Source organism: Lissotriton vulgaris, chromosome 9 (assembly GCF_964263255.1).
Source record: "Lissotriton vulgaris chromosome 9, aLisVul1.2, whole genome shotgun sequence".
Lineage (NCBI taxonomy): Eukaryota > Metazoa > Chordata > Amphibia > Caudata > Salamandridae > Lissotriton > Lissotriton vulgaris.
Window position 1 is genome coordinate 347,283,035 of NC_141697.1, and position 72,089 is coordinate 347,355,123.

At 45.6% G+C, this 72,089-nt stretch overlaps 1 protein-coding gene across 1 annotated transcript; it reads left to right on the top strand.

The window, feature by feature from the left end:
- Positions 1 to 2,271: 2,271 nt before the first annotated feature.
- On the top strand, positions 2,272 to 60,187 carry UBR7 (ubiquitin protein ligase E3 component n-recognin 7). The gene is made up of 11 exons (XM_086937705.1): positions 2,272 to 2,785; positions 4,433 to 4,566; positions 4,745 to 4,805; positions 6,264 to 6,359; positions 6,872 to 6,925; positions 12,449 to 12,554; positions 14,913 to 15,124; positions 19,632 to 19,793; positions 24,911 to 25,070; positions 25,688 to 25,749; positions 59,083 to 60,187. Exons 1-11 carry the CDS (start codon positions 2,633 to 2,635, stop codon positions 59,173 to 59,175), a joined length of 1,293 nt encoding a protein of 430 aa, XP_086793831.1. The 5' UTR covers positions 2,272 to 2,632; the 3' UTR covers positions 59,176 to 60,187.
- Positions 60,188 to 72,089: the final 11,902 nt, after the last annotated feature.

The window sequence follows — 72,089 nt, forward strand, 5'->3', positions numbered from 1 at the left end:
ATGCTGGTGTGGTGTAGCCTCCCCGTGTAGTAAAGCCTGCGAAACCTTTTCTCACTTGCTGGTCCTAACAACTCATTCCTTGGCGGCCCTGGGAGCTTCGAGTCATTCTACAGTTATGTGAGCTCTGATGGACCTTTGCCAACTGTTCATCTGTTATACTTTGACTGTGGGTAATTATTTCTGTCCTCTGGCACGACGCTGCAAACCCTACAGTTGTCCAACACAGGATATTGTTTTATGTTTATTAACATTGGAACTGCACCGCCTATGATCCCATTTTAATAGCGAATATTTTTGAAATAACTAAAGACGGCAGACACGACATTAAGCTCGGGTGCTGGACGCATTTTTCCAGCACCACTACAGCATCACTCAGCACCACCACATTATCACTCAGCACCACCACATTATCACTCAGCACCACCACAGCACCACTCAGCACCACCACAGCATCACTCAGCACCACCACAGCATCACTCAGCACCAACACACCACCACTCAGCACTACCACAGCACCACTCAGCGCCACCACAGCACCACCACAGCACCACTCAGCGCTACCCCAGCATCACTCAGCACCACCACAGCACCACTCAGCACTACCACAGCATCACTCAGCACTACCACAGCACCACTCAGCACCACCACAGCATCACTCAGCACCACCACAGCATCACTCAGCACCAACACACCACCACTCAGCACCACCACAGCACCACTCAGCGCCACCACAGCACCACTCAGCACTACCCCAGCATCACTCAGCACCACCACAGCACCACTCAGCACTACCACAGCATCACTCAGCACTACCACAGCACCACTCAGCACCACCACAGCATCACTCAGCGCCACCCCAGCATCACTCACATTACACTAAAAGGGGGTTGAACCCATGCAGTCACGGGGACCTGGGCGCTATGTGGTACATGTGGGTAAGGGGTCCCCGTAAGAAAAGGGTGTGTTGTACTAGCTATACACACTGACACTAACAACACTTACATAAAAAATTCACAATTTTTTGAAATTTTTCAAAATTGTGAATTTTGTATGTAAGTGTTGTTAGTGTCAGTGTGTATAGCTAGTACAACACACCCTTTTCTTACGGGGACCCCTTACCCACACCCCAGCATCACTCAGCACCACCACAGCACCACTTAGCACCACCACAGCACCACTCAGCACCACCACAGCATCACTCAGCGCCACCCCAGCATCACACAGCACCACTCAGCGCTCAGCGCTACCCCAGCATCACTCAGCACCACCACATTATCACTCAGCACCACCACATTATCACTCAGCACCACCACAGCACCACTCAACACTGCCACATTATCACTCAGCACCACTCAGCACCAGCACAGCATCACTCAGCACCACCACAGAACCACTCAGCACCACCACAGCACCACTCAGCATCACCACTCAGCACCACCACAGCATCACTCAGCACCACCACAGCACCACCACAACATCACTCAGCGCAACCCCAGGTTATAGGTGTCACATTTGCGAAAGTTATAACTATTGGCATTGTAAATAACAAAGCTATTAATTTAGCTATTTTCAAAACCAACACATAAATAGAATTGTCATTTACAAGACCAATAGCTCAAACTTTCCTACTGCGAGACCTATTGCATTGCAAATGCTTATTTTTTTAAAGGCATTGCAATTTACAATGTCAATAGCTCAAAATAATGTCATTGCGATTCCTATTGCATTGTAAATGCTTGTTTTCATCAGTCAACTAGTCCTTCGGGTGAAGTTTGGACTGAAAAAAACAGAAGCTATGATACTACGGTACAACTGTTATAGCACGAACTTCTCTGCCATCCTCCTTCAGTTCACCAGAAGCTAAAATAAGGATCATCACAGCCATATGGCATCTCTTGCATCCGTTTTGTTTTTATCAAACGTCTTTATTCCGAAATGACGGCCACCTCTCTTTTCTGTTAATGAACGCCATATCTAAAAAGAGCTAATCATTAAATCATTGCGGGCCAGTATTATCATGCTCTTACTTGGTTTCCGAGCAACCAGGCAAAATTATACCTTGGGTTTAGTAATAAGAATCATTTTATGTTTTGCCTGTGGAATTCTTGAAAAATCTATGCTATACATACAATTACGAGCCGTGTCGACTACATTCCCACCCTATCTTATTCGGAATTTAACAATCCAACATGGCGTCCACACTGTCCGACGAACGGAAAAAGTGATCCTCACAGTTATAGCCTTCACGGAGCACGGACCTACGCTTATGTGTGTTTACTGTGTCTACGCTTTAGCAACTCTGCTCCTTATGTAATTGCCGCGTTTTTACGTCCTTAACAATGCTCAGCGCGGGAATTACGCATGTGGCGCATACCATTGCGTTTAGGGGGGGTGCAAATATTATTGCCTAATAAATTACGTGCTTTAAGTCGAAACCATCAAAAGTTGTTTTTGCTTTTAATAATCAGAGCGTTTCTCTGGCATCCGGTGTGTATGGGATGACGAGAGTTTCTTTGACTGTTGCTAAATCGCCTGAATTTAATCTGTGCCCCCTGCTTTGCGCGTGCATTGGGCTTACTCTCCCGCTCTGTGGTCCTGCTATCTGCCTATTGCGCACAGTGCCTTGGAAAGTATGGCGGCAGAGCAGGCTGGGCAGAAGCGGGCACTGGACCTGGAGGATGAAGTGCTGTCCCTTGAGGACGTGCTGGAAGAGCACGATGCCATGGAAGAAGAGGCGTGCGCAGTGCTTGGTGGCAGCGACCCGGAGCGGTGCTCTTACCCCCAGGTAAGAAACAATCGAGCCCTCAAGAAACACCAATCTTTCTCAAATGCTGGGGATGCAGGTAAAAGGCTAGTAAATTGTCATGTCTTCCAGAAATGCTGTATCTCAAGGCAGATACACCAAAAATACTGTAAATCGAGACCCCAACGTATAACCATAGTAAGCGGGTCAAAGAGACTCCAAAGGAAACTGGACACCCAGGGAGAGTATGGGAGTAGAGACCTGTTGTATATATTTAGGAATGTCGTAGGGAACACCTAGGCATGTTGTATTTCTTAAGGGTAACGTCGGAAGAGAGGCTGTTACTATGGCTTTCATGGGAAGAGTCCCCCGGTGTTAACTGATAAGGTTTGTTTTTGTTATTATTTTTTTGTGCAGGTTTTTAAATCGCGCGAACCTAGCCCAATGCATTAGACCACTTTACACCGGAACAATTTTGTGGTGCTTTTTAGGTGCTTGGCGATTAAGTAATTTGCCCCTAATGAAAGGCTGTTGAGCCAAAATTTGAGCCTGGTTCCTTCCTCATGTCCCAAGGTCGGCAGCTCTAGCCACAGGGCTCACCTGCTCCCATTTGCAGCATAAGCTCCTGGGCAGTCTTTAGGGTGTCTGGCGTTAAGATGGCATTGAGGGTGAACGGCACAAGCTGCCTTGAATATTCACGATATATTGTTCTTGAGAGGTGTGCTATAAGTGGTACTTTGTGGACCATTTGTTTTTGAGGTTCTGTTTAGTTGGGGATAAACGGGAACCAGGACTCTCATGCTGATTAATATGTAGGTTGCCGCGGTGGACAAGTTATTAGACTGTGTTGACAACTTGTTTCATTGTATTCGATGGTGAATTGTGCAAGATTGTAACGGGGATTCATTTCCCTTTCAACATTTTCTAATTCCCCTGATTTGTAATTTCTACAGGGACGAGCTCGTAAAGGTTACCAGGCTGCACTAGAGAGGGTTTCTTTTGTTAATGGTATCCGTGACCGCATCTGTTGGCATGATACATTTTATGGTGGGTAACGTTTTATGTTCAGTAGGCCACTGTTGAAACCTGTAGATTGTGCTGACTAGTTGCTGTGTGATTTAGGCTGTGTGTATATGCGTATTTACCAGGGGGCCAAGGAGGTGTCTCCTTACTTGGTAAGGCGATTCATTGATTATTGCGGGTGGTATACACTTCGGAGATGAAGACAAATCTTGCGTACTATCGGTGTAATTTGAAAAATACCACAAGTTTTCTAGCATGTTCTTGTCTTCAGAGCAATAACGTAATTAACATCTATTTTCTTGTTTGGTTCAACCCTTTTACACGTTGTGGGTTTCGTTATCATATTGCCTTGTAAACGGAAAGTTGTGCGGCTGCCGGTGTATCAATTATCTTCATATCCCTTATGATATTCCTACACCAACTTATGCGTTTATAAAGTTTTTTTAATCACGCAGTTATTAATGCTGGTATTTGACTAGAGTCTATCACGCTGTGTGTTAGCTAATGATGGCTTTGAGGCTCCTGATACGGTAATCCATTATAATGTATTGTGAAGTACAGATTTGATGTTTAAATCCCTATTCTATTCAAGCATTTAGTCTGTTCCTCTAGAAGTTCAGTTTTTCTGTGTTGCCACCAAATCATTGTCCGATTTTGTATTTGAAGGGTTACATAAAGCGTCAAGCTTTGTATGCCTGTAGTACTTGCACACCAAAGGGAGGAGAAGCGGCTGGAATTTGTTTGGCTTGCAGTTACAAGTGTCACGAAGGACATGACCTGCTTGAGCTGTATACAAAAAGGTAAGCGCACTATAATTGGGATGAATTATACTTGTTTTATTGACTAGCTTCTCGTTCGTGTTTGAGCAGGAACGGCTACACTATCATTTAGATATATGCTGCCTAACGTGTTCATAACACTTTTATTTTGTTTTTTTATTTTGTAATGTTTAAAAAAAATTGTTTCCCTCCCCAACAGGAACTTCCGCTGCGACTGTGGGAACACAAAGTTTAAAAATGTGCAGTGCAAGCTATATTCAGTGAGTACTTTTGTTGAATTGTGTGCAGTCTCCGGAATCCTCTTGAGGCATTCTCATTACTGTATATGGTAGAATTGAACCAATTAACTTCTTAGGATTTTCTGCCCCCTCGGCCAACTCCTTCAAGTGTGTGGAAGTAAGTTGGTGTCAGAAAATGTCTTTGGCACATTCTTCCCTATCCAGCAACTGCCCTCAGCTCCTCCGAATACAGAGGTGGCGGGTAGGGCGCGATATCCTACCAGATACGTACTGGACTGGCGCAGAATCGATTCCTAGTTAGCCTCTGCAGGTTCCCACATCTAGGGAATCACAAGAGATTCCTTTACCCCACCCCTCCCCTCTTTCATAATCCATTGTTGTCATCTGCGCATGTAGCACACCGATATTGGCGGTCTTCCTGAGCGTTGGAGAGTTTAAAACCTATACTTGACTTTCTTCTTTTGACTATTCAGACCCATTCTTGCACTTGCCAGTTTGTCCTCCACTCTTCACCCACAGATCAAGCAGACATACCAGTTAAGTTGTACACTTTGCTGACTAGGTTAAGTATGGCTGGTAGACTGGATAGATTATTAGCAACTGAAATTACTTTCATACCCAAAATTCTCACTCTGGCGTTCACTAACTCCTGTCTTGCAGTTGTTAATTTCAAGCCGGAAAAGATAATTAGATGTGTTGGCATCAAACCACTATTCTTCCTAGTGCTGCATCACACTGGCATGGAGACGTTGCAGCTTTAGGAATTGAGGGGCATATTTACAAGCCCCTTGCTCCACTTTTGCATTTCTTTTAACATGGGAAAAGTGACTCCAAAGTGGTGCATGGGGCTTGTATATCTGCCCCTAGGTGTTTACCTTGCTATTACTGGATGTAACTATCTGGAAAGTATCTTAAGTACCACCTGTTCACTGAGGGCCCATCACTCTGGAGGCATGCTTGAATTATAATTATTTTATGAAAGCAGGTTAACAACTAAAGTTAAGATAGTTAGATGGTTAAAATAGTTGTGTAGCCTATGGTACAATGAGTTGTAGCAGTCTGGTCCTTAGTAAAGAGCCAGCAGTGGTTGACTATTCCTGTTTGTAACAAACATAGGTGCTCATTAACAACAATAGATAAAATAGTACCAGGTTAAATTTCTTTGATAAAAGTAGAGTTCAGCCTCGCCACATAACTGCTACATTGGATAGCTTATTTAAAGGTATTCAATTATGATTGCTAAAAATTGTTATCCAGTTCTGAGATAGAGCAGTTTTCTTCTGAAGTAGGAGCAAACCCCATTTTAAGAAGAATGATTTTTCCCATGTGTGACTTGGAATTGCAAAATGTTTGTAATTGTGCAGTTGATCATGTTTGTAATACAGCACAGCCATCTCTGTTGCAATATAAATCCACTTGTATCGTAGCATGGAAACATCAGGCTCAACTGCTGTTATATACAGAATTTTTGTTTTCTAGGACAAAGACAAAGTAAATATACTCAATAAATATGACGACAACTTCTTTGGTCTGTATTGTATATGCAAGAGACCGTATCCAGATCCAGAAGATGAGGTAAGATTCTCATACAGCTCAAGCTAGATTGATTTGTCTGGGACTTATTAACTCTATCCTTTGTTAGGAAAATATTTCACTTGTTACAATATTAACAAGTTCAAACTATCTGAAGTGCACTTTATTTGCTTACTTGAATTCTGGAGCTGGATTAGATGAAGTGGAGTTGCTCTGAGCCGAGTAGTGATTTATTTATTTTTGGGACTGTAAAGTACCACCACACTCATTTTAAAAGTTGCATTTTCACTTACATTTAGTAGTTCAACTTTTTGTGCCCCCCCTCCCCTTTGCATAAATTACAAGAATAGAGATGCTCTCAAAACTGTCGGTGCTCTATTTTAATCAAGTTTTTACGCATTGGTATCTGAATTTCATAGCAAGACCTATTTCATTTTCATTAAAGCTTCTCATAAATCCAGTTCAACTGTTGACAAATTAGAGTTCACACTGCTCAGTGCAGACTCCATACGGGCTCTAGTTAAATGATATTTGATGATTCTTTGCTCCTGCAGTGTCCAGATGAGATGATCCAGTGCGTGGTTTGTGAAGACTGGTTCCATGAAAGGGTAAATATAACAGTGGCTGACTCGTATGTTTGATTTGATGGGTGTAGCACATGCAACTAAAGGTTTTTCGTGTTCCATTTTAAAGCATATAACTATTCAATGTTGAATACTACAGATATTCTGACTGCCTGAAAGCACACGACTGCTCAACAGGATCTACTTTTTCTTGATGTACTGTTTTGTGTTCTGTCAATACACTAAGGCTATGCTTATCTAGTTACCTTGTTTTTATATATATATATATATTAATATGCATGAGTGTACAAACATAACATGTCTTAATCTAAACGGTGGCTGTGCCACCCCACTTTTTACCAAATGTGCTAAGGCAATGACTGACAAAAACCACCTCAGATTTCCCCTGTGGTCTCCCAACACACAATCCTCCACCATTTCTAATTGGGAATCAAGCAGTGAATCTTCAGTCTGTTACAATAAATCTGTATGCATCATGCATACACATTTAGGAACCGTACACAAAACAGTTTTCGGATAATAAGCCTCTAAATCTAAGGGCACAACCCCCTTGTTCGTTTTATTTATTCTCAACTTCGGCCCTGTATAATGCCAACAGTTGCTACATGTTCAGAAAGTATCTCCCATTTTGGATTCAGTTGAAGACTGTATGCCATGGCATGTGTCCCAGGATTTCAAATACACCTCATTAGTGCCATTTTCTACATGTAATTCTTTAGTATAGTCAGCTTGACCGATCATAATGGATATACCAATTTACATCTGCCTCAGTTCCAGTCCTAAAATATTATAATATGATGTCTTTGAGATTAGCTGTAGACTAGGCACACCAGCAAATGTGCTAGGCCAATCCGTTTTCTACATACCCACAGCATTCCCCTGACTCATTTAAGAAAAGGAACACAAAGCAAAGTGATTACTGGCAAGGAGGCCAAGGACCAAAAGCCCACGTGGGGGAGTTATCCATGAGATGAAGAACTCCTGGCAGTATTGTGGGGAATTCTGAGCCTTTATGTTCATTTGTGGGAGAATGGAAGTAGCACATTACGCTTGTGCCGGGCCAGCGTTAGGTACTAGTCCGTTATTGCCTTATATGTTGACTTCCTATGCCAATCTGCCAAATTTGTTGTCCATTACTTTTGTGAAATCTTGGTTATCAAACCCCTTTTTAAAGGGAAAATAAAAAGCTCGCAATAGTAGTAGTTGTAGAAATCCATAGTTCAGCGGGTCTTCACTCTGTCGATCCTACACAGATGTAGGACAAGTGGTGCAATTTTTAGTACCCTAAACTCTGGCCTTGTGAGACTGAACTAGGCGTTACATTTGTAAGACTGAACTAGGCGTTACATTTGTAAAAGGATTCAATTTCTGCGACATCAAATAAGCTCGGCAATATACTATAAATGATTCTAAGTGGCTGAAGGAGGACACTAAGTTGTCTGCAAATGAAGGAAGGTTTACATGAACTTTAGAGCAACATCTGTTAACCCGTTTCTTTTGTGGGCTCTGCCCAAAACCACTGCTAGTTGTATGGTCTTAACTAAGAACGAAGAGCACTGCTGACAACCTTCACTCTAAATGAGCAAAATTCCCTTAAGCAGACTTTGTTCACTGCCCTATTTGGTGTTTGAGAAGTCATTATCGTTGAAATGTAATATTCCTGAGGCGAAAGCATGACCTTTCCCCTAGATAAGAATGACCACATTACCGTGTCAAAGGTCTTCTCTCCATTTAGTAAGATCACCACCTTTCGTTTGTATTAGAAACCCTCTCCATAAGGTGAGCCAGGTGTTTAATATGACCAAAGATCTGCTTGCCTTTACAAAGCTTGATTTAGCCTGTCCTATTGATTAACTAGCAGCAGGGAATCAAATCTTTTGGTATAGACATTAGTGTACGTTTTTCTGTGTATGTTGCAGAGGGTGATGCCTCTTTAACAATCGCCTACTGTTTTAACTTTTCTCTGCTTGTGAATCATTTTGTCAACACTAATCATTAGAAGCATTGCGGTGTCTGTGTCCCCGAAGGAACTAAATTGGTCTGTTATCCTGTGGACCAGTTACAATTGGAAGGCCCTGTAGAAAGCTATCTTGTTGTGGTCTTCATATAACACACCCCCACGTGGACCCTTTTAACCAAATGGAATTTGATATTTTTGGCCCTTAGCCTTCTTGCCAGTGATCACTTGGATTTGTCTCCCTTTTCTTAAACTCTGTCTGAGTTTCCAAACGTACAAATTTGTTGAGCTGGCTCATGTTCAAAATGTTAATTTGTCCTCATGGCACACCTGTAGTGTTTTCTAGCACCTTAAAGGCTGATACCCTTTTTAACTCTTCTTTCAAACGTTCTTATAAAAGCTTTGACTTTGATGTACATTTCCCTTTGCAAAACAGTCATGTGATTTTGCTGTTGCAGCATCCTGCGTCACTTTGTTTTGCAGGTATTCCCTAATGAGCAATCTAATTTCTGCCCTACTAGCTGAGTTAGACGCTTCCCTGGCTCCATTTCTCACCTCTAGGGACACAATTGGCCATTGTTACAAACGATGAGCTCGGTGTGAGCTGATGGTGATCAACCATATAGTGTTTAACAGTTTTTGCTTCCTAATTACAGAAATAGGATGTGGTCGATCTTGAGTGACGGGTGTACAGTGAAGTAGAATGGATAATCATAGTGGTCACCCCACTCCTGCCATTGACTTGATTGTATCTAACCTCTTAAGCTGCTTGGTGTAAGCAATACATTGGAAATGATTGTGGAACAGGAGTTCTACTTAACTAGTTTTGTTTCTGAGGTGGAATTATCTATGAATCCATTTAAAAGTAAACTTCCCTACACCTTTCCTTACCAGCTGAAATTTTTGCAACACTGACACTTTTTCATTTCGAAATGCTTGTACTCCAGACTTGGGTGAAACGTTAACATTAAGACATCTCAATGTATAGATTTCCTCTTGTGTACTACTTTATTGGCCCTGTCAATATGAACCTTCTCGTCCTTTCAAGTGCACAGTCTAGGTGGACGTGAGCAACAGGCACACCATAACCTCAGTTCTACTGCCTCCTTCATATTTTTCACCCTGATAATGGGTGTTCTGGTGTTTTTACACATTTTCATTACAAACTAAGTTTCTTTGTTGGTTTCTATTGTCATGGCCATCTTGTCTATCAAGGTCTGTGCTGTCACCAGGCCCTAGATTTGTTTTTGTTCTCTATGGCTCCAACCCTAAAATTACCTCTTCAAAAAGTGTCCTCTGGTTCACGCTTGAGTTTTGCAATTCCTTTGCGGGCTTTGAGAATCTCCGGTGTTAAGAGTTTTATCCTTTGATGGCCTTGTTGAATCAACGTGCCTTTCATTCGTCCACGTCTAATCCAGGAAGTTTGAGTCCCTCTCAGCTCACTCTTGTTTGCAGATCTCCACCTCGATCCACTGCAAGCTATTTCTGCTCCTAGTGGACTTAGCGGCTCATATTGACGGCATATAGTGCAGATCTTGGTCTCAAAGGCATTTTAAGTTGTCCAAAACCCCTAAGCACACCTGGCACCCCCTTCTCCCTTAGTTTGATACCAGAGTATGAGCTTCCATGGGAAGATGCATCCTTCGAATATCCCAAACACTTTGCTCGTCCATTGGATATTGCTATTGAGGCCTGTAATGGAGCATCAGACTATGGTGGCAAATTTGGAAAGCCTGTCCTGGCAGGTAATGCCTAGTATAGCGGTGGATGGTGTGGTAATTCGGGAAAATTTAGGGTTGTGTGCCTGATCCCCTGCTAATAAACTATCCTTCATCCTAGCTTACGCGAAGTCTGGAGATTTACCGTAGTCACAGAGGAACCAATATGATACTGCGTTCAAAATTCTCTGGGAAGCCAAAATTCAAAAGTTGAACTGCCTGCCCAGTGAATCAACTAGATCACCCCAACTACAAGACCTAATGTAGAGACTTTAGCTGTTGTCACAGCAGACAATCTTAATTCATCTTAATAAATGTACCAGTGCATATATATTTATTTATTTTTAACACTTGTAAAGCGCTGCTTATACCCTTGGGCGTACTTCGATTACTGTTCCAACCGGCATAATGTGACCCATTTGTCAGACTAATCACTTGATACCACAGATTCTCGTGCAAAACATCTGATATTACCTGTGATGTTCTGCAACAATTCTTGTGCCAATACTTTTAAACTTCATTACCCTACTGGCCCACGTGATCCAAATCCAGAATGTCATTTATCTCCCATCTTTATATGGAATCCCAGTTTTGAGGAATGTTCTAAAGACTAATGTAATTATCTTCCACTGTGTCCTAGTATAGTTCCTTGTCAGACCTCACTAAAAAAAAAAAAAAATTTTAGGGGGCGTGGATCTATGGGGAAGGGAAGCTGAGGTAGATGCAGGAGGGGGTCATTTAAAGGCTTGTGTGTTTGTTGCCTTATTACAAATTCTGTATTGAAGTTGCTCAACTCCTCATGCCGTACTGGATTATGTACTCGTTGTGCGACAAGCAATATGAGCCGTAACTGCTAATATCTTTGCCATACGAAAACACCATCTGATTGAATCTAAAATTCTGGTACCATGAATCTAGTTACAAGATGCCTGATTGGCCTAACTGGTTTTGAAACTATTGAGAACTGAACCATCTGCAAGCTTTCCATTAATTTAGTTTTATGGTTCGGCTGTCTGGATCGCTGCTGTGAAATCTGAAGCTCTAATCCCAAATTCGGCACTCTGCCACATAGATCGACCATCCTGATGCTTCAGTTTTCAATGCTGGATTGGAACCACCACCCTCAATGAATATTCCTGCACGGTATCCTTCCTTCACCACAAAACTATACATGCTGGCAAAGTAAGTGGATACTGATGTAGCATTACTATTCCCTTAACCATCCCAAAAGTGAGTTTTGCCATGATTTCACAGGGAATGCTTCTGCCATGATTTCACAGGGAATGCTTCCATTTTCTGACACTGCTTACAAATTAATACAATCCTAGCTGGTCAGTCTCTTTGACTGTCCTATCGTTCTTTAAATAGTAACACACCAACTAATTTTAGCCCTATCATTTGCCTAGGCGATTAAGCTGCTACTGGTTGCTTTTACATTTTATTGAATCTAAAACTAGCATCGGTTCTGTTATTTGTCACCATTTTGATTGGCCAACACATGTCAACATGTTGGTGTGTTGATGGAAGAATTACTGTCCTGCTTATTATTCATTCCCATTCTTTCATGAATTCACAGCTTCAGTTAAGAAACCAGAGTTAACTGAATACTTGATTTCTCCCCCCACATACTGATATAGGGTAGCTAAGATTCCCCTAGCTGCTTGCATTTCTCATGGTTGGAGGACAAAAAGGCAACTTGTGATTAAAGATGGAACTTCTAAAGTATGGCTTGCATGAGTTTTTAACCACCTTAGGAAGGTGGCCACATGAATCTAGTTTTCAGCTATCTATGTTCTTTGTCTAATGAAGATTAACTATAGATTGTTGTGTACATGTGCCTGGCATAAAGTAATGGTGTAAATGTCTCGACAGCACCTAGGTGCATCACCAGAGGAGAATATGGAATTTCAGGAGATGGTCTGCCCGGCCTGCATGAAGCTTTGTCCTTTTCTTTGGGCTTACGCTGCTCATCTGTCAGGTAAACAAAAATGGTGCTTATAAGTTATCCAAGGTTAGTTTTTGAGGTTGACCTTTTGCAGGAATGGCATACAAATGTCTTTGGGGAGATGCTTTGGTGTGCTGTTCATTGATCCATTTAGATGCTGGTGATGGACTTTTTTTTTTTCTTAAAGTTTGGAGTGTGCTGTGTCCCAGAAAGCAAATATGGCTTCTTCCCCGTCCTAAACTTAATTTCTGGGGAAATTAAGACGTTTGGAAGAAATCTTTTAAAAACTGTTCTGCACACATTCTAAAAGTAGCATAGGGACCCCTTTGCGTTAACTTTATATGATCGAAAGCTACAACAGTATGTGAATGCCAGTAACCGTTCACATATCCCTGGTTGTTTGGCATCAGACGTTAGCTGGTATCAAGCTATTGCTGTGGTTGGTGCTTGCTCGCCTGAGGATAGAACAGTCAATGTTTCTTACAGGCAATCCCATCTGGCACACATATTGCTTTTATTTAAAGCCTCCGAGCAACCTATTGCAGTTTTTGTAATCTTGTGCACTAAAGTGTCAGTTGTTATGATCACTGAAAGGATTACTCCCGTCATGGTCACATTCTTCGCTCTTCTCATATCCACGTTTAATGCTCCAGTCTGCATCACATGACTTGGTATACAAGTGAAATATTCGTAGATCTAACCCCTGAGCATGGCAACATAAGAACATAAATGACAACCTTACTAAACTAAGCTTAAGAAAAAACTTTTCTCCCGAGTGCTACTTGTCATTACCCATAATTCGGTAGACTGGACCACAGAAATGAATGATTATATCACAAAATATAGAACAAGTAACATGCAGCTGCATAACTATTTGCAGGCTAAAAGGAAAGGCTCCGTCTAGCTGTGGTTGAATGCCACCTGAATACCATTTAGATCTGAATACAAATAAGGAACTTGTTCCAACAGCATCTCTAGGGCCTCCTTGGAGAAGACACATCTAAATTCAGACGGTTTTCTAAACGTACTCACATGCTCGCTCCTCCCAGGTACAGCAGGTGTAGCAGGGCATTTCTTTTTAAATGTTATAAAACAATACAAACATTGGGTGCCATTCAAATCGGGGCTAGATCCGTCACAAACTTTGGTCTTTCTAGGTTTTTGATTTTTCTAACTAGGTGATCATTTCAGCCATATGCGAACATGAGTAACCACGTTCAAGCCATAACCATTTTTTTAATGTATTAAGGCATAATAATTAGATTAATAAAACCAAGAAAACTGGCAACCTGCTTGCACCATTTCAGTGTTAATTTTTTGTAAAAAGAATGAAACAAAGTTGTTTAAAGCTTGCTCTCCTGCACTTTCGAAATATTGACACTGCCCAACTCTTCTGGTACTTCTGTTGATAAGAATGAACATGTGAAGCACACCTCTTTGGTTCTGAAGCCAAACTTTTATTCTGTACCCCTGCCTCAAGCTCCAATTTACAAAAGAGACTTGGGGGTGGGAACCTTTCCCGGTCCATTGTTTGAGGTTTTAGAACAGTCTGCGTAATCTTATGCAATCCAGAAACCCATGCTTTCCAGAGCTCTGAAAACGCAAATGCTTGCCAAGAAACGCCTTGGGTAATGTGCAGAATTTAAATACGGTTATAAAAGTATGCATGCACACTGATATCCATTGAGTTATACTGCCGCACTTGAGTTCTTCATGATGCAGTCATGTGCGAAAGTCAGGTGCTGCAGGCGGGCACCTCATGGGATCAAAGTAACCTGTTTAAAAACCCAAGAAATGTATGCATTTGGTGGTTTCCAGTAATGCTCATTATGAGGCACAGTAGTTGTTAGGTTGATGGAATGGTTTTGAAAGGCAAGTTCATAGGACTTCTGCCCAGGAGCTTATCAAAGGTACCAACTGGTTTGGGCATTTTTTTTTTTTTTTGGAGAAAATGTGATTCAGCAGTTAAGTTGGTAACTTGTCGGATCTATATTCTTATCTTGGGTTCTTTAAAGATTTGTTTGGGACCTAATGGGGAGGGAAATAGTTTGTTTGATGGCTCAAGTTTCATACAATCTTCATTTGAAGGAGGTGACTGGATAGAAAAACGGTAGTAGTAAAAAAGCATTGTACAGAAGGTTGTTGTTGTTGTTGTTGTTGTTTGAGTAATCTTGGTTGGTTAAATGCTTACAAGAAAGTGCTGCAGGCCCAATATGACAAACCCCTTAGTGTGTGGTGTGTTTTTTAAAAAAGTATTTATTTTTTAGGCCTGTACATGAATAATTGATAAACAGAAAAGCAGTTTGAAAAATCATTCTGGCATTTAGACTTGAAAAACATAATCTTTAGTTTCAGGTTGGTAAACTGTATGATATTGATTGCATTTTCTAGTTCCAACCGTGACCAAGGTAACTCCTCTGGATGACAGCAGTGGAGATCTCAAGGTTGAAGTGACTGAGGAGTGTAAAACGGAAAGCACAGTAATTGAGAATGGAGCAGGTTTGACCAGCGACGTTTCCAAGATCAGTCACAAAGGGATCATGTCGAGAGAAGATACCATGAAGGAAGAGTCTGTACCGTGTAATGGACCATCTACATCAAAGGTAAATTTGTAAAAACACATTTACAGTAAATGAGTGGTAAAATCTCAAATAAGATTGTCTAGCTAGAAGATTGCTTAAATGCTCGCGCCTGTCCTCTAATTTTGTGTATTCACATCAGCGGCAGAATGTTCAGTGTTGACTTCAGTCCTTAAGTAGCGCAAATCTATCTGGTTGGTAGAGGATTTTTAATGGCTATCTTATGGTTGGTGCCTAAGGAATAAGTTCTCAAAAGCATGTGATAACCTTTTACATGGTTACTCATGACACTGCTCTTCAAGTATCGCATTATAGTTATTGTACCTTTTTTAAATATCTATCTCGTGGCCTCCGTAACTGCATTAGCACCACCACCGGAGGCCAGTAACCTCAACTTGGCCATCCATTTTGTCCATTGATTTCCTTCAGGAACTACTTGCTCGCTTTAGCAATCGACTTGTAGGTGCAGAAGATTCAGTCTTAAGACTTTAGATGTGCCGGTTAGCTTTGTTCAAAAATATTTTAGGATCTGGTTGTTCATGCTAGTCCCGCAAGTAGCTGGGGTATTCTGCTCCATGACACCAAGAACTAGGACCTCATCTGTTGCAGACTAACTGGCAATGACCTTTGGTCCTTTAACCCAGTCTCATATGGTTTCTGTGCTGACTAACTTTCCCTCTGTCATGTGATTTAATCAAGTAGCAAGCTCTGACTCCCTAGCTTGGACGTTTTCTCAGCTTTATATCTGGCCATATGGTTTTAGGCTGTGCTTGTGAGTTGCCCAAATGTTTGCCACAGTCGGACATATCTAAATCTATGGCTCCGCATTGGAGTTTTGGGTGATTTGGAACCTGGCATTCTGTTTCCACTTGTCTGCTGTTAACCTTTCATGCTGAATTTTTGCATTTATATTGAAAATGGCCCTTTGCCACAAACTTTCCAGGATGACCAAGAGGTACTTATTAATGCCCATAATTATCCATATACATGGCCAAGTTCTATATTTACATTTTGAGGGTTGAGTTCATATGACAGTGTCTGCAGTGGATAAGAGAATCCAGAATGTCTCTGGAATTTGTATTTTATTACTTTTGGAATTATTTTAATGTTTCTGTATCTTTAAAAAGTAACCAGAACCAAGGTCCTAGGACCAGCATGCTTGCATAAGGTCTTTTACTCTAAGCTGGTAGTAGAATTTCAGAAAATTGCAATATTCTTACAGATCTGTGGAAATCTGGCACAATTAGAGCTCATTGGGCTGAATCGGTTCGCCTCAATTAAATGCAAGGCCAGACAAACTGAAGCTAATGGAAAACAAATGCTATTTGAGGACTCTAGATGCTGTGCTAATCTGGTCAAACCAGAAGTAACAAACTTGTTGAGTTGGTGCCTTGAATGAGTGTTACGTCATAGATAAGAGTGGAGGTAGACACAGTAGAGACTTTGCGCTGGGCCTGGTCTGGCCTTCACCGGCTCTCTAATATTCCCTTACTCTCTGCAAATGCTGTGCCAATAGTGAACCACCCTGACTTTCCCCCTCTCCAGCCTTCTGGCATGTCTAGGCATGCGACGCGTTTGAGTTTGCGGACAGTTGCGGACCTCTACCCAGGGAATACTTTCTACTCCCTTCCTGATTCCTCGAGCCCGCTGGACACGCTCCTATGCTACCAGCTGCGTGCAGTCTGCCGGAAACTATATTCTACCTTTCCTCAGCCCCCACCCACTATGCCGGCCCTGGACTTCATGTATACTTCCCCGTCCCCAAACAAATTAGTCTCCAAACTATACGCTCTTACACTAACGTCCACCTCCTTTTCTGCTGACCGGGCGTGGGGCGCCGATCTTGGTACAGACATTGCGCAGGCTGACTGGCTATACTGCTGCAACCAGACGAAGAGGCTGTCGCCAAATTATCATCTCCATCTGATACATTTTAAGTAAGCACAGGCTGTACTGCACCTCTGCTCAGCTACACAAGCTCTGACTCCTACCAAGTGACGCTTGCATGCGCCCCCCCCCCCGCCGCGGACTTCGCACACTTAGCGTGGTTATGCCCCAAGGTCTCTGAATTCTGGCAGGCAGTGTGCTCCACGATTTCTGACATCACTAGTACTACGGTGTATCCTGACCCTCCCCTGTGTCTTGTTGGTTTTGTGAAATTCTGCCCAGACGCCTCTCGACGCCTGATCGCAATGCTGCGAGTACTGGCTAGGCGTAGGTTGGCCATGTGCTTGGGTCACAGACTTGCTCCTATAGTCGAGAGCTGGCTGGAGGATGCCTCTCTCTGTCAGACTTATCTGAGTTCTGGGACTTCCTACCCGCCAAGTCCCGACCGGTTGACATCTGGGGCCCTTTGGTAACTTTCGTCAGCCCCCGTACCCATTCCAGTGGCGCTGCCTCTCCCGTGCTCCCCGCGGGCCTGGGTCCGCGGCGGCCACCGTCGCTGGTCGATGTCTGCCTCTCACATCCACATAGATTCCCTCTCCCTGTTGCACCCATTACTGATGTCCTGGCCAGTGTGTGACCCCCTCCCCCCCAATGCGGGGAGGGATTCCTGCGAAATAATGCTGTGATTCTGCCTTAATGTATTTATGCTTCTTGCAAGGTGTAGTCAACTTGTTTCCGAACGCTTGACTTTTATCAATTTGAGCTGCTACGTAGCACAGTGTAATGTCTGCCTTGAATTTCTTCAATAAAGGATTTGAAAAAAAAAAAAAAAGGTAAGAGTGGAGGTCACCAAGTAGGCTAATTGGTATGATGCAAGCACAAGAGATATTCTTCTAGGTACCTATAAATGGAAATCCTGTGGTCTGTGATAATGTTAAATTAATCTTTGAGATGAATGAGGATTTCCATATGGGGATTCACTGGGTGATTCATAGCTATCAATATTCCCTCCCCACTCTGCATTTAGAAAATATAGAAATAAGTGAAAACCAACTCGCAGACCTTCAGTAACACGTGTATATATGCAGGATTGCTTATCAGTAAACCATCTTTGGTGTAAAAATCCAAGCCGATTTGGACATGGGCACTAATGGGATGTCATACGTGGACAAAATTGTGTAAAACAGTTGCATTGAGTTAGTATAAACTTTTAGGCCCAATATATGGGTCTTTGAGTCGAAATTTTCACATTTCCACTTTCTCCACCTCTGCCCAATCCGTCCTCTGGAGAAGTCTCATCGTCTCTACTCTTCACCCAAAGGTGAATATTCATATTAATAATATTTCAGGTATGCAAATGCCCCTTAACCACTATCAATCAGTGTTTTGTTAAGCGGGACTAGTCGCCTGCGAGGGTCTCAATAGGGTGGGGGCTGCAGGTTCTGCTGGGTGCTACGGTTCAGTCGAAGAGCCAGGTCTTGAGATCCTTCCTGAATTGGGTCAGCGACTTGGATAGCCTGAGGTGGAGAGCCAGAGTGTTCCAGGTTTTGGCAGCGAGGTAGGAAAAGGATCTTACTCCCGTCCTGGTCTTGCGGACCAGAGTGATGGTAGCAAGGGCTAGTTCGGCATAGCGGAGGTGTCTGGTGAATGTCTGCAATACTTGCCCGGAGCCACAACACAATGCTACTGATGGTCCATGGCACTGTTGAGTGCAGCACCCTCCTCCTGTGGGATTCTGTGTTCATAAGTCCATGTAGCCATTCTGCTTCGGGTTGGCTCGCGTGGTCTCTGGGTTTCTCTCCTTCTATCGGTCTCTTCTCTTCCCTGTCCTGGCTCTTCTCTCTCTGTCCGATGCTTGTCTCTCACTCGCTGACAATCCGTCCACCCATTTGGCATCACTCTGACCTGGAAGTGACTTCACTTGCGCTGCCGTGTTGTTGCTCCTTCAGATTGAAACCGTGGTCTGGCATTCTCCCATAATGGTTAGATACAGGAAGTCTCCATTTCACTATATTTGCTTTCTTCCAACCCATTTCTGAAAATGTTAAGTCAAGATTACCTAGTCAAAACTCGAATAGTAATTCTGAAAATCAGTGGAGGCAGGAGTACCCAAACTGTAACCACAGATATTCCCTTCTTGATGCAGTCCTCCAAGCAAAGATATTTTTCCTTTTAATTTAGCCATATGACTATCCCTATGAATTTGCAGATGCTCTTAAGTGTTCTCCAAGAAATTGAGGTTGAGCAACCATGAGTTTTCTGCATTCTGGTCAACTAGTATCCTTTTAAATGCTTTTTTCTCCTTAGTCCAATACATACCTGCTCAGGCAGATTGACTTTTCTGGATTGCTAACCAGGTCTCGGTGTTGCCCAAATTGGACTAATACAATTCTCTTTATTAGGCCTACCTGTGTTCCTTATAGAGCCATGCATCTTTTGTGCTACTTTCGATAATTTCTTGGAGGGAAATTATGCTTGACACGTACAATGTTTGGGGAAATATTTTCTTTTTATTTTAGTGAATCTATGCAGAAGATCTTTGTATGTGGGTAAATATCACATCTAACATTGTGCAAATGGCTAGAAAGTGTTATACAATCCGTACACAAAATGACTCAAATTGAGGTATTACCTTTCTGTGCAGACAACGTCCAATGGGGATGCCTGTCCCATAGTGAAGATGGAACATGAAGGGACCACCTGCAAACTTAAAAATCTGACTGCCCATCAAGTCCTGAAGGGAGAGACTGCCACGTACTGGCCATTGAACTGGCGTAGCAAGCTTTGTGCTTGCAAGCACTGTCAGGTAAATGTTAAAACTAATTGTACGCTGGAAACAAAGAGAGCGCCTAGCTGTGATGAAGGCAAAAGATTAGAGTGTTTGTGTGGGTTGTTTTTTTCTCTTTAGTTTTTTTTTTTGCTAGCTAAACCCAAATAGACTTACTTCCTCTTAAAAGCCTGTCTTACACTAAAGTTTTCCTTGTTAGTAGTTTCTCAATGTTGCCTCTCAAAAACAAAAATGGCACAACTGTCTGTTGCAGCTTTTAAAATGGTATGCTCAAGAAAGTTATTTGACATTTTAATCCCCAGCAATGGGAGTGAAAAAATAAAATGGACCATGAGGATCAGTGGTTTTATAGTCACTTTGACGGCCTTATCAGCTCTTCATTTCTTTGCTATCTAGTAAAGTATTTAATGCATTACAAATAAATTATACTCCTTTGTATGGACTATTTCTAAACTATGAACTTACTTTGTGCCATGTGCAAAAGGAAAAAATGATGGACGGAATGCTAAACAATGCAAACATTCACCCCAGTCACAAATGGCGCATCTGTAAACACTGATGGTGTCATAGTTGAGTGAAGTACCACCTAAAATACTATAACAAACTGGGTTATTGGTGTACTTTTCAGTGACGAAACAGAGAATGAGGCTTCTTTTGAATTTAACATGAATAAAACTATCGAGATGGTGCAACACTTCAGATTTCAGATTTGTGTATTCTTGCATAATCAAAGTAGGGGTGGTGTGAGAGCTCATTAAGGAGACAAATTGAGATGGAGAATGGGTGAAAGTAGGAAGGAATGTGGGAAGTTAAAGATGTGGGACTTGAATAGGTGTTTTTACATCTTGGTTTCTTATTTGAAGAAAATCTTCCCTTCCGTCTTCTGATGAAATTTTATACAGGGCTTGTGCTGCCCTTGAAGGATTGTGATGCAGTTGAATGTATTGTTTCAGTTGGAAATGTATTATCTGTTGGGGTTTTTAATTGTCCCCCTGAAATTGACAAGGATGGGTGATAGGTTATTTATGTAGCGCTTTGAAGACGATGAACACCATATTGAATTCAATTTTTGCTGTGATTGGTGCCAGGAAGATCAAGAAGCAATCTTTTCATTTTGCATCATTAGCAACTTGCGGTGCCTGAGCAACCTTGGCCGATGCCTGTTGGAGATGTCCTATTCAGCTATAGAGGAGTCTGGCCCCTTGGCCGTCACCTACCCAGCTGGTCACCTGGCATTGTTTTACTGGACTCTCCATTCGTGTCTCCTTCCCTCCCCCTCCCTCGATTTCTTTGATTCAAACTGTTGTAACTATGTACCCTCTAACTCGCTGATCCTCATGTAAAGGGCTCTGATACCTCCGGGTCTAGCCAGCGCTATATAAAACTTTGCAAATTAAAAAAAACAACTTGAGTTTTACCTTCATATTGATAAATGGCAACACTGGGATTCATATGCAAATTGAACAAAGAGAAATTATCCTTGGGGTTTGCCACAGGTGACGGATCAGAGGAGAACCACCTTAAATAAGTTTGCGTTTGTTTAGAAATGAGCTGCACCATTTACGTACCCTGCGGTTGAAGCTCATGTGATTCCAGTTTTTGATCCATTTATGGTGGTTCTTTTTATGTAGAAGGCTGCAGCTAGGCCTGGAAGGATGAGGAAACATTTCTGCATTAATCAGTGTGCAGGGTATGTTAAGCTTTATCATAGCAGTTTTGGTGCTTTTTCAGCAGCCAGATTAAAAAGGTATAAAGAAATTATTGTTTAGTGCATAGAAACACTTCTGATGTATTTATCATGGCAGGATAGCTGCGTAAAAAGACCAGAAGATGTTTAGTTGAAGTTGAGTGAAGTTTATTGTTGCTGTAAACCCTAGTCTGGGATGAGAAAAGTGATTTGATTTGTCTTTAGAGTCTCCAGGAGGATGCATTCTCATAAGGAAATTATTAATTTGCACTGTAGTTCCTTGCAGTATAATTTTGATTATTGGAGATGGAGAAGTGTCATAGAAAAGATTGACTTCAGGAATCTGATCAATGGGTTGCGGAATGCGTTGGTGAGGAGTGCAGGCAATGCTTTTAGTATGGGTGGGAATTAAGTGACCGTTTCAAATGTGCTGAGACATTTTTAAAGTCCAGTCATATGGTGCAGGACTTGACTAACTTTATTCAGCTTTGTTTTGTGCTTTATTTAGTTAGACGAAGAACTTGGAGTGTTTTTAAAATCCCATGTTACTTTTGGAGGGGGGGGGGGGGTGATCAGCTTAGCTGATCTGTCTGAGCTCCAATCTATCCAAACTTTTTTTGATTATTACGTTAACCTGTCCAGTCTGGGCTAATTTGTTCAGATTCCCTCTTTGGCTTATGGAAAGAAATTTATTGGTTGTAGATGGAATGAATTTGTCAAATGCAGTTTAAACTGATTTGTTTCCAAATAGGAACTCCTGAATGTTAAGTGCCTGAGCTAATGAGGCATTCAGAACTCTGTGTCATACTCCATATAAAGTAATTTTGATGCCTTGCAGAGAAACATTGATCTGATGAACCTAGAATCTCAAATGATACAATTCTATTTACACTTGTGCTACTATTAAGCCCTCTAATGTACAACAGTTGATATAAGATGTTGTTGTGGTAATCATTTTATTGAAAGTAATAGGTGATATGGCCCGTAATGAATTCTAAGTTGATGGTTTGCTACTAGGTTTTGTAGTTTTCGAGTTTCTGTACTTTTGTTGCAGGAGTGGGTAATGGCATCATACATGGCTGCCCAGGCATAAGAGTGGCTATTTTTCCACTATCTTGGCCCATCAATGAGTGGATAGCCATGGAATATGGAACTCACACAGAGGTCTAGATAAATGCACTGTCCTTCTGCCCATTAGGGAATGGGAAGAGCAGCAAGATGCAAGGAAATGTCTCAGCAGGTTAAGGCTCATCGCTGTCTTTTTTTTATTTATTTATTTATTTTTTATAAACCTGCACATCACAAGTTTAAATCTTGGCAAGGAAGATTCTGCTCTCCATCCTTCAGAGGATAGTAAATTGAATACTTTTCAATTCAACAACTGTACAGTCTGTTTATTATGTTCATTAGAAATGACATAAGTGCAGGTCAATATTAAGCACTACAGAAAAGAACATGTTAGTATTACGAGAGACTCAAGAATGGAGTTACAGTACTTAGACAAAGAATTGTGCTGCGAGATGCGGGAAAGTGTTTGTTTCAGTGCGACACACACACTGATGCAACTTTGAAGTGTACTGGGACCCTGCTGTCCAGGTTCCCTGTACCATGATTCCTTTCATAAAATTGAACCACAATTGGCAACTTCAGGTCCCCCTGTAAGTCACAAGTAAATGGTACCCCTGGTACCTAGGGCATTGGGACTGAAGAGGGTCCCCTAGGGACCCCTCACCAAGGCTATGCTAACTGCCACTGCAGCCTGCATGCCTTTGTGCAGACAAGAACGGCATTCAAAGCACCTCTACCTCAGCTATGGGCAAGTCACCCCTCTAGCAGGCCTTACAAGCCATAGGGCAGGGTGCCCTATATCTCCGGCATGGGCATACCTGCATTAGTTAGATATACCCCTACAATATTTGAGTCTATTCTTAATAATATTGTAAGCACCAGAGAAGCCATAGAGCATACATAGCCTGGAAACTGACAAATCGGGTTTTCTAGCACCATGATTGCTTTACAGAACCCAGGAGTGTTTGATACTAAACCTCTCCTCTCAATAAACCAACGCTGATGCCAATGTGTCATCTATTGAAACATGTACCCAGAGGCCTCCATGCACTTTGCAGGGCTGCCCCCTTCAAGTTCTGTTACACCACCTACCAACCCTTGTGTTGTCTCTGACTGTCTTTTAGGCAGCCTGCCACAACCAGGCATGTTTCTGAACCTTTGAGTTGAGAGCCACTGCCCTGAGGCAAGAAAGAGAAAGAGTGCTCGAAAGGATGCTTCGAAGGCCTTGCCGCCTTTGTAATGCAAACCCAGCCTCTGCAGCTAGCAGCAAATGGCACCCTCCATTCAAAACTCCACTTTTAGTGGGAGAACCTGTGGGAAAACAGTAAAAGTAGGTGTCCCCCCTCTTCCCCCCACCCCAATCCCCCCTTCGCCTACTCCACCCCTCAGATGCAGGAGGCTAAGTAGTGCACATTTTTTTTCCAGTGCCCACCATCTTGAAGATGGTGGGGCTTATCCAATCAGGGCTAGGGCTATGCACCCAGGGGACGGCCTCATTGGTGCCCCCCGAAAACCTACCAGCCTCTGAATGAGCTGCCTGCCACCACAAACATGCCTTTGACCTCCTGCAGGTAAAGGCCATGCTCTCCTCTGGAGGAAGGTATTCACACTTCTCTAGCAGGATAGCTAGTGGTTTAGCTTATGAAGGGCTTCAAAGCAACAAGCTATTATTGGCTGTAGTTTTCATTTGTGGTCCAAAAATTCCTTGGGTGTGTTTGAAAAAAATTAAAGTGAGTAGTCTACTTCGGGTACTAGGAGGATATCATCTCGACGATTTGTAACTTCAATCGGCTCATCGCTAGATTCTCAGTGTTTGCTATGATGTGACAAATCCCTTGACTGGGACTAGACAACTGTAAAACGGACTGAAAAGTAAGATCATAAATGTGACTTCTACATATAAAAAAGCAACTCGTGGGGGGTGCTCAAATTATTGGGGTTAAGTGGCGGATTGAACTTCCATTTGAGCTGGGACAAGCAGGATACGTTTAGAATAGATTTCACTCCCTCTGGCACTCTGGAGATGTACAGATCTAATTTGCATGTTAAATGGACCGAGAATCTAGATGATTGTAAAAAGAGTGCTCAAATTAAATACATGATTGATAGGTGCATGGTGCTTCACAGTGTTGTAGGATATATTATACCCTTTTCAGAATTGAGTCGGGTAGGCTCGCTGCTCTGTTGGTATACTTGCTCTTTTCCGAATGCTGTGGGAAGTTCTAGGGTGTTTAGGTGTGCTTTTTACAACTGCAAAGTCATGTTTTCCTTCGTCACTAGGCAGTCTGCTGACATGAAGAGTACTTATGGTAGGAGTTTGCATATTTAGATGTTGAAAGTTTTAAAATTACCTGCATGTTTTTCTCCCCATTGTTTGAAGAAAATGTATTCGGAGCTGGACTTGCCGTTCATGTTGGATGAATTGGATACAGTGGTTGCTTATGAGACGAAGGGCAAAAGTGATAATGCGACTAGGCAAGATCCTCTAATGTCTGCACTGAGCAACATGGATCGGGTTCAGCAGGTGGAGTTAATATATGGTAAGTGTCATGTGGCCAGTCCAAATTCAGACTCCCATCTTGTTTCAAATAACATTTATTTTAGCCAGCTTGTATGGTGCTAAATGGGGCATTTAATGGATTGAAATAAAAGATTGATGGCATCGCCCAAGACTGGTAAACTAGTGAAAGACAGCTTGTCTTATTGAACACATCCAGAATTTTCTTCAGTCTTCATTCTATCTGTGATGACCTAAAGGGCAGTTTAGCACATGTAGTGTTTCCGTTTTTCTCCAGTTATCTTGGTTTTCATGCTTCCCTCCACCCTTATGCCCCTTTTCATTTAAGAAAAGACTGGCTGCTTTTGACTGATTTGTCGTTTGAGGGAAATCATGCTGGCCCCTGAATGGTAGATTTGTGTCCTGTTGCAGACAGAACTTAGTGCGTTTTGGCATGTTGGTATGAATCGCTTAACTCCATGGCTGCTAAGGCAATTCCCCTCCTGTGCTGGGATTTGCTCTTTTATATTGTTTTATGACGAGCTGGGCTCGTCATCAGTGTATGAGAAGGCTACACCATGACGAGCCCAGCTCGTCATGAGTGTCGAAGGGGTTAATGTTGTGCTTTTTTTTCTTCATTGTATTTTCTTTTCTTTATAGAATACAATGACCTGAAAACAGAGCTCAAGGATTATTTGAAGAGATTTGCTGAGGAAGGAAAGGTGAGTTATATCTAGCACGTTATACATCTTGATCGCACCTGTTCATCTAGATTGTAAATATGTCCCAGCTTCTCTGTAAATTTTATTTTAATATTGTAATTTTATCGCGCGTACTACCCCTGACTAGGCAGCTAAGCACTTTTTGTGAGTAGCACATTACTCCGGAACCCAAATGGATTAGTGATGGGAAATAGGTTAATTTGAGCAGTGGACATGTGGAGTGTTAGTTGGATTGAATAGAATACTGGAGATAGGGAAGAGTCTAGAACGTGTTATTTGGGAGACCATAATATTAAGATGAGGTTTGGGATGAGTAAAAAGGAGTGATGGAGGAGGGAAAAGTGTCTAGAAAAGGATTAGGGAGATCATAGTAGTAAGACATTTGGAGTTAGTTTGAGGAAGGGGTACATGAGGGAAGAATTTAGAAAGGGTTTTGGAATGAGGTTTATGGTGAGCCTGTAGGGATGGTACGAAAGTCTAGAAAGGGGTATTTTGGAAATAATAAGTAGAATGAGATTTGGGATGAGTGAGTGGAGGCAGAGGATATATTGAGAGAAGTAGAGGGTAGGACAGAGTAGTGAACTGGGGAATGAGTTTGTTTTTCTTTTCTTTGCATATGGGCACTCATGTATAAGCAAGGGGGCAGAAGCGCTGGTAACACCCGCATCCATTATAGATAGGCATAGAACACACACACACCCACGCCTTCCCCTACACCTACAACCCACCTACCTCCCTATCCACACCACCTCCCTATCCACACCACCTCCCTACCCACACCTACCTACCCCCACACCTACCTACCCCCACCCACACACCTTCTACACCCGAACACACCTACCCCTATTTACACACTCACCCCTACCTACACCCACCCACTCACCCCTACCTACACCCACTCACCCCTACCTACGTCCACCCACCCACCCCTACCAACGTCCACCCACCCACCCCTACCTACCCCCACCCACTCACCCCTACCTACGCCCACCCACTCACCCCTACCTACGCCCACCCTCACCTACGCCCACCCACTCACCCCTACCTACGCCCACCCACTCACCCCTACCTACGCCCACCCACTCACCCCTACCTATGCCCACCCCTACCTACACCCACCCACCCACCCCACCTACACTCACCCCTACCTACACCCACCCACTCACACCTACCTACACCCCACACACCTACCTACACCCCACACACCCACCTACACCCGCCCGCCTACACCCGCCCACCTGCGCAGACTTGCACACTAGCAGCCATGCACATTGTTCTCCGTGTCTACGATAGTCCTCAGACCTGTACAGTACTGCAAATACGACCAAACGCTGCCATGCAGCAATCCTCAGATTTGCCCAACACACAATGATAAAATCCTGCAGTCCTGTTTAGTTTTCACAGTGCACCATACGGCATGAATTTTCTTGGTTCCTGTAGCGTTGCAATAATCCATGTTTTCTTTCTTTTTTTAAACACTACTTTTTAACACTAGGGCTCTTCTAATACACAACTGGCGCTGCAAGTGCCCTACACAGGGCACTGGAGACCTATCACTAGGACTGATGCCTGCAACATACACATTTCTGTAGCTGGGGCATTAAACACAATGATCTAGTTGTGGTTTCAGCCTGTGGTGGAGGTGTGAAACATATAGCTCAACAATATGTGCATTCACCCATCAGGCTTTGTGAAGGGTTTTAGGACTGGTGACCTGCAGCTTACACTTTTATGGCTGCAGTCCGTATATAACTATCACACTACTTAATCAGGGTTGGAGTCGGAGGGCAGTAGATTACACACACTACCTTGGTGCATCATGCCTCTGTTGTAGCTCACTTATATCTTACATGTAGCACACAAGGCTTCTGTATTTTCACTCGGCTTTTTATTTTTTTATTTTCATTACTTTATCTTTTCTCCCCCATTATCGGCAGCATCTCCTTTCTTCTAGGTTGCCATCTTATGCTGATTTCTCTTCATTCCTTCCCTTAATCTGTGATCTATTCTTTTCCACCCATTTAGCATTGTCTACTGTGTTCCACATAATTCTTGATCATATCCCACTCTGCATATTGGTTCTGCTGTTACTTCTCTTCATTCTGCTCTCCTTTTATCCCCCACTTTTTTACTCCATTTTTCCCTTTTTTTTCATTTTTGCCCTCCTGCTGTCTCTTTAATTGGTTGCTCTTTCACTTTTTTACCTCCATCCTTGTTCCTGTTCTAGCCTCCTTACATTTTCATTTCTTCCAAGCTTCCTTTCTGCCTTCTGTGATTGGGCACAGGTTCTAGTGACGAGAGTAGCTGAATGACTTTCACGAATGGAGCAGCTGATTGTGAGCTGGTGGTCAATGAAGAGTTTTGTTGGCAAATTGCTTATGATTAGACTTCTCGAAGCACTGATCTTTCTGTAGATGCTGGGGTGGAGCTCAAGGTGAGGCCAAGCTTTAGTCTATCTTCATCATGCTTCAGGGCAGAGCCCTCACACCTCTTTGTGCCTCTGCTGTGGGCTCTCCAGGCCGGAGACAGCCCTGCTGACATGGGCATCCCTACACTACACTACATTGGAGCGCAGCCTGGAAGACATTTTAAATGTAAACGTTCTCAAAGTTACCTTGCCTTACTAGGAAAAGTAGCTGCCACGGGTTAGGAAAGTAGGATCTGCTTCTGTGGTTACCCCCACTGTTTGCCTGGTGCTAAGCTGTATTTGACTAGTCTGACTGGGATCCTGCTGATCAGGACCCCAGTCTCTATGCTTTCTACTTAAATTGTCTTGTTCAGTACTTGGGTACATCCCATATTGGATACTGGGGAACCCTTATAAGTCCCTAGTATATGGTACCCATGTTCCCAGGGCATAGGTACCCCAGAGGTCTCCCATGGGCTGAAGCATGTATTATGCCACCCATTAGATGCCATTCAAAATGGAACTACTGGCCTGCCATTGCAGCCTGTGTAAGTGTGTCCTTGCACCACTTACTAAAGATATAGGTTTCCTATATCTAGGGTCACTGCACTTAACCTATGTCACCCCTTAGCTGGCCTTTGCAATCCTGAAGGCAGGGTGCTTGGTTGGAAGTGAGATGGTGCCCTTGCATGAGCAAGACGCCCCTACAGAGTCTATTCTCCCGGGTTGTCAGTGAAGTAGAGGGGGCACTTCGTAATTACGCTATGACCATCTCGAAACTGGCTGCAACAAATCCGATCATGTTTGGTATCAAACATGTTTGAATCATACCTCCCACACAGTAAACAGTGTGGGAGGTATGATTCCAAGAACTGGAAGAGCCCTCCATTAGACTCTGTGTTCCTGGTACCAGCCTCTTGATCCGGACAGCACAAAATGGTTGCTGCCGACCAAAGACCCGATTCTGCCTTCCTGCTGCTGAGCCAAGCTTGAGCAGGGTAAGGCAGAAAAATAGGTATTCTGTCACAGGGAGGTGTGACCACCTCCCAGACAGGATTCAGTGTATTGGGGTAGGGTGGGTGCGCTTGCCAGCTCCAATCAATCTGCATGAGGGGCACATTTGGTGTCCCTGTTCATAGTCCAGTTCAAACCAGTCCTGAGAATTGTTTGCTCCCGTGCTCACTACGCCACTGGAGTCAAGCTATTCTGGCTGATGACAGCTGATAGCCAGAAAACTGTCCTAGGATGCTAGATTCCAGTCCAGGGAAGATATGGTTTGGCAGTTCGGGCTGGACTGTTCCCATGAGGCACATGGTAAAGACTGATTTGCATATGGCCATGTCTGAACTGGGGTGGCGTGGTGAGCAAAATAACGATGCATTAAACCCAGATCTGTGACTGGGGTGAATGTTGTGCCATTGTGCAACATTCCGTCCATCATCTTGTGTGTTTTGCTGGTGTGATACTAGACAAAGGACCTGAGTAACCTACCCACTGTCCAGGCCCTCCCCTGGGAGGATCCCTGAATCGTCCCAACCCTTTCCTTAGTGTACTTAAGGCTTACCTGAGTGTAGGTCCTTAGATTTGTTGTGGGACAAGATTCAGATCAGACACCACTTCTACAGTTTCAACTTCATTCCCCTTTCAGTCTGCTGCATTGTCTGTGCAGCATACAGGAACCTTTCAAGGCTTGTGGGCATCAAAGACACCTGAAGGAATCTCCCTTTGAGTGAAGGAGTCACTCCCCTGCATTTACAACCACCGCAACTAAGTCAACCGGTCTGCTGATCCTGAGCTCCTCTGGACTCCGAAAGGTTCAGCAACAGAGGTGGTGGTTTTCAAAATCTCTTGAGGCCGGGGCTGCAATAAACAAACCCCTGTGCACTGCATCAACTTGCAGTTGCAAAGGCTTGGTGGCTTCTTTCCAAGAAGATTTTCGGGCTCCAAGTAACCCCACCAATCGAGCACCTCCAGTGACCAGAATCTTCAGCCACACCGCAAAATGTGCACCATGGCCTGCATCTTTTGGTGAGTCACTCGAGGTCCTCTTGTGACTCCAGTGCCTCTGGTCTTTTTGAGGGTCAATCACCTTTTTATTTGTATTGGGCTCCCCTGATTGCTCGGTACCTGCCATGACTCCCCTGCTTGTGGAGAGTCCCCTGGACCCTGCTGGTACCGACGTTGCTCCTTCTTCCATTCCTGCTTTGGTTACATTTGTTGGTGCTCCCGCCGGTCATCTACCATTCGACATCCTTCGTGGGATACATCGTGCACAGTTCCTGGTATTTCTCCGTGTCGCTTGGTCTCCACAGCTGCAGAGTCAAGGTCATAGTCTCCCATCCTGCAACACCCGACATTGGAGGCATTCATCTTCCAATTCTCATGGTCAGTCCTTAGTGACAAAGACTCTGTCCCCTCTGCTTGCAGGTACCTCTCATCTTGAATCCACCTTCAGATTCCACGGGACACTTTATTCTTCTCAAAACAGTGGCACATTCCTGAAGTCCTCCATTGGGTTCGACTGCAGTTTCCGACACCACTTCACATGTATGCACCTGGCTTCCCTGGTGTGGGTAACTAGGGTATCCACGGGTGGGGTGGCTTTCCAACCTTCTGTCTTCCATGGGGTTTCCTCCGTGCCCGCTGGGAAGGGTCTTTAATATTTCAAATTCCAACCTCGAACTACACGTAGACTTGTACGGAGCGCGCAGTAGTTTATTCACACTGCACAGGCTCTCGTGGGGTTCCTAGTCACTCACCTGGGGTCCCCGGCGCTTCTACGTCCTCTAGACATTGGCTTGACCCGAGTCGTGGTTCTTATGCCACTTTCTTAGTATATGGTTTGGTCCCCCCTGGGGTCCACTGTGTATTTCGTGCTATTTACTGAATTTCTGTGAAAAGTATTGTGTGCATTGTGTTTATCTCCGTGTAGGAGATATCTAAACTTTATTAAAGTATTGTATAATAAATACATATTTTTATAAACACCTTGTATAGTTCTTTTTCACTTAATACTAAAAGATTGCTTTCTGGTAAAACAAGCTGCTTTACGCTCCTTCAGGACTAAGCCTGAAGGCTGCTCTCCACAGATACCACCTGGAGAGATTTCGAAGGTTGTAGACTGGTGTCCATAACAGCTGGCCCGTAAAGTTCTAAAAACAAGAATAACTTGATTTCCAGAAACAAAACTTCTATGTTCGAAGCATTTCGGCTGCTGAATTCATCTGTGCATAGATCGCCGCCTAGTGTTGGGTCCGGATGATTGCACATTGTTGTCCTGGAGAAGTCTTCGAAGTATCACGGGATAGGTGGCTCCTCCCCTGTACTACAGTGCGCATGGGCATCCTCTCCATCCTCAGATTGTTTTTTTCCACCATTGGGTTCGGATGTTCAAATCTTAGCTCAAGTTAGGAAACTTTTTCTCAAAGCCAAAAGGCTTTCGCGAGCGTCTGTATCATTTCGATCGGTATCGATAACATTTTATCTAAAGGACATCGACTGTCAGACGGCTTCCTTCACCTCTCGCATCGAGTTTCATCGATCTAAAGTCGAGGCTTTTCAAACTGTGTCCGCTTTGTAACGCCAAATATGCACACGACGACGTCCACCCTGTGTGCAACAAATGCTTATCACCGGACCAGAATGAAGACCAATGTATGGCCTGTTCCTGGTTCAGATCAAAGAAGACTCTTCGGACCCGATGCGCGGCTCAATTGGAATCGAAGAGGCCTGCGCCGGAACCAGATAATATCTTCGGACCGGAGACTAAGAAGTAGTCGAGATACCGGACCAAGATGAAACATCGGAGCATGGATCCGACTTTGAGACCGATGAGGGGGAATATCTGGAAGAAGAGGAGGGTTATGAAGTCGTTGACGAGGTAGGAGACTACGACGTTCAGGCCCTTCGGGCTGAGGAAGATAGCTCAGAGGAGCTAGGCCCAACCGTCGATACGGGGGCCGATGGACATAATGTCAATACGGCTCAGGTCGAGGGATCGCCACAAGGCCTTACCCAAGATCTACCTTCAAGTTCAACAGCCCCGCAAAAAGGCCCGACTTAAACATTTTAATTGTGCCATCGGTTTCGAAACCAACCTTGGTTGATCTCAGCAAAATGAAACCGAAGTCAGCACAGTCGAAATCTAAACCGAAAGTGCAACTGGCTCTAGTCGGCGCCAAGGCCTCAAAACCCTCGGGGACGACAAAACAGATGAGGGACTTCGATGCGGTAAGCTTCCAGAAGGCCCTCGACTCGAGTAGCGGGGCGCCGAAGGCCAAGGTGAAGGTCGTCGAGTCGAAGACGTCAGCACCGAAGGGAGCAGCTACACAGCTCGAATCGAGACAGGGCACCAATCCTCCATCAATGACGGGACCGGAGGCGAACGTCGGTTCCACGTCAGATGCCGACGCGGTGCATGCGGCGCATAAGGCCCAAGTCATGGCCCTACACGGTACGGAGTCGATTCAAAGAATCAGAGACAAGGCTTCAAGGGCAGGACCGAAGAAAGCCACAACTACCAAGTTGGTCACCGCGCTCACAACGTCGGCGCCAATAAAATACGGTTTACCACCGGCAGTGCGGCCGAAGATGTTCGAGCCGAAACAGTGCATCGGCCCCATAACAAGACCTGCATTGACCCAAAGGCCTACAAAACAGACCGAAGAACGAGAACCGAGACAGTTCATAGACTCGGAAACGGGAAGACTGTCTATCTACAATAGGAAAATAGTCCCTGAAAAGTCCATGGAGTCTTTCAGGATTCCTCTAAAGAAAGAGGGGATCACCTGCGTCACCAGTGATGGTCGAACACTTGCAGTCGTATGAGCAGGAGCCTCAATCCTTTTCCCCTACTTACTCAGATGCAGGGGCAGGTGACGATGACAATGACGGTGATGGTGATGTGATGGACACTGATCTTGATGATCAGAACCAGACATGGGCAGACCCTGCTGACCCAGGAGACCCACAACATGACCCTGATACTATGGTCTACCATATCAAAACATCTCCAACTGAAGACACTACAGCTTTCAACGCTCTGATTGAAAGAGCTGCGTTAAATCATGACGTTGAACTTCATAGTGATACTGTGGAAGTGGACTTCCTTGTGGACACATTCTCAACTTCCGAAAAAAGTGTAAAGACGCTACCAATGCTCATTGGTGTTTTTAAACATGCCAAGGACATTTTCAAGGAAAATACTAGAGCAAGGGTAGTTAACCCGAGGATAGAAAAGAAGTATAGGCCGGCACCCGTGGATACTGCCTATATTAAACGACAATTGCCTTTAGACTCTATGGTAGTTGCAAATGCAAGAAAGAGGGCAAACTCGCAAACAGGAGATGCGCCTCCGCCTGATAAGGAATCAAAGATACTGGAAACATCTGGCAAAAGAGTGGCAGCACAGGCTGCAAACATCTGGCGTATTGCTAATACTCAGGCGCTTCTGGCCAGATATGACCGGTCCCACTACGATACTCTGGAGACATTATTACAGCACCTCCCGGAACAATTCAAGGAAGGAGCAGAGCTGTTGGTTCAGGAAGGGAAGCTGATCTCCAACGCTTCCATCAAGTGTGCACTAGACACAGCTGACACTGCAGCTAGGGCTATCAACACGAGCGTCATGCTATGGCGACATGCTTGGTTGAGAATATCTGGTTTCAAACCAGAAATACAGACCACCATTCTTATTCAGCCAGTTAACACTGACTTCTTGTTTGGCCCAGAAGTTGATGCCACCCTAGAAAAAATAAAAAAGGACACGGAAACTGCGAAATCCATTGGGGCTCTGCAGTCGCAGCAGTTTCGGGGTGGTTCCTTTCGTCGATCCAATACCAGAGGACCGTCAAGGGGCCAAAACACCCAACAAATGCAGTATAACAAGGGAGGTACACAATCCACCTACAATAAAAATCCCAGAGGTGGATATAGAGGAAATAACATCAAGGGCAGAGGAAGAGGAAACAACAACTCCAGATCCTCTGCCAATACCAAACAGTGACTCCTTGTCACTGCCCCCCGACCATCTAACACCTGTCGGGTGGAGACTACAACAGTTCCTGTCTGTATGGAAATCCATCACCACAGACAGGTGGGTAAGAGATATTGTACAGTACGGGTATTGTCTAGAGCTTACAGCCACTCCACCCAACATACCTGGCACGTCAGTGGAACCAGGCGCAAGGGCAGTTGAAAGACCTAGTGTTGGTGAGCGGTCGGGCATACAACTCTCTGCATTGGTGGAATCCACAAAACCTTTGCAAGGACCGACCGTTCCAAGAGCCTGTACCACAGATAATACTGACAACGGACGCGTCTCTCCAGGGATGGGGAGCTCATGTACTCCATTACACAGTGCAGGGACTATGGACGACACAGCAAAAGAAGATGCCTATCAACCTTCTAGAGCTGATGGCAATCTTCATGGCGATGAAAGCTTTCAAGGTACATCTGTGCAACAAAGTTGTGTTGATCCGGACGGACAACATGACTGCCATGTACTACATACAGAAGCCGGGAGGAACACACACTCCACAGTTGTCTCACCTGGCTCAGAGCATGTGGAAGTGGGCCATTCAGAGGAACATGTTCCTCATGGCGGAACACCTCCCGGGCAATGACAACCAGATGGTGGACCTGCTCAGCAGGCACAGCCACCAGATGCACGAGTGGGAGATGCATCCATCAGTACTCCAGCCGTGGGGTCATCCAGAGATAGACCTATTCCCCACAAGGGAAAACGCAAAATGCCAAAGCTTCGCCGCCAGGTTCCCACATCCGCAGTCACAGGGCAACGCGATATGGATGAACTGGTCAGGCAGATTTGCATATGCTTTTTCCCCAGCACCATTGATACCGCAAGTGGCACGCAAACTGAGGCGACACTCGATGACACTCATCCTGGTTGCTCCAACGTGGGCACGCCATCCATGGTACACCACGCTCGTGGAACTTTCCGTGGTTCCGCATCAGAGGCTGCGACTAACACCCGGACTTTTGACGCAGAGCCATGGCGAAATTCAGCACCCAGATCCGCAACAGCTCAACCTGGCGATCTGGCTCCTGAGGTCCTAGAATTTGGATACCTCAACTTGCCTCCGGACTGTATGAATGTCATAAAGGAGGCAAGAAGACCCACGACTAGAGCATGTTATGCGGCGAAATGGAAAAGGTTTGTCATATACTGCAACAATAATGACATTAACCCCCTAGATGCATCTATTCAGAACATTATTTATCTGTTGCATTTATACAGATGTAATCTGGCTTACAGTTCCATCCGCATACATCTATCCGCAATAGCAGCCTACCTGCAAAACAGGCAGCACCTATCCCTATTCAGAGTACCTGCAATTAAAGCCTTTCTTGAGGGACTCGAGAGAGTAATCCCTCCAAGACTTCCACCTTCACCAGTCTGGAACCTAAATCTGGTCCTCACAAGGCTCATGGGGCCACCCTTTGAACCTCTACATTCATGTGACATTCAATTTTTGACATGGAAAGTGGCTTTCAGAAGAGTTAGTGAACTCCAAGCGCTGACCATTCAAGAGCCATTTATACAGGTTCACCCAAACAGAATTGTTTTGCGTACAAACCCCACTTTTATGCCTAAGGTGATTTCGCAGTTCCACATGAACCAAACCATAGAACTGCCAGTTTTCTACCCAAATCCGGAAAATGTTGGAGAGGTGCCTACACACATTAGATGTGAAGAGGGCCCTCATGTACTATATAGACAGAACTAAGGATTTCAGGAAAACAAAACAACTGTTCGTCGCCTTTGCTCCACAGCACAAAGGCAATCCCATTTCAAAATCAGGAATAGCCAGATGGATCGTTAAATGTATATAAATTTGCTATATCGAGGCTAAACACACTTTAACTGTTCCTTCACGTGCACACTCCACACGCAAGTTGGGGGCATCCATGGCTTTCCTGGGTAACATCCCACTAGAGGAGATATGTAAAGCAGCCACATGGTCCACTATTCATACATGTACAAAACACTACTGCGTAGATGTACACTCTAGACAGCAGGCCGCTGTAGGACAGGCAGGCCGCTGTAGGACAGGCTGTTCTCAAAACCCTTTTTCAGACTGCTGCAGCTGGCACGGGCAGCCGCCGCTAACAGGAGAAACTGCTATGCAATCTATGCACAGATATGAATTCAGCAGCCCACATGCCTCGAACCGAATATGCTACTTACCAGTATGCATCTGTTCTTGGCATGTAGGGCTGCTGACATTCATATCGCCCACCCTCCTCCATAGGCGCCTGTTGCAGCTGTAGCATTCAGAATTTCTATGTAGCACGGACATCACTCACTGTATTACACTCCATCTCTGCCACAATGGCGAAAAACAATCTGAGGATGGAGAGGATGCCCATGCGCACTGTAGTCCAGGGGAGGAGCCACCTATCCCGTGATACTTCTAAGACTTCTCCAGGACAACAATGTGCAATCATCCGGACCCAACACTAGGCGGCGATCTATGCAAAGATATGAATGTCAGCAGCCCTACATGCCAAGAACAGATGCATACTGGTAAGTAGCATATTCGTACTCTGATGAACCCAAAACATCGGAAATCTGCATTGCTCCAGAATTGGAAATGTTTATTTCAGTTCAGCATAAATAAATTTGCAGGCTCAAATAATGGGAGGCCAAAAATAGTTTTATATCTGCAGTGCGTGAGACACCATTTCATGCAAAGAAAAGCAGCTGTGAAGATCCATGCATTTTTAAAGGAGGCAGTGAGGTAAATCTACATCTCATTGACTGAGAAAATACACATTGTTTAGCTGTTTTCATGAGATTTAAAAAACAATTTATTTATAGAGGAATGTGCACTGATCTGAATGTGCCCCCCATGGCGATATACTAAGGGAAGTACTTGTCCACCTGGAACGATTTAGGTACTGCACTGCCCCCCGGGACGTGCTCTGGTGCGCCGGGTTTCCCCAGGCAGACAGCAGGTGTGGTGGAATTGCCTGTGAGCGGCTCCAGATACTCGGCCGCCTGGGGAACGGGAACCCGAGTGGGGGTGGTATGGAGAAATGACTGGGCTCTGAGGATCCCTCAGAGGTGCGGAGGGCCACACAGTACTGCCACGGCCTCTACCAGGCAGCTAGGCAGGGAAGGTGAGGTGTGACTGAGTAGGAGTGGTAACAGATGTATGGTACAAGAAGGAAGCACACACCTTAGATTTTTTTCAAAAAATGAAAAAGTTCTACATAATCTTACCTTATGGAAGATTTGCTCAACGGGAAGCAAATATTGATTTGAATAGCATACTAAACAGCCAAAAGGGTATCCAGGCACTCGTGACAGGTGTGTAGGTTTGTGGTCTCCAAGGTGCTTTTACGAAGAACCATGTCTTCAGCTTTGCTTAACTCAAGAAGTGAGAAGGATGCTCTCATGTGTTGAATGAGGTCCTTCTGTGTCCTGGGTGCGATATATATGAGGTAGCAACCTCCAGTTTTGTTTTGGCGGATGTGGGGAATGTGTTCAAGTTTGTGAATAAGGCAGAGCGTAGGTGTCTGGTGGGTTGGTGAAAGTATGTAGCTGTTCATGTATTCTGGTCCGGTGTTCAGGGCTTTGTATGTGTGCATGTGAAGTTGAAATTGAGGGAGCGTGTGAAAGGGGAGCCAGTGAAGCTTCCTGAGGTGTGATTTGGGGGCGGCATTGGAGGGTCAAGTAAGTCCTGCAGTGGTGTTCTAGCTGGTCTGGAGTCTGCGTACGAGTGGTTTGGAGATTTCGGCATAGTTTTGCCGGAATTAATCATGCTGGTAATGACTGCTTGTGTGACGGTCAGTCTGGTGTTCTGAGACAACCATTTTAAGATTTTACGCAGCATGCGTAGTGTATGGAAGCAAGAGAAGAACACTGCGCTGGCTCGAGCAGTCATGTTGAGCTTGTCGTCTAGGATGATCCCTAGATTTCTTGTTTGGTCTGTGGGTCCTACCTCAATGGCCACCGAGCGGAGTCCTATTGAAAGGTCTTGTTGCCAAAGGCCAATACTTCAGTCTTGTCTGAGCTGAGCGCAGGCAGTTGGTTCACATCCAGTCTGCTACCATGGTTGTGAAGGTTGTTCGGGCAGTGGTTTTGTCTGTCGGAAAGAGGATGAGTTGGGTGTAATCAGCGTAAGAGATGAGGATATCTTGTGATTGGATGATGTTGGTGAGCAGAGCCATGTATATGCTGAAAAGGGTGGGGCTGAGGGTTGATCGCTATCTCATATCTGTTTCTTGGGCCCTTTTTTTGAAGAATGGCAGTCTGACCCTTTGGGTCCTTTCCAAGAGGAAGGAACAGATCCACTTGAGAGCGGATACTTTTATGCCAGTCTCATGGAGTGTTCTGATAAAGGTGTTATGAGAGATCGTATCGAAGGCTGCAGAGAGGTTGACCAGAATGAGGGCCACTATTTCTACTCTGTTCAGTATGATTTGAATGTCATCGGTGGCAGTGTTGAGTGCTGCTTTGGTTCTTTCTGAATCATCCCTTATATTTGGCTAGAAAATGGTTACATTTGAGGTAGAGAAGGTCATCAACAAGCAACTCTCAACCTATCTCTTTGGTTGGATAGTAAAGCAGGGAGATGTCAGAAGTTGCACAGTTGATTTGGGTAGGCTGTGGTCTTCTTGAAGGGGGGGGGAGTGGGGGGATTTTGGGGGGGGGGGGGGGGGTGTTCTGCAAGTTTCCATTCTTCCGGGAAAGTGGCCGATGTGATGCAAGTTTCCATTCTTCCGGGAAAGTGGCCGATGTGATGGATGTGTTGATGTTGGTGGGACTGATTAATGATGTTTATAGGTTGCAGATGTGGGTGGGGCATTGGATCCATTGGGACCTCGGAGTAGATAGTCTGCATGATTGCCATTGTATTTTCTGGTGAGAGTCCATTCGGCCAGGTAGGTAGGTTTGCAGCAGGTTCTCTGCGGTTAGGTTGGTGTGCTAAGTTGCTGTAGATGTTTGCGATTTTGCTGTGAAAGAAGTTGAATAGGTTGTCACATAGTTGCTGGGAGCCAGCGATGTAGGTGACAGTGGGTGAGGGAACATCTTTAACAATTGAGTGTTACTTCTCTGTGCTCCAGTGGTCCTACAGGCACCACTCTATCTGCATGCATCCGCGTCTCCCCAGCGCTTGTGAGGCAGCAGATTCTCCTCCCTAAGGTCCTTGGTCTCCCTCCTTTTCCTGTGGTTCTGTGTCTTGGAAAATACATATGGAGTAAATATAGGGTAAGCACAGTTGGATGTATGACGTTACAACTACCTACCATTACAACTACCTACCATTACAACGCATACCATTACAACGCATACCATTACAACGCATAGCGCTTAGAGGTGCTGGATAGTGGTAAGTATAATTTACTATTCCAACTCCAGTCCCCGTGGACACTAGGGAAGGTGTTGGATAGTAAATTAAACTTATTCCCTATCCTAGAGTGCCCCCCAGCGCAATGCGTTGTATTGGTATGCGTTGTAAAAGTTGCGTTGTAATGGTAGGTAGTTGTAAAAGTTGCGTTGGAACAGGTGTATACCGCACAGTTGGAGTTCACCTAGAATTTTGGTTCACCATGCTTGCTCTGTTTAGCAAAATCAAATCCACAGATCTAGTGCTGAGCTTGCTGCACCCTAGTCCCCCTGCAGAAACTACTCTTATCTCTGGCACTAAGGGTCGTTGTGTGGAGGATGGTCCAGCGCTCTCCTGTCTTTTCTTCATGGAGTAGTTTTCCCGCTGACAGTGTGCCGTCCGTTAAAATAAAAATCGCCCGGAGGCCTAAAAGTCTAACATGCGTTTAATGCACAAATAGCAAGCAGCACTGCAAATAAGGCAGCAGTTGTCATTTTAACCAACCCGAGCTCTTAAAATCCAGTTGGAGCATGTAATACTAAGCTGCATACTGTTAGAAATGGAGGTTTCTGGTTGGCAGTGTATACACCCTCTCCAAGCAGGAGTCCCTATCCCAGTCAGGGCAAGTTGGTACACAACCGAAATTAACATATGCTTACTGTCTGGTAGCTTGGCACAGAGCAGTCCGGATTAACTCAAGAGGCAATCTGTAAATGTATTTGTGCACATTTAAATTACAGGAACACAGTGTAAACACTACAAAAAGTCTCCACACCAGTTTAGAATATAATATATTTATTGGAGTAAAACCAGACCAAAATGACATTCAATTAAAAATCGGATTTCCAAAAACAGTGCTTAGAAGTCAATAGTGATAAAAGGTGACTTGAGGTTGCACTAGACCTGGGTAAATCAAAAGTTAAGGCTGACTGTGATGGAGCTCAGGCCAGCTACAGGACTCGTTGAAAAAGCACTTTGTACAGAACAGGCATCAAGCTTCACTGCGTCTGTTCTGATGCACACAGTCTGGTCACTATATCGACTTCAAGCCTCTGTCTGTTTTGAAGGATATGCGCTGCGTCACCTAACCTCACAGATAGGACCTGCGTTCTTATCAAAATGGCTCTGCGTCGGAGGGCACTGTCTGTTCCGATCTGAGCAAAGGTGTCACTGTGTCTATAGTTGCAGCCCCTACTTCTAAGGCCTAGGACTTAAGGAGGCACCTCGGGCAAGGGAAGGGACTCAAAGATGGCATAGTCCTGCAGCACCTGCAGAGTTGCATAAAGTATTTTGTGTCCCTGAACCTTCAGCAAACCGGAGGCAAGCCCTTGGAGAATCTTGGGTTCAAAGATGTAGAGAACAGGTTCAGTCCTCCTTACTTCCAGGCAAGAAGCAGCAGTCCAACAGAGCAATGCAGGTAGCAAAGTGGCAGTTCCTCCTGCTGCACAGCAGCTATTCATCCAGGCAAAATGTCCTTCGTTCTAGTAGAGTTCTGATTTGACCGTGTTACAGGTCCAGAACTTAGGGCCATATGCATCAACACAATTTCCCATAGACACAGAATGGGCAAAACCCTTTGATGCATCTGGCCCCTAATCTCAAATGTGTTTATGAAGTGGGGGAGACATCAGAGACCTTTGAAGATTACAAGTTCCCTGCCTTGGATTTATACTTGCTACAAGGTGGGCTAGGCAGCTCTTTGTGTGGGGACAAACACAGCCCTATTCAGATGCAAGTGTCTGCTCCCCCCCTCACAAACTACCTCAGGTAGGCCCATCCGCCTGCAAATGTCACACCCCTTCTCCCTTGGTGTGACTGTCTAGAGGTATTGTCAAAAGCCCAGCTGTTGCCTAACCCAGACATGTGTTCAGAGACACGGAATGGTTAGAGTATCTTTCAACATACCCCATCCCCCCCTGACTTTTTGCCTGGAAAATTATGTGGTTTTGATAGTAGTGCACAGGGTCCGTGCCAACCAGGTCTCCTGTGCCAGTGCTTCTTTCCTAAAGCTGTCCCCCCCCCCCAACTGTCAACTTCGCCCACTGTAAGCCTCTAGTACATGGTACCTAGGGTGTGGGAACTGAAGAGGGTCCCCTGGGTATTCCTCACCAATTCCATGCCACTGCTCTTGCAGCTGGCATGCCCTGGTGCAGTGAAAAACTGCAGTCGACATGGCACACTGCCTGTGTGACATGCCAACAAGCACTGTCTGAAGTATAGGTAAGGCACCCCTCTAGAAGGCCTTAGAGCCCTAAGGCAGGATGCACTATATGACCGGTGTGGGCATATCTGAATGAGCAGATATGCCCCTACAATATTTAGGTCTATTCTTAGATATTGTAAGTGGCAGGGCAGCCACAGAGAATACATGGGCTGGAAACTCGACAACTCTAGTTCCCCAGCACCATGATGGCTTTTCTGAACCCAGGAATGTTTGATACCGAACAACTCCCCTTTATAAATCCTCACTAATGCCAGTGTTGGTTTTTATTAAACCATGTAACCCCCTGAAAACCTACTAAACCTGGTGTGGTCTCAGACTGGCTTTCGGCAGCCTGCCACCACCAGACATGTTTCTGGACCCCTGGGTTGAAAGCCTCTGCTCTCGGTTGCAGGAAACCAAGCCCATCCTGGGCGGAGGTGTCACACCTTCTCCCCCAGGATAGGTACAGTGCTTGAGGGAAGCTTCAAAGGCCTGCTTCCTTTGTAATGCGACCCCAGCTTCTGCTGCTGGGAGCAGATGGCAGCCCCCAGTTCAAACCCCCCACTTTTGGCAGGAGAACTGGTGGGAAAACCTTGGAAGAACAGGGGGTGTGTCCCCATCCCCTCCTGTTGCATACTCCACCCCTCAAGTGCAGGAGGCGAAGCACATTTTTCAGTGGGACTTATCCAAACAGCTAGGGTAATGCCCCCCTCCCACAGGAGAGTGGTGTAATAGTGGCTGTAGCCACCCAAGGTAAGGAATCCATTCGCCCCTACCTGCTATTCTCATGTAACGCCCCATAATCTAGTGTTTAGGTGGCTCCCCAGACCCTGAAACTAGTTCCTGTCGACCAAAGAAGAGAAAGTACTAATAAGACTCTGTGCAGGGGAGACTGAAGATACCCACTGACTTGACCTCAGACTTACTGGCCTGTCTGCAGCTTCAAAGACCCTGCAACAATCTACCTCCACCCCATGGAGGACTGCCTGCTTTTGAAAAATACCAGAGCGCCAGAAGAGAGCGGACCTGTCCCCAAGAAACCAAGACAAAGGACTTTGGTGGCCTCCCGAGTCGCGGTCCCTGACCACACTGCACCAAACGCCTCTGCCTGAGTTAAGGTGGCCCTCTGGTCCCTAGCGATTCTGAGTCCCAAGTCTACATTGGGCAACCCCTCCTGGGCACCACAACAATGCCTGCAGTGTAAATCTGAGGACCCCCCCCCCCCTCCCCACCTTGACCGGTTCCGATAAGACAAACCAGACATTAAAGTGCACACCTGCACCCGAAGCCCCTGGGACTTGGAGAGATTGACCGACCGTGTCCCTGCAACCCACAGGATCCCAAAGTACCTCTGCTATCGCTGAAGTTCGTGCAGCCTTTATCCAAAATAGAATTCCTCCATTGATTTGCATTGGACTCCTTACCGTGTTTGCACCCGGCCGCCCCATTGCCACTGGTGGTGTGTGTGTTTGGAGCTGCCTTGTGGCCCCCTCTGTGCTTGCCTAAACCTCTAAAGCTTGAACCCAGGAGCCTCTTTACTTACCTGCAAGCAGACTGTCTTCAAGCAGCCCCAGATTTGACCTCTGCACCAAACTGCCCCTGTGCCGCTTGGTGGTGCAGTGTTTGTGCTTACCTTGCCCTCTGCCGACCAACCCTGAAGACTAGAACAGCAAGTTGTGTACTTACCTGCAAAACCGCATTCTTCTTTCCTCCCATAGTGCAATTTTCAGCCTTTGCAATGTAAACCGAAGTGTCTACTTTTGAAACCGAAAAGTATTTTTATTTAGAAACTTATTTGCTTCTATAAAAGTTTTGTGGTCTTAGTAAATATACCAAAGTGCTATTTTTATAAATTGATCTTGGATTTATTAATCTGGGCCAGGTGGCAAAGGGAAACCCTTTCCCTAGTCGGGTTCTGCGCAACAGTTGAATTAAAAGCATCTTCTTTGTGATAATCTGAGGCACTGGCGTACTGTGTCAACCTCTAACCCCAGAAAAAGGTCCTAAGTTCTACCGGTACGAAATCTCTCTTTTTGGCTTGTTAATTATAAAGCCTAGGTCCTGCAGCAAGGACTAAGTCATCCGAAGTTGTGCAAATAACCTGTCTGCCTCCTGGTGTATCTGAAGGATGTCGTCCAGGAGGACAGCCCAGCGAACTCGTACACCTGTCTGTCCCACTAGAATTGTAGAAACCTCCTGTGGGGGCGGGGAGAAATCTGGACGGTGATGTAGGCATCCTTCTGGTGTAGTCTTACTAGCCAATCTTTGGGTATCAGGACGTCTTGTAGACTATGAATACCCTCCATTTTGAAATAACTATATACCACCCAATGATGAAGTCCCGTAGGTTTTTGACATGCCTGAACCCTTCGTCCTTTTTCTCGACTAGGAAGATATTGCTTAGGAACCCCCTTGGATGAAGAACTGTCTGAGTAATTACCCCTTTCTCCAGAACGTCTAGGACTTCACTGTTCACCATCTGAGCCCCTTCTCCAGAGAAGACTAAAGGGTCGGAAGTGCTGACTAGGTGTACTGTGGATTCTGTATGAAAGCCAGTCAATCAATAATTTGTAAAGTGCACTACATACCCGCTTGGGGGGGGCGCTACGGATCGAACAGCCAGGTCTTGAGTTTCCTCCTGAAGGGCAGCAAGTCTGTCGTAGGCTCAGTGGGAGGGTATTCCATATCTTGGAGGCAAGGTGGGAGAAGGATCACTCAACTGCGCGGGACGGTGGTGAGTGAGAGGTCGGCGTACCGTAGCTGGCGGTTGGGGATGTAGGAGAGCCGTCTGTTGAGGTAGGCTGGCCCGGTGTAGTGGAGTACCTTGTGTGCATGGGTGAGGAGCTTGAAGTATATCCTCTTGTTGACTGGGAGCCAGTGCAGGTTTTTTAGGTGGGGGGTGGACCTGGCATGGTACGTCGAGGATCAGTCGTGCTGAGGCGTTTTGGATTAGTTGTAGTAGTTTGAGCTTGGTCGCGGCTCCCACGTAGAGGGTGTTTCCGTAGTAGTGTATGCTGCTGACGAGGGCCTGGGTGACTGTCTTTCTTGTATCTATCGGGACCCATCTGTAGATCTTGCGGAGGGTCTAGAAGCAGGAGGAGGAGACTGCGTTAAGTCAAGGATGATTCCCAGTTTATTGCGTGGTCGGTTGGTGTCTGGGCTGCCCCAGTGCCGTCTGCCACCACGAGTCGTCCCAGGCTGAAGGGTTGGAGCCAAGGATGAGGACCTCCGTATTGTCAGAGTTCAGCTTCAGACGGCTAGTCTTCATCCAGTCGGCGACGGCCTTCATTCCTTCGTGGAGGTTGGCTTTGACGGTGATGGGGTCCTTGGTGAGGGATAGGATCAGCTGAGTGTCGTCAGCGTTGGAGAGTATGTTAAAGTCGGGCTACGTGTGCGAGCGGGCCATGTAAATGTTGAACAGCGTCGGGCTGAGGGAGGATCATTGGGTTACGCCGCAGAGTATCTCGGAGGCTTTGGAACGGAATGGGGGAGGCGGACGCTCTGGGTTCTGCCAGAGCGGAAGGAGGTGGTCCAATCCAGAGCCTTGTCTTGGATCCCTGCGGCGTGGAGTCGTGCGCTCAGTGTGTGGTGGCAGACGGTTTTGAAGGCGGCAGAGAGGTCTAGGAGGATGAGTGCTGCGGTCTCGCTTTTGTCCAGCATTCTCCTGATGTAATCGGTGGCGGTGATGAGGGCAGTTTCTGTTCTGTGGTTGCTGCGGAACCCTGACTGGGAAGGGTCCAGGATTCTGTTTTCTTCAAGGTATCTGGTTAGCTGTCTGTTTTCTTGATCACCTTGGCCGAGAAGGGGAGCAGAGAGATGGGCAGGAAGATTTTGAGGTCTCTTGGGTCTGCCTTAGGTTTTTGGAGTAGGGCGTTGATCTCGGCGTGTTTCTAGATATCTGGGAAGGTCGCGGTCTCGAGGGAGAGATTGATGACTGTTGCGCAGGTGGGGTGCGATGGAGCTGCTTGCTCTGAAGACTTGGTGCGGGAATGGGTCTGACGGAGTGCCAGAGTGGATTGTGCACATGGTCTTGATTGTGTCATTGATGTTCACGCTGGCCTAGGCTAGCAGGGGGCCGTGGTCGGTGGTGTGCAAAGGGTCTGTTGTGTTGTCTGTTAGGGCTGTCTGGGTGTTAAAGCTGTCGTGGATGTCTGCTATCTTGCGGTGCAAGAAGGTGGCTAGGAAGTCGCACAGGGCTTGCGACGGCGGGATGTCGGTGTTGGAGCTGGGGTTAGAGTTCCTTCACGATGTTGAAGAGCTCCTTGCTATTGTGTGCATTGTTGTCAAGGCAGTCTTTGAAGGAGGTCCTCTTGGCCGCCCTGATGAGGTGGTGGTGTTTGCGGATGGCGTCCTTGTGTGCTGCGTGGCTGTCAGAAGTTTGTTCACTGTGCCAATTCTTCTCTATTTTCCGGCAGGCTTGCTTGGAGGCTAGAAGTTCTGGTGTGAAACAGCTGGCCCTCTTGCTGGTGTCTCTGTGGGGGGGTTTCTTCAGCGGGGCGAGGGTGTTTGCGCAGTCATCGATCCAGCGTCTGAGGCTGTGGGCAGTGTCGTCTGTGTTGGAGGGTTCGTGGGTGAGCTGAGAGCGAGGTTTGCGTGTAGTTGGTCTTCGGGAATTTTGCTCCAGCAGCGGCGGGTGATGCAGTGTGCGGCGGGTGATGCAGTGTGCGGCGGGCTTCTGGAAGGCAAAGTGGATGCAGCGGTGGTCGGTCCAGAGGAGTTCTGTGGTGTGGCTGACGGAGACGTGCGGGCTTCAGGCGAAGACTGGGTCGAGCGTGTGGCTGGCGGCGTGGGTGAGCGTTGTGACGAGTTGCTTCAGTCCGAGGTTGGTGAGGTTATCGATCAGGGTTGTGTAGTTGTTGTCGTTCTCAAGGTGAAAGTTCAGGTCTCTGAGGAGGATGTAGTCTGTGGCGGTCAGGGCGTGCGTGCTGATCAAGTTGGCGATGGAGTCGCTGGGCCTGGGGGGTCGGTAGACGAGGGTGCCTCTGAGGGTGGAGTTAGGATCTGTGTGGATCTGGAAATGTATGTGTTTGGCGGTGCTGAACGCATCGTCGGTGCTGGTCGAGACCCTGATGCTGTTCTTGTGGACAATGGCGATTCCTCCTCTGACTCCGTTGGTGCGGTCTCTGCGGGTGATCTTGTAGCCGTCTGGGATGGCTATGGCGATGACTGGTACGGAGGAGTCGGTAAACCAGGTCTGTTAGGAAGGAGACGTCCGGGGATGTTGTGTCGAGCAGGTCCCAGAGCTCGACGGCATGCTTGCGTGCGGAGAAGGTGTTAAGTAGTATGCATCAGAGGTGGTTGGGGTCTTTCTTGGCAGGTGGTTCGTCAACTCTGAGGCTGGTGTAGCTACAGTTCTGGCAGGGGAAGGGTCCGTGTGTGCGTTTCAGGGACCTTTGAAGCAGGTGTGGCTCCATCCAGAGTTGAGAGCGTGCAGAGTGCTGGTGTCATAGTGGCGGCGGTCGACGTGGCGGGGGCCAGGGGTTCTGGCGCTGGGCGCAGACGGGCTTGCCTTAGGCACGCCAGCGGCGCAGCCACGCAGCACCCGGCATATATGGGGAGGTGGGAGGGAGGAGCAACTGAGAGGCGGGGGCTGTGAATGGGCAGTGAGCCGTCAGGGGGGCGGGCCCGCAGGGGATGCAGCGGCGAAGGCAGTAAGGGACAACGTAGATAACAGACGGAAAAAGGGGCACAAAATAGAGTGAAAAACGAGTGGCACAGAAGGCCAAAGGGCACAAACAAGGGCAAAACGAGTGGCGCATGTTAGAAATGGGATTTCCGGTTGGCTAAGGCTTGTGCCAAAGCCAGGCAGAAACCACCACTCTAGTCAGGGCAAGGGAGTTACACGCCAAAGATGACCCCTGCTCACCCTCTAGGTAACGTGACGCGAGCAGCAAGGCTAATCTCGGAGGCAATGTAGGTTGTGTGCGCGCGCACCCAGCAACACCCAAGGCCCACCACAAAGGAAACTCCACACAAGGTTATATATAAAAATAGCCTTTGTATTATAACAAACACATTAGGTAAGAAACACACACTTTACAATGTGCCAACAGGCACGGGCGGAATTTACAGGGGATTATGTACATGGTACAGGGCCACATGGACCACTGTCAGAAATGCGCACCTTTAGAACTAGCACTTAGTAGAATTAGCTCTTTTTAGGAATAACGCTTAAAACATAGAACATATAATAACTGTAGCACCAAATGGCAAAATGTAGCACATAACCAGTAACCACTGGTAAAAAGTAAGTACCACCTACGCAACCCTAACCACCTTAGGAAAATATCACACAGGGAACCATTAACTCACTATTATACTATACTAGGAAAAACAACCACCTAAGCATAAAAATACATTTAGGGGTATAGGCCAGAAACTTCACACATGATGCATAAAAACACATTCAGAGGTGTCAGAACACAGGGTGCGCAAAACATACTACACACAGTACATTTCCTAACACCAAAAGCATTAGCGCATAAATCACATTTAACACAAAATATCACATAGGGCGTGAACACTCACCGCACGCAAGGGGACAATGGAACTGTCCCCAGGCCAACTGGCCTCTCAGGGGCTGAAACGCCCTGTGTCCAGCAAAGTCAGGGCAGACTGCGTGGGCAGCCAAAGAAATGCATCAGAGGAACCCGCCTAAACGTAGCAGCTGCCCACTAAGTGCTGGGCAGCTGGGGATCTTCTCTGGGCTTCTGAATCACAAGGGGTGCCCAAAACAACGTGTGAGCCTCGCGGGCTCTAAGTGAACAACTGGGGCCCAACAACACGTGGAAGCCTCGTGGGCTCAAAATAATAATGCCCCCGTGGTTGGAGCCTCTCTGCTCTATGGAAGAAAATGCCCCCATATCAGGTGGGAGCCTTGTGGCTCTAATTACATGTGCCCCGTCGTTTGAGGTCCCCCCCCCCCCCCCCCCCCCCCCCCCCCCCCATCTAGGGACTCGGGACCAGCAACGTGGAAATGACCGTTGGAGTGGCCCGCTGCCTCTCGGGCCGCTCTGTCACCACAGAAATGCCCCCGGGAGCCTCTTGGGCTCTGCACAGCTAGGCTCCGTCGTTGGAGCCTTGACTGGCTCTAAATACCAAGAATGCCCTCTGGACCCTTGGGGACCCGCAACAAATGCTCCCGTCGTTGGAGCCTCGGGGCTCAGAATGCCTCAATGCCCCCAGGAGCCTTGTGAGAGCCTCGCAGGCTCTAAACTAGAACAATGCCCCAACACTGCAACCACGGAGCCCCACTCACCGCGACTCCTGCAGCAGCGTCTCTGCTCCTAGGCTGCCCTAGGCTGCCAGCTCTCCCTGCACTCGGGGTCTCGCTGCTCTGGCGGCCGGTGCACCTCTCTCTCCTGCAGGGCTTTCTCGGCTTCCTGGGTGCGCGCGGGAAGCCCTCAAGGCTGATCCAATCCCTGCATGGCCTAGGGATGACTATGCGGGAATCCTCGTGGCCAGGGACCAATCCTGGCGGGCGCAACACTCCGCCGAAATCCCCCGGGCCGGCGGCGGTGACTTCTTCGGGGAAAACGAAGGGTGTGCACCCTCGAAATAAAAAGGAACAGCGTGGTGGGCACCCGTTTAGGATTTTAAATATATAAATGAGGGCAAGGCGGAAGATAAGCGGGGTATGCACCCGCGCCGTAAATTAGCAAGACACAGGGAACCTCTACGTCGTGAAACCCCTCAACAGCTCGCAGCTCCGTGCTGCAGGGGAAAACCGCAGCGCTCCTCTGGGGGAACAATCCCAGGGGCTAGCAGGCAAGGTTCAGGCACAAAATCCTTAGGAAGAACAGGGTGGGGGGGGGCAAAGGCTGGGCCCAGGGGCCAGCTCACAGGGCCCTCCAGGCAGGGAGGCAGTCCCAGTGGCGGTCCTCCTGGCGCCCAGCAGCAGCAGGCCCCCCTCAAGGTAAGATCAGGAACAGAACATTTTCATGGGGTCACAGCCCCTTTTTATACACCTTTTCCCTTTGTCTGTGTCTGCAGGGTAGTGCATTCTGATGTGCTCAGACCCTCTCACTATTCACTGGCCAGGCTAGGGTCATCAGTCGAGCCACAGGGGGCGGAGCCAGCATTGTGTGGGGAAAGCCCAGCTCTATTCAGGTCCCAGGTGCACTCCTCCCTCACATCACTCGGGCAGATCTCTCCACTCTCTACCGGGGCAGACCCATCCTGCCTCCTGGAGCCAGGCCCACCAGCCAATCACAAGCCAGACAGCCAATTCACATAAATTACACAGACAGGCCAACTTCTAGAAGTGGCACTTCCACACTAGACATATGGACGCCGCACACCATCGCGCAGCATTTAATCACACGAGTCTGCACATACCAAACTCGAGCCTGCACACCCCACGCATCGGGAAGTAACATGGACATATACATTCCCCATGCATTCCTATGGGAGGGCAGGCCAATCTCACCACATGCACTCAGAGTGCGCATGCGCTTTACACTGGGACCCAGTGAAAGTGCGCAGAAGCCAAAAATAACTAACACTAAGTCACATATAACAAGCAAAAAGTTTAGGGGTGAACCTCCCAGAAGGGCCAAGTCAAACAGCGCAGAAGGACACAAAAACAAGGGGGAAACAAGTGGCGCAGAAGGGCACAAAAACGAGCAGAACAGAAGGCAAAAGGGGCACAAAAACAAGGGAAAAACGAGTGGCACAGAAGGCAAAAGGGCACAGAAATACCGGGAAAACGAGTGGCACAGAGGCAAAATACAGAACTGTTAGTCAACAGGGAGGGATGAGGAAATTCAGTGTCCGTTTCTTTCCCCAAGATGATATATACTTTAATCAAACAAAAATGGACACTTGTAACACTGTTTGACCTTTGGTTCAGTGTAAAATAAGGAAACCCTCGAAGTCAATGTTCGATGGAATTGCTGTATATTTGTTTCATCAGCCCCACATTGACATTCCGGCAGTTATCATAGGGTTATTCCTATTTGTGTGAACTGCTCGCCTCATCCAGAGGCACCTCCAGTCTCGAGTGCAGTGTCCAGAGACAAAAGGATTTCCCACAGAAAGGGTGAAAGAAAAAGTTAAAAAATGGAAAAAAACCTTTGTAGTTTTATTTCACGGCAGATCTCCATTAATTAAAATGGTAGGTATACTATATAAGGGCCAAGTTACTGAGCCAAATAGTATTGCAAACAGGGTGTCGACATGTTTCAGCTCCTTGGGCCAAGCGGTCTATGGAGCTTTCGTCAGGACTTACAAACAAAAAATAGACATACAATTTACACAAAGTTCTACTCGCACTACTTGTGCGGTAATCCATCTCTCATAAAAAAAAAAATTATGGACAATTATGTACTCTTCACAATCTAGGAGAGAAGTTAGAGTTAGCTTATTAGCCAATTTACACAGGCATTGTGATTTACTGTGGGAAGGTAGAGAGGGTAAAGTCATGGGTAATTTCTTGTAATTACACTTTTCTGTCTGGAAGGAGATTAGGGCAGGGGGGTCTGGCTACAGATGCACTTTGACATTGTGAAGGGGCTAGCAAGTGATTTTCATATTATTCACAGGTATATTTGCTTCAGGAGAAAGTCATTAAAAAATACCACAGAATGGTTGTGGAGACATCTACAACGTTAAACACACAGTTCTGAGTAGTTAGAAAAGATGTTAAATAAACTCAATCACGTTGTAAGTTATGAGCCTTGATACGAGGTTTAAAACATGTATCGTTGTATCTACACATATTGAGCTCTTACCTGCTGTGTAAGAGTGCTCCGCTTTCAACGGGGGACCGCAGAGCTGGATTTGGAGAGGAAAACTCTATGTATAGAAAAACGGCATTTCTGCATCTTACCAGTAACGTTGTGTGGAGATAGTATGTCGCCATTACCCGCGTGGAGGATACGTTACGCCTTGTGCTGACTCTGCCCCCGGATGCGGAAGTCGCTTTGCTGTTTCCTTTTTCAGCGATTTAGGTCTTGTTGATTTAAAGGGGCAGTGAGATTTTTAGCAGAGACGTCAGTTAGAGGTGCTCAGTTAACAAGGAGCGTATTTTGGCGAGCTCTTAGGGTACAGTGTAGGTGTGGACCACAATATTTATTTTTCATCCACAGACAGAACTGGTGCTAATGGGTAGGTATGTTACGTTTCATCAGTTTATTTTGCGAAGTGATGCCAAGAAATGTTATCATTTAAACCGTACTCGGTAGTTCGTAGACGGTCCACCCATCTTTGCTCTTTTTCGTAGAGTATTTTCTCTACATTGCCTGATTTGTTCGTCAGCATCTCGATGACTGTCCACTGTATATCTTCGTGGGAGTGGTTCCTTTCCAGGAAATGGGAGCACAGTTTTGTTGTGTTCTTTTTTAGCCTAATGTTGCTCTTGTGCTCCCCTATCCTGAGTTTAATTTTGCGGCAGGTCATCCCGATGTATTTCATTTTACATGGGCACTGGATCATGTAAATAACATGGGACGAATTGCAATTGGTGAATTGCTTCTGTGTCCAGACAAAATTGTCCATCAGTTGCAGAGTTTTTGTAGCGCTTGTTGTTTTGCAGGCTACACATGTGCCACAAGGGAAATGTCCTGCCAGTGGGGTCATGGTTACGCTGTTGGTTCAGCCGGCTGAGTGTATTGCCGAGGGCGGGTATGCACAAGTGTGTCTTAGGTTTTTTGTCCTCCTGTTGGCGAACCTGGGTTTAGGCCAGTTGACTTTTCCCGTGTTGATTATATGCCAGTTTTTATTAATCAATTTTTGGATGGCATAAGTAGCTGGATTAAAAGTTGTCACACAGGTAGTTAGATCTTTCACAGGTTCTTTCTGATATGTTTGGAGGAGGCATTCCCTTGGTTGATTATCTGCGCTTTTTTTCCACTTCTTGATGACTTTTTCGGTGTAGTCTCTTCTCCTCAATTTTTCACTCAGGCCTTTGGCTTGTGTTTGGTAGTCACTGTTCTTACTACAGTTTCTTTTTAGGCGTATAAATTGACTGAATGGCAGGTTGTCTCTGAGTGGTTTTGGATGATAACTCTTGTATGAGAGAAGGCTGTTTTTAGCTGTGGGTTTTGTGTATGTTTGTGTGTAGGGTCCTCTCTTCATTGAAAATTGTCAGATCCAGGAAATCAAGGTGATTATTGCTGGAAGTATAGGTAAATTTTAACCAGGGGTCCAAAGTGTTCAGCCATGACATGAATTCAATGAGATCTTGTTCAGTGCTCCATATTAGTAAAATGTCGTCAATGTATCTCTTCCAGTATATAATACTGGAAGAGAAGATGTTGGTTTCATTGAAGACAAATTGTGTCTCGAAATGGCTCACGTAGAGTCCTGCCACCGACGGCGCAAAAGCACTACCCATGGAGGTACCATGGGTTTGGGGATACAGTTTGTTGTCGTATTCGAAGAAATTTTCTTTTAGTGCCAGCTTGCAGCATTCTAAAATTAAATGTCTCGGTGTATTGTACTTCCAATCCTCCGCGTATAGGACGTCCTCCAGCATCTGTAGCGTGTCATCTTGGGGAAGACTTGTGAAAAGGGATTCCACATCTAAGCCCACTAGGAGCATTGACTCGGGGTCAAAGGGCATATCTGAGATTTGTATCAAGAGGTCTCTTGTATCTTTTAGATACGTTTGTGTTTTTTGAACCAGTGGTTTTAAAAATTCATCTGCGAATTTTGAAAGGGGCTCGAGTACTGACCCGATTCCGGACACTATTGGGCGTCCAGGTGGTGGTGTCCTGTTCTTGTGGGTTTTCGGGAGCGAGTAGAAGTATGGAGTGATTGGCTCTTTTGTGATCAAAAACTCAGCTTCTTTTTTTGTTATCCACCTTTTTGTTTCGGCTTCATATACCATGATGGATATGGTATTGCAAAGTCGCTCAGTGGGGTCTATTGTAATTCTTTGGTAGAATCTGGTGTCAGAAAGGAGTGCCAAACACTGTTGATTATAGCCCGATTTGTTCAAGATTACTGTGCCTCCGCCCTTGTCGGCTAGTTTTATCACCAGGTCATCATTTTTGCTTAACTCCTCAAGTGCTAGACGTTCTTTTTTTCGTCAAATTTTGGAAAGCCGTAGTCCCATTCTTATCCATGTTGTCTATTCCTTTTAGGGGAGCTTGTTCAAAAGTGTGGAGCTCTGGAGGAATACCAAAATATTGGGGCAGCTAAGAACAGAAGGCAGAACGGGCAGAGGCACGGGGGCAGCGAGGGGAACAGAAGGAAAAACCGGGCAGAGACCTGGGGGCAGCGAGGGGTACAGAAGGAAAGACTGGGCAGAGACATGGGGGCAGCGAGTGGTACAGAAGGAAAGACTGGGCAGAGAGAGCACGGGGACAGCGAGGAGAACAGAGGGAAGAAAAAGGGACACTGACCACATACAGGCAGCGGGGGAAGACAGACAAGAGCAGTCACAACAATGAAAATACAGGCAATGCAATAAAGCGGAGGATGAACAAACTTACGTACGGCCTACCACTGGCCACCAGGGATAATGCGCAGGTGGTAGCCTGCTGGTGGTGGAGGGCCTCTAACTTCCTCCTCAGCAGCGGCAGCTGGGTCAGGGAAACTCAGGCGGTGCTGTGCAGAGGGGGTGCGACCTGCCTGGTGGGGTCAAGGGTCGCTCTTCATGGTTTGAAGTACCCATGCGTCCCCTGTAATGGAGGTCCATTGATGGCTGAACCATTGCAATCTGCCCGCCCACCCACCCCTGGTAGGGAAAAAGGGATATTCCTTACTGGTGCTTCCACGTGATGCATTGCTGGCTCCTTCGAAACTGCCTATGCTACCACGTTCTGTTGTGACCTCTCGAGAGGTAGAAACCTCAGATTTTTTTGTACTCTTGCCATTGGCGGCTGGTGACATTTGAAAGTGGTGAGGCGTGAACATTGGGCATGACTTTTATATAGAGCGACATGAACAGGTTTAATGGACAAACCTGGGATCCAGGGTGGGTCCCTCTACTGCGAAAATTGCCCAATGGTACATTTCAAAGCAAATGAATATAGAGCTAAAGCGAGGCTTATAAAACAGTGGGAAAGTATAGTCTTGAAATATTAAACACATTAAAAACTGCCCCAAATCTTACTGCATTAATATGTTGAGCAGTTAATGTGTTGTGTAAACTGTACAGCGTGACAACTTATTCACTTTAAAATATATGCTTGCCCACTGTCTTGCACTGCGTGCAGCATTAACTTTAGAAAAACATGCTCTAACCACCAGGCTTCTGGAAGCACCCACAGCTGCTGGCTGTAACTAGTCATTTAGAAGTATGTGCAGATACTTCTTTAAGTGGGATGAAAACAGTAGGGGCTCTCTATAAAGGAACAGGTCAAATAAATGCCTGTGATTCCCATAGTGTGCCACCTGACCAGTATTTTGGTTTACTGGTTCCTCTCTGGGATGTAATTGTATCCAGATAAATAACATAACTGATCTACACCTAAAACCTTTCACTATGATTGGCTTTGTCAATGGGTGTTAGCTGTTTAAAATAAAGGAGTAAAAGATTTGTTATAATTAATTAACATTAGAAATGTTTCAATTCTGAAATAGTGAGCCTGTGAATTAAATAGCTTTGAGGCATGTAGAAGGAGTTTTGGCCTTCAGTTATGTGTGCTTTGTTAAATATGTATCCTTTTCTCTGCGCCTCTTCAACCACTTCTTTCCTCTTCAACATCCTCTTTTCAGTCTTCCCTGAATGCACTTCCTTGCATCTGTCACTTCACTGCCCTTCCCCCAAATGTAAGCACTTTATTTTCTTTTACTTTTGCTTTGCAAATATGTTTACATCCGTGTTCCCCTTTACACACACATCCACAGAATTTCAGTTGCAAATGGAATACATAAACATTGTTCCATCTGCTCTGCAGAGAAGCCAACCCACTGACATGCACTTTGAGCGAGCAGGCGTTAAGGCTGAAGCCAAACAATCAAAGCCCCTCGTAAACACCTGGCATGGCTCAAGTGTCAAAGTATGCACAGAAAAAAATACAGATAAACATTATAAAATGGAAAACTCTTGGGGAAGGCAAGATTGAGTAAAGTGTAAAAAAAAGAGGCACTAAATCACTGAAATGTATTGCCTCAACGTTTTTAACATTCATTGTTTGCAAGTCAATTCAGGTTTTTGGCATCATTAACTTGGTGGTGTGAAGCCACGGGCTGTTTTAGTATCACACATCGGAGAACTGTCTGCTGTAAGCACATATTTCTCGCCTTGCTTGACTGATATTTGAATCCGCTTCGCAAGGGAACAAGAACACACCCAGCTCGTTATTTGGATCCATTAATTGTGGAACAAATGCTGCAGTTCCACTTCTAACGGGGCCAGCTACATGCAGCAAGGGCCTGGAGTTCACAGTGGGGTAGGTTAGCGTGATAGGGCTCTCAGCACAATATACATAACATAACTTTAGCTTGCAAACACTTACATTACAAAGAACAAGGCACCGGATCGCACATTCTTTCATCCCCTCTCGCTTATGAAGAAAGGGTGGGATCTATGCCTTTGAATGACTCAGGGATGAAGTCTCTGCCCGAAAATGACGCTAATTGCGTCACCGACCTACAGAGTGCATGCAACCATAGACCCAAAGCAATGAAGGGCTGTAAAACAGAAAGCCATGCGTCCTGTATCACAATTTCAAAGGTTGATTTGCTGCCTGGCTTCCGCTCCTGCTTCAGAACAAGGCGGGCAGGCAGCCTGAAACACACAGCCAACACTTAAATACATCGATTTGCTTAGAGATACGATTGTGTCTCTAAATAAATCGATATTTTTAATATGTTATGTAAATGTGTAGGAATTTCAGGCGGGTGCAGCCCCTCAGCCCTAATTGAGAAACAGCCCCTGGCTCTTGCCACTGTAGTGATCGTCTCGTGTGGAGCTTTTGGGGGTTGGAGTTGCCTAAGCAACCAGAGGAGAGCCCCTACCTCTTCCAGCCCCTCCAAAAGTTTGCTGGCTAAACGCTTCCGCAGTGGACTGTTGGGCCTTGCCCAAGAAGGAGAAAGTATTAACAAAAAGTGACCACTCCTTAATAAAAGGCTCTCCGAAGAGACCCCATTGGCCACTGGGCCGGTTTCGGTGGTTGCTAGTTCATCTAGCCTGGGCTCTATTTTGACCAGCAAAGCGCAACAATGCTCTGTTGATGATGCTAAGTTCGCATTACTGATGAAACACAGGGCCCTTTGAGCCTATCCCGATAAAACTGTGGGATCAATCCTCTGGCCTCGCTCACTGGCATCCTCTGCCATGTCCAATATTTTTCTTAGCGGGTCCCAGGACAACTAGAACCTTTTCCGAATAGGACCTCCAGGACCAGTCTAAACCCTTTTTGGGATCTTTAGCGAATTTGGTTATAAAGGAGGCCTTTCGTGAGTCAGTGTCTGGTGTACTCGCAACCTTATTGGACAGGGATGCGCTGGCGCATTCTGGCTTTAAACTGCCCCGGACTATTTGGTCCATGGTTTTCCTAATGTGACTGGCTATATCGTGCTATATCTGGTGCTGGAACCCAGTTCGTTGGATCGGGGATTGTAGATGTTTTCCAGGTTGCGCATGACCGGTATCCCAGATGAGTAATGGTTGTTGGAATCATTCATCCTGGTTTTTTTTTTTTTGCGCTAGCGTCTGCTCTGGCCTAGTTCATTGCCTGAATCCTCCTCATCTGAGTCGTCCCGGGTATTATCCACCCCTTGCAGGGGGAAGAAATAGTCCTTGGGAGCAACAGCCAGCTGGGAATTGGTCTGTATCTTTTTAGAAAGGCCTGGCGCAGTCTCTGAAAGGCATCTGATGCCAGTGGTCGCCTTAACTGTGGCATTGGGCCTGACTTTGCTCTTGCTCTTATAGGCCTCTGTTATGCCTAGAGGTTCTAGCCTCCAGCCTTTCCCAGTTGGGGGTACCACACTGCGCTTCCCAGTCAACTTAATTTTGAGCTGGCTCAGGGGTTCTAGAGCTGAAGAGATGGCCCTTTCTAGAGATGCATCAATGGCACCCCTAATTCCTCATGGAAGGAAAGCAATGAGTGCTCTTCTTCCACAGACTCCCAACATGCGTCAAACTCACCTGCCATGGTTGATCATGTGAGTCGGAGGTCAGACCAATAGTGTATAGGGTTAAAAATGGGCAAGCTTGCGGAAAAACCCAAACAGTTCAAAAACTATTGCCGTAGCCAAGGTTTGTTGAATATGCTCTAATCGGGCTCTAAATACACTGGCAATGCACAGTAAATGCTCTGTGGTTGAGCTGCTTGACTGAAGCACATCAACGTAGGAAGGAAACTGCTGATCAGGGGAAATCGTGGGGAAACGCTGCCTCTGGCGCGCTTAGCAAAGTGTTAGAGCCTTAATCACCACAGAAGGGGAAGCCGTCTGTGCCGCACTGAGGGATGTGAAATGAAAGGGAGGGACTCCTCTCCTCTGAGACACGCACACTACACGCTCCCTAGAAGCACCGCACATCTCGTTGTTGGGGAAACTCGCTTGGAATCCATCTCAAGCCAACACCCCAATGCCGGGAAATGCGGACTCTTGGCTTTGGGGAAAAAAAACCTCCTTTACTGCAGAGATGACTTGGGGGAAGGAGGACCCAGCGGGAGGCCTGGAATAAAGGCCCAGTCACCACAGTACGGTAAGAGGCAGGGTTCAAGGCACGCCTTCCGGCGTTTCCTAAATTGAGCGGCTAGAAGGAAAACACATGTAACCTGAACTGCCAGAACACCCCAAATAAACAGTGCAGCCCTCAGGCCCAACTAAGCAACATTAACAATTGAGCAGCGAGGAAAGAGGACGTGCTATTCCTTGATGTTGCATATGAGATTGGCTTCGGTTTACTGTTTGAAAAGACTACTGGGATTTGAAGTTCTTGTTTAAACATTTTAAGGCCGCAGAGCGGAATGAATGAGAGAGGAGCATAATCTGAGCCTCTGGTCCGGACATGGAATAGTCCTTCTGGAGCAATTTATTTATTTACTAGGAGCAGAGACCATTTTTTATTAAAATTGCCTTTGGCTCCCGTGTAAAGTTGGGTTTAGAATGCATTTCCAGAATATTCATCCTACCCATATGTGTATGTCTTGACCGCAATCTTCTTAGAATATTTGGAGTATTGCGAATAGTAATGGAGACAGTCCTAATTTATTTTCGAAAGAGTGGCATGCTGTAATTAATTTCTAATGCAGTAAGTATTTTACCTTCCTCCTATCCATTTCAAACTTACAACAAAAAATGCAAATGCAAGCTATTTGAGATTCTCTGCTATGTTAACGTTCTTCCATTTACCTATTTAGCACTAATATTAGAATTGGCCGATGGTGTGGAATATTTTGTTGGTACTATTCCCACTGCATTAAATAGCTGTTTTAATTATTTGTATTGCTTTCCAACAGGTTGTTAAAACCGAAGACATTCAGCAATTTTTTGAAGAACTGCGGTCTAAGAAGAAAAGGCGGGTTGATGAGATGCAGTATTACTGCCGTTAAATGTGTTCAAGTGCTATGAATTATCCATCACGTGCTAAGAATTGTTCTACCCACTTGGCATAATTTAAAACCTGATTCTTCCCACAAGAGTCTTTAAATATCTTGCTCTACATCCAGTGTTGAGACTGAGCAATGTTGCTTCAGAGCATGTCATTACTCCCTTTGCGTTTTCTTCTTGGTTTTGCTTGCTCTCTGGTAACAAATTGATTTTTTTTAATCTACGTTATTTCTTGTGCTCCTTATGAAAGTATATTTTAAACTTTTGATTTTAGATAAGTTGTACTTATATTTTCCCCGGTCTTGGTAGGCAGAGCTGCTGTGATGCAACAGATTTTCCGATATAGGAAGGTTTTTGCAGCTATGCTATTTTAGCTGTATCAGCTGAATATGTAAATTTGTGTTGGTATGAAGCCTTCATCTGTATTAGTAAAAGAACTGTTATGATTATGAATCAACATTTAAATGCCCCCTTTTATCCTGTAGGTTTTCAAGTGCAGTTTTCCACTTGATTTTACATTTACCCGTGTTGATAAAATGTGTCTAACAGTTAGTCGCATTGCTTTAAAGAACATCCACGGTTTGTTTAAACAAGCCACCAACTAGCTTTATCATTCATATTCCTCCAATTTGGGTTCTACTTTTCAGCACCAATGATTCTACCAGACTTTTGAAAGAAGAAAGTAGCATCTTGCTCTGCTTTCGTACTTTCTTTTCTCTAATGATTACCTGCATTTTCTGACTTTCATTGTTCCAATGTTACTGCAAAACTTGATCAGGTAAAAATATTAGTTTCAATTGTGTAAATGTAATTTGTACCCATTAAAACCTAGTGTTTCAGTTCCCTGGTGGAATTATAATTGTCCTAAAGTTGGTCACTGAAGATGTTTGCATTGGCGTAGAAATATTCTTTTGCTATGTTATAGCAGGGATACGGACCCAAACATCTGTACCTACTTATTTTATTGCCAAGTGCAGTTGGTCAATCTGATAGACAAATAAAAAATAAAACCCATTGCTTCCTTGTGTTTAATATCTGATTTAAACAGTGACCTAAATATATATTTTAATTAAGGTTAAAGAGGAGTGAAGGGAGTGTTGGATAGATGGAGGACCAACACTGTTGGTATTCTCTTCCAAACTTCGCTTGCTGTGGATTGCAGATATCTGCTAGAAACGAGCTTGCAGGCCATTTAAGACCAGTAAGTAGTGTATTTTTGTTGTACTGCACCACCACCAAGTATTTACATTTTTTGCCCCACATTTCTACAAGACTACATTTTAGTGGTTTGATTTGCTTTAGAATCATTTTTGCGCTACAAGTTGTTCAATATTGATTAAATTTGTTTAGGAGTATGTTCTCTTTCAAATTGTCATACATAAAAGTAGTGGGTCCATAACCTGTGTTGGGTTAGTTTAAAAGGGTAGATCACACCATAAAACCGCCCACATGTAGATAGATTTGATTTTATACGGTCCTGACTAATCGCCACCAGATTGTTTAACTACCTGGTGAGAAACATGTTGACCGCACAATAGAGCGCCCTACCTGAGGCATAATCTCAGACATGTGCCTTTGTTTCTTTTAATCAGGGTGGGAGACCTATTGATTAAAATAGTCTTTTGCTGGTACTCCCTTACTTGTTTTAAAATGTCTTTCAGGTTACACACCCCCACACTTTCATCTACACTAATTAGGCCCCTCACCTCCACGGCACCTAACGGCATTTGGGATAAAAGATCTCCACCAAAGAGCCCCAAATAGGGAGCCCGTCCGATATTGCAGGGACGACCTGACCAGGAGCAGTCTATATGATCAAGCATGACACCTTGCCGGGTGTGTGCAGGCCCTATATTCCAAGAAGAGGAATCCTCATCCTCCTACACTTCATGACCACATGAAACCAGTTTTGTAGTGTGAAACTTTCTGAATTCACTATGCTGTGCATTATTTCGTGGTTGGGTCCGGAATCGTAGTCTTTTCTTTCTTTATTTGTAGCCCAGGTGGGTGTCCATGTCCCACCTTTTGGGGTACTTCCTGTGACGTCGGCACGCTTCCTATGGAAGGTCCCACCTTTGGGTGCCATCTTCAGATTCTTTTTTCCGCCGTTTGGTCTGGATTGTCACAGAGAGGCTCCAGAGTTTTTGGGAGAAAAGAGGAAAAGGCAACATTTTCACAGAAAAGATTGGAGAAGATCAAGATCACCAAGCTGGTACGACGAAGAAGGGGGGGAACTTCGAGATCTTCGATGTCCAACAGAGAATTTGCACAAAGGGGGCCCCCTGAGCGCAGGAATGGACAAAACACCCTTTAAATTCTGCTGTAACTGCCACCACAAATACGCGCAGAAGGACCAGCACCCGGTCTGCAACCTCTGCTTACCAGTCGACCACGAGAGCAAGGATTGCAACGCTTGCTCCGCCTTCACCCCGAAGACACTCTGGGTTAGAGAGACACAGAGGAGAGCCAACTACACCATGCAAGGCAAGGGCCAACCTCCGTCGCTTCGGGACCTGGGCCTCTCCAGCGACGAAGAGGACAACATCGCCGAGGGACCAGATGACTACACGGTTGTAGAGACCGATAAGAAGGCATCTAAAGAGGTAGGAGAGACGTCTACCCCAAAACCCCTGACAGACTCTCGAAAGCCCGATCAGGACTCGAAAAACAGAGGAAGTCCTCAAAGGGAGCACTGGTGCCGAAAACCTCGACGGCTGCAGCTGCATCCAAGGACAAACAGCCCACGGGATCCTTCGAAAAGGACTCCCAGGCGGCGAAAAGCCAAGGTCGTCTAAGCACGTCCCCGAAAAGGACCACTTAACTTCGAAGGAGAAGGACCTGAAGGTCACGTCGACGAGTAAATCGAAGAGATCGGCCGAAATGCTCGACGCCGAGCATGCCGCCGAGATGGAGAGGGAAAAAAAAGAAGGCTCGAGGCTGAAATGGAGAACATCCTGCAAAGGAAGAAAGAGTTCGACGAGAAAATGAAAAGGTTCACGATTCCGTCGAAGGCGTCGATGACTATCGTCGAAATGGAAGAGGAGTCCGATGCAGAAGGGCCGCCTACATCCAGGTGTGATATACATGTTTCAGTCAGTCCTTTATGATTAAATTTGGCTTTCCTCAGGACCAAAGTGTGTAGGTGCAGATTACTCTGTTATGGAGGTCGCAGAGATTTATTTATTTATTTCAAATGTTTTATAACCGGCATCCTTTCAAAATAGTAAAGCGCGGCCAGAACCCGTCTGTGCCGCCGCTTCTGAAGATTGTCAACAGACCCGAGCACACCAAACCAACTCCTCAGGTTAGTTCACAACAGCCGACAGGTTTAACACTCTGAGCGCTCCACGGAAACGCTCTTTAAGCACCGCTGACCGTGCTCTCACTGTCTCTTTACAGATGCTAAAACCCCCGAGGAAAGGCTTGTAAGTGACACATCGTTTTCATTGTTTCTGATCGTTTTTTCACACAATAATTGCACGTACATGCACAGGGAACCCTCCGCTATTAAGAACTGCACTTGTCACCATTGGTTTCCATTGTTTACCTTAACGTTCTAAATAGCGCAGTTATCACGTTATGTTGTTTATAACGATTATGATAAACATTATTGTAATTGTTACCATATTATGTTCACAGTGTCGATTCCCTGATGAAGGGCATGAATGCAATGCCCGAAATGCATTGGATACGTTGAAATGACATTGCCTGAAGCGCATATGGTTAAAACTTATATGAAAACAAAACTAAGCTGAAAATCATGAGTGAAACCCAAATGAATTAAAAAGACATTTATGTACCAGGAATAACGGAGTGGAAGTCTTTTTCCAAAGGGAAAGACAACAACAGGTGTGCCTTAAAAGGGATGATACTAGAGATTCTCTAGCTTCACTTCTAATCCCCTATAGCTAAACCAGGTAGCTTTATCGGGCATCAGACAAAATAGCTAGATCTCAAATGACGAGGGAAAATTCGCAGATGGACAGGGTGGGGACTACTGCCAGGACATGTGAAGGCAGAGGTCAGCAGCAGGGAAGTGGAGAGGAGTAGTGCGAGGAGGGGTAGGGGGAAGGTAGTTTGGCAAGAAGTTCCCATGGATATGGTGGTCATGGCAGGTCCGGAGGCAGATCAAACAGTGTCCTCCATACTCAGCAGATTCGCAGTGGAGAAGGTCCCCGTTGACTGGCAGCGCGTGTCAGACAACCAGAGGTTCAACGCAGACACTGACCGAAAGTTTCGGTCCACTCCTCTGCCGGACTACTCCATGGGGCTAATTTGGCAACAAACCAACTAATGCTCTAAAAGGGAATCCCCCCTCACACATGTAAAGCACCTTAGCGAGTGCTACACAATCACTTAAAGTTAAGTAATCTGCACCTACACACTTTGGTCCTGAAGAAAGCCAGTTTTAATCCTAAAGGTCTGGCTGAAACCTGTAGACCACACCTGGATGTAGGAGACCCTAATTAACACTCCTTTAACATCCATCAGCCTTTTTTTAACGCTAACAGTGACCCAGTTATTAAAATATAATTTACCCACGGGTACTAGGATCACTATATAGCTTTGAAACTTTCACGTCACTACACTGCACACTCAGAAATATACCTGCTCCGCTGTATTCAGGCGTCGAAGCACACCCGGGACACACTCTGTCACTGGGTGGGCCCGATGATGAAGCATGCCACCAACCAAGTTGGTGGGTGAGGGCCTCATGAACAAAAGGGTTTGTACCTTGTCTTATAGTCTTGAGTCTATGCAAATTCACTAATGGGCTAGTCCTTATTGATTTCACAAGAACTTCTTTACATTATAGATAGTAAAGAGATTCCTGGAAGGGGCAAAGAGGATCGCAGCACCAATGAGGATGCTGCCGCTGGCATGGAACCTTAAATTAGTCCTAACAGAGCTCATGAAAGCGCCCTTTGAACCCATTCATAAGGCCTCCCTACAAATGATGACCATGAAAACAGACTTCCTGTTGGCAATCCCCTCGCAGGGTAAGCGAACTACATGCGCTAACGCTACAAGAACCCTACATCCAAATACACAATGATAGGGTGGTAATGAGAACTGACCCACACTTTATGCCAAAGGTGGTGTCAAGGTTCCACATTAACCAGACAGTACAAATACCAAGCTTCTTTCAGAAACCGGCCACAAGCGCAGAGAGGGCACTGGACGCCAGAAGAGCAGTAATGCACTACATAGAAAGAACTGAAGAGCACAGGAAAACAAATCAGTTCTTTGTGTCCTTCGCAAGCAGTTTCCTGGGTAGACCAGTAACAACGGGAACCATTGCACAATGGATCGCACAAACTATACAATTCTGCCACAGACAGGCAGGCCAAGAACTAGCAGAAGGGGCACGAGCCCACTCTACCAGGAAAAAAGGAGCAACAATAGCCTTCCTGGCTAACGCACCCATTCAAGACATATGACTGGCGGCAACATGGGCTTCAGTGCACACGTTCACTAAGCACTACTGTGTGGATATAGAAATGAACAAGGAAGCACAAGTAGGACAGAAGGTGCTTCAACATATATTCAACAACCAACGCTCATCTTCCACCCAGCCGCCACAAACATAACAAACTGCTACAAAGTCTATGCACAGCATAGTGAATCCAGAAATATTTACGCTGCAAAACGAATAGTTTCTTACCCGTTGGTGTAGTTTTGTAGCTTGAAGAACTTTCTGGGTTCACTAGCGAACCCACCCACCTCCGCCAGAAAGATGAGGCAGGAGAACCAGGTGGAAATACAAGGTCAATATGGAAGGAGACCACCTTAAAGGTCAAAACGGAAAAATCACTTACCGAATAAAGGAATAGAGAACATGGCCAGAGGATTCAAAACCGAACACAACAACAAGAAAAAAGAATCCGAAGATTGCGCAGGAAGTACACCAAAAGGTTGGATGTCGACGCCCACCTGGGCTACAAAAAAAACTACGATTCCGGACCCAACCACTAGACCGCGGAATAATGCACAGCATAGTGAATCCAGAAAGATCTTCAAGCTGCAAAACTACACCGACAGGTAAGAAACTATTCGTTTTCCCTTGTCTCAATATATACTAGGGGATAGGTTTGGAGAACCCCCAGAAAGTTCCAGAAGAACTGGATACCATACTTGCGACCTTCAGATCCGGGTTATCAAAACGTGATCAGCTACCTGTAGCCTCACCTGGGCTGACAAGCGTGTGATCAAGAACCGAGTATAAGTGCAGCTCCTGGAGAAATGTGACGCCCTTCTTCCCCCCGCCATAGGATCGGATCGCCATCTGAAGAATCTCTCCAACTGGTGATCTAGCCGTGAGGCAAACAGGTTCACTGAAAACTGACCCCCATTTCTTGTTGATGGTCTTCAAAATCAACAGATGTGGTTTCCATAGGGACGAGTTTTGGAAGTCTGGAATTCCAATCGGCCACTACGTTTGCCTTGCTGGGAAAATGTTCAGTGACTGAGATTTCCCATCCACTCTGAGGGGTGGAGAAAGTCCAGCAGGATGTGCATCTCCTTTAATTTTGAAGTGGCGATAATTTAATTCTCGCAGGTCTTGCAAACTTTATGGTCCTCCAACTGTAGGTCCGCGGAGCTGGTCGTAGCTCCTACCCCAAAAATAGTGGCAAAAAACCTGTCGGACTGGACCACTTTCTTACTGTGAGACAAGGATATGCCCACTTCAGGTATTTGTTTCCACACGTTGAGTCTTCTCCGTAGAGTGTTCCATCTCCTTCTATTTGTTCACAAGCGGCTGATTCAAGCCTTGGCAGTCAGCCGCCTCGATTACTGCAACGCCATTCTTGTGGCCACAAATGAATCTCTGAACACGGCAGCCTGGCTGGCACTTAACATGCCCCCAGAACATCTTTCCCTGCTGTTGCTGAAGCATCTTCACTGGCTTTCCATCCGTCAAAGAATAAAGTTGCTGGACTCACTTTTGAGTCCTAACTTCACCAAGCAGATTTGGAAATAGTTTGTTTCCCTCAGCATAGGAAGCAGCACTGTTTCTGCGCGGATATTCTGAATTAGAGGGCGCAATAACGTGCTAGCCATAGACCGTTCCTAAGATGGGTTTCATTGTGCTCTTCAACTGGAGTAATTTATGAATCTCTGGCTTCCGTTGTCTGCAAAACTAAAAACTCTTGTGAGTCAAATCTGAGCTTACACTGTATACCATGAAGTAAGATGACATGAGACCTAGCCGTCCATAACTGTCTTGCTTTGGTTATCTCCCTCACTGCAGTAGTCTTGTCCAGCATGTCTCTACCACCAGTTCACGTCCTGCAGCACTGGAAGTTTTTGTGCGATGAGAGACCAGTTCTGGAGATGGTGTTAAAGGGGATTTCTAGAAGCGGATGTAGAGGCATAGAACATGCCTGTTTCAGTCCCCACCTGAGTTTGACAGGCGGGGGCAGGGGGTTGAGAGACAGATGAGAAAACCTTACAGGAGTGCCAACCGTTTAGTGAATAACCTTAGTACTGACTGTAATCTGAAGGAGAGTACCTGGAACTGCCAATGCCTGTCTGAATCTGAGCAGCCTTGGATTTTAGTAGATTTGGGCTATGGAGTTATGCCGCCTTGATCTGTTTGCATCCAACCTCCGTATCGCAGAGTGGACATCCTCAGTAAACATCACCATTTTGATCAGTGCTTTCAGATGAACTGGTTCATGAGGTGCAAATTAAGTACCTATAGTAGTTTCTCTGGTTTTCTTTTTGTGCTAGTTTTGGTTCTGTAACTGCTCCTCAAATGATGACCTTGTTGGAAATGGTGCCTAGCAGGTTGAAATCCTAGGACCCAACTGTAATGTATCTGGGTGAATTAATGGATCTAGGATTCTTTTCTCCTAGGACAACTGAGTACCTTTAAGCTCTGCTAGGCCCTCTGAGGTTAATATTGATAGCCATAGTTTCAAGTATAGAAGCTGCACTGCTGGAACTGGGAGTGAAAACTGCTGCATCGACCTACCGCCTGGTGTCCTTGTGGTCTCAGTTGCCTTGGCCATATGGGTCATGAAGGATCTGAGTGCTAATCAACTTTGCTGACCGCTTTTATTTTTGTATTGATGGGCCAGCACCCTGGTTTATACTGTAAGTCAAAAACTGCTAATGTTCCCCCTGCCTGACATTGAAGGACTTGTTATAAGCATGTGTATGCTATGTCTAGTAATGATTAATGATTAAATAGCATACTTTGAGGCTAATCTGCTTCTAGATCTGTAGGAACAAGAGCAATGTTGCCATCTTCTCTCACTTCTACCCATCTCATCTACTGAGCAGTTCCTCTGCATTGGCTACACCTAAACTGAAGGATGGCACTCTCGATATGTTTCTGCTCTGCCAGTAATATTTTAACTACAAAATTAAATGAATTTGTACTTGTATAGTGCACTTATACCCTGAGGCGTCTTGGCGCTGTACGCATACTGCTGTGGAACCCTTCCTGGCTTTTCCCTGTGAAATGCCCACTCCTGGGCACCCCCAAGGTGAAGCCAGGCATCCCAGCGCTGTTGGGGCCGTTGTGGAGATTAAGCAAGCTATTGCCCAGAGTTGCAGAGTGGGACCCATGATTAGAATAGGCACCGAGGCGAGAATTATCAGGTCTGAGGAAATTGAGCCCAAGACCTGCTGAGGCAAGAATTGAACCCTGGTCCCGGGCCAGACCTCTGCATCACGGTCTGCCGCTCTAACCATTGAGCCACACTTCTCCACAAACTAAAAGATAAATTTCTTGGAATCACTAGTAGTACAAAGCATGAGCAAACCTTTTATCTCTTGGATAAGGAAATAAGACCAGTTAATACTAATAGAAAAAAATACATGTTGATTGTTTTTTTTAGCTCTATCCCATTTTTGTCTTTTAAAGTCAGTCACTCCATAAATACTGGGTGTGAAAGTCATTCTGATGGAAACCCCCAAAGCACCTGTAAAGGAAAAAACACACTGAAAACCAGCCCTGCATGGTGCAGTTCCGAAGGAAGAGATGCCCCATAACATTTACTACAATTATTAACTCCTGCTGTGGTCCGAGAACTGACTGCAATTGAACAACGCTAAAGTGTGGACAGTCTCGCTGCTACACCTGACTTGGCCAAGGCCTGCAGGCATATCAGAGTCCTAGGCCTCTACATTTCTTGTTTTGCAGTAGGTAGATCACCAGCACTGAGGATCCCTTTCGGAAGAGTGTTTTTCTCCTTTTCAAAATTCGGCCCAACAGAGACTGGGACTTCATCTCGGAAGGCAAACCTGAATATTTGGCTTCAGAATGTAAGCTCAGCCCAAACTCTGTATATGACAAATGATGGGCAGTATCAATCTGCGGGTGCAGGCACTTGGCCACAGTTTTTTTTTGAGGGGTCTGGGTTTACAATCTGTAGAGGTCGGGGTCAAAATCCTCAGAATGTGTAACTACTACTGTAAGCAGGCTTGGGTTTGCCCCGGTCCACAGTGTTTTGAGTTTTCGTCTTGTATCCCTTGAGGATCTACTTTAGCTGTGTTTTACATTCTTAGCTCCTCTGCGAGGAGTGCACCTGTTCAATTTGCATGCATCTCTCATGCACTGCCATTCTTTCCCTTTTTTTTATTTTTATTTTTTATTATTAGGAGGTGCTCTTTTCTTTCTCATCGTTTTCCCTGGGTCTGTGACAGCAGAAATATCTTCAGGTGCAGGCGAAGTGCACATTAACTCTGATGTGTCAATGTGTGGGTGTAGGGGGTGGATTCAGACCAATGCTGAGAGGTGTCATATTGGTAGTGTTTATAGAATCGACTCTTCCAGCCCCTAAGTTGAAGGCCCCCAACTTCAGGTTCTTCAACTCTAGGCTGTTGGTCTTGGTGAGTGGTGTGAGTTGTAATGACTTTTAAATCTTGAACATCAAGTGTGGCATTATCTTGGTAAGAGTGGAAGATGGCCCAACCCTGGACTTCGAGGAGTACCCCTGTTTGGATTTTTCAGTATTCTTCTCTAGGTTTCACTTGTGATCTGAGAGAGTGGAATGCGTCAGACATTTTCCTCAATGCCTCTGTTTTAAAATGTATCACACTGCTGTTCTTGTAGTAAAGGTTTTGCCTGTTTGACAGTGACTTTGTAGTCTGGATTCAGGGAGTACACATATTCCAGGTGTGTTCTTATGGCCACAAGCTGTAAAACTGCTTGCTATTTAGGAACCAAATCATCAATCTGAAAAATGCACTCTGGTACAGATAGTACTGTCGGTGAATGAGTGGCTGGCAAGAGTGGAGCTCTTGGTGGCCCGAATCTGAATAGGAGAGGTGTTTAAGGGAGGGATCATTATAGGGCATGGAGGTATGGCAGTACATTTAACTCCTTGCCAATAAAGTCCCTTAGCAGGCCTTTTGATGTTTGTCTTTTTAGGTTTCGCCTGGCCATAGCACTGCGAAGCAGTGCTCACCCAGCCGGAATCTTATGATCCTACAGTATGGGGGTTTGTCCCGCCTCTGTCTTCCATTGGCTAGCTCCATAAATGGAGGCTAGCCATTGGAAGAGATTGGCTGTCAATCACTATTTCCCTGTCGGAACGCGATTCGGGGGCGTTTCCGTGTCTTTTTTTAAGTCCCGCCCCTTTTGTCGTCATGCCTTTCTGGGCGTTTTTTGTTGCTGGATTGATTTTTTCTGTTTGTATCTTTTATGTAATCCTTAGTCCTTATCGCAACTGGTTCTTTTGTAAAGCGCTCGGACACCTTCGGGTAATGTTCGCGCTATATAAAATCGCCGCCACAGGAGCCCTGCATTAGATAACATGCTTGTGCAGGTCTGCCTTTTCTCCCATTGCGCACTCAAGCAGACTTTACATTTGGTGTGGTTAGTTCTCTTTGTTGCCACTAGGGGATGCTATTGCCTTGGTATTACAATGGGAAGGCAGGTGAAGGAGTGGCAGTGCGTTTCATGTGTTCTTCAGCCAAAGGATCACAGCCATGTACAGTCTATCACGGCTCCGCGTGTTTTAGTGCAGTCGTGTTGGGATCGGAGGCCCATGCTCCTCCGACAGCAGCTGAGGCAGCGAGCCCCTGCTGTGGAGTTCCTCCGACAGTCAGGAGAAGGTCGGGTTTGATTTGCAATGAGCCATAGTACTGTTTTCTGTCTCCCCCGTTGTTTACATAGGAGTTTTGCATAGTGAGTGGAGCCCACTGCTTTTCTTTATTGTTACACTCTATGATATGTAATACTGCGATTTCCCTGACTTTACTAAATCCGCGGCAGCAAGTGTTTACAGACATGTACTGTGCAGGGGGTGTTGTGCAGATATCCCCAAGCTCAGGCAGGCTTCACTGATGCGGTTCTCTCTTCTGTACTCACAGCAATGGTACTTGATGCTGGGAGCGCATCTTGAGCTGTTTCTAAACGCATTTCATCTTTGAGCCCACAAACTCGGGCTGCGGGCATTCACAACCAGCGCCACTACTCACTTAAAACGTTAAAATGCGGGAATCCTATAATATGACGGGTACAGATTTTGAATATTTAAAGGGTGTTAGCCGAACACCCTTCTGTGGTGTAATGAAGAGTAATGTAACAAAAAAAATCCAATTCGGGTAAATCAGTTAGTCTCAGCTTCACCTGTGAATGGATGCTGCGTAATATAGTCAAGGCTGTCCTAATTTTGCAATCTGATGCAGGGTAACGCATATAACGCAACCTAAATTACTTTCTGTAATCCAGTAAGTCCAAAAGGCTACTCCGACTACTTTACCAATCCGTAAAATGCAGGGTGATGCAATTCACTTCTCTATAAAAAATGAAGGTTCATGTAACATTCTTCGGTCTGTTGCAAAGCGCTCTGACACCTCTTGGTAATGTCCACGCTATATAAAATTGCCTGGAGAAATAAATAAGGGTAAAGCAATCAACTAAAAAAAATAAACGGTAACATTAACTTTATTAATGTAGTTTAATGTGGTACACAGCATCGTAGAACAATCCTATTAATCGCCTACTGTAAATGAGTAAAGACTGAAGTATTTGTTCTGCCATCAAATGCAGGGCAATATAACAGCAACCATCTTCTGAATTGAAATGCACATTGAGTATTGTGCAGTTCAATGGATGATAACCTATAGGAAGCAACCTACTGTAATACAATCTAGGATAAAGAAATTAACGCAGCATCTTTCTGGAATCCAAGCTGGGTACAACTGTCAAAGTAGTCCCCTTCTGAAAGCCAGTAAAGGGTAAGTTTATTATTGTTAACTGGCACCTGTGTAGCTCACAATGTGCCAATTGTGTGGCATTGCATTCATTTGTATCCACACTTAAAAGGAAAGGTAGTGAGGCCCATGTTCTATGTATGAGAAATGTAAACAGAATGAGCTCTCATGTGTCGAAATAGAGGTTTCTGCAGATAGCCGATAGTAGTGTCTCGGTGCCAGGTAGTTTTGTGGTAACTGGAAGCCATTTGGACTCCCCATGAACTAGCACATTTTTGCGGTGAACTTTTATATGCCGTTCTCAGCCACTTCAATACTGTGGCCAGGTCTGGTGCAAGAAGTTTTGGAACACCCTTCAACATGCCAGTTTGCCGTTTGGCCGCCCCCCTCAGCTGCAAAGCCAATTTAGACCCTCAAATGCAATATGGTTGCCTCTTGTGGAGATGGTACCTCAAGGTATTTGCCTTAAACAGCCTTAGTACAGCACCAGCCCTGACAGTGACCTATGTAACTAATGTCCCCGAGGAATGTCCTAGAAATGACTGCACCGCTCCCCACACCCGGAATGCACATCAACCTTGAGACAGCCAAGTTGCCGGTCCTTGAACATTATATGAAACATAGTACATAAGTGCATTTTGTAGTTGCAAAATCTGAAAGAATTGTGTCATTTAAACCTATAGTTTTTTTGTTAATGGTTTCCTAAAATCTCCGTGTCATTAGTGAGGTAGAATGAATGCCT

Excerpts from the sequence above, each read along its gene's own strand:
- UBR7 (XM_086937705.1), top strand. The coding sequence starts at position 2,633 with ATGGCGGCAGAGCAGGCTGGGCAGAAGCGGGCACTGGACCTGGAGGAT. Across the intron at positions 6,360-6,871 it reads ATCCAGATCCAGAAGATGAG|TGTCCAGATGAGATGATCCA; the intron begins GTAAGATTCTCA and ends TTGCTCCTGCAG. Across the intron at positions 6,926-12,448 it reads AAGACTGGTTCCATGAAAGG|CACCTAGGTGCATCACCAGA; the intron begins GTAAATATAACA and ends ATGTCTCGACAG.